General features: G+C 26.1%; 1 protein-coding gene across 5 annotated transcripts; it reads right to left on the reverse strand.

Moving 5' to 3' along the window:
* Nucleotides 1–19,762: 19,762 nt before the first annotated feature.
* On the reverse strand, nucleotides 19,763–49,950 carry LOC123270752. 5 transcript variants are annotated; one of them, XM_044736896.1, is made up of 5 exons: nucleotides 35,174–35,705; nucleotides 29,201–29,466; nucleotides 22,160–22,300; nucleotides 21,897–22,034; nucleotides 19,763–20,493 (listed from the first exon to the last, which is right to left on the reverse strand). In XM_044736896.1, exons 1-5 carry the CDS (start codon nucleotides 35,565–35,567, stop codon nucleotides 20,281–20,283), a joined length of 1,152 nt encoding a protein of 383 aa, XP_044592831.1. In that variant the 5' UTR covers nucleotides 35,568–35,705; the 3' UTR covers nucleotides 19,763–20,280. The 5 variants fall into 5 exon arrangements, with proteins under 5 accessions (XP_044592831.1, XP_044592830.1, XP_044592832.1 ...); XM_044736895.1 differs by having other exon boundaries at nucleotides 22,151–22,300; XM_044736897.1 differs by having other exon boundaries at nucleotides 19,764–20,493; nucleotides 22,151–22,300; nucleotides 29,201–29,445.
* Between the last annotated feature and the right edge of the window lie 10,566 nt (nucleotides 49,951–60,516).

Consider the following 60,516-nt stretch of genomic DNA (forward strand, 5'->3'; position numbering starts at 1 on the left):
AAAAAAATTAAATCGTAAAAGTGATTTTTGACAAAGTTGTGGTGTTATCAAGCCCAGTGCTCCCGTGAATACCACGCTCTTATTCATGTAATTCATCAGAAAAACGAGTTTTTTCTGAGAAATCTTATTTAATCGATAAGAAAATTTTTTTAACGTGTTCTGTAGTTACTATTATTTATTTCAATATGCTTTTTATCCATAATTTTTTTCGTTTAAATTATGAAAATCACGTTTTAATCAAAATCACGATTTTTAGGCGAGAGTAGAGCATACCTGCGCGCTTCGCGCTTAAGGCATGCAATAAAATAATTAATTTACTCGTGTTTTAACATTAATAATACACAGAAGAATTTGTTTATATTTAATAAGCTTTATTAACTTTTAATAAATATTTTTTAACAGTTAATAAATTATTTATTCAATACCATTTATTAAATGTTAATAAATATTTGTTATTAGTGAACAAATATTCATTAACAGTTAATAAGTAATTTATTAAGTACAATTTATAAATTGTTAATGAATATTTATTAATGGTTAATGAATATTTGTTAACTGTTAACAAATATTTATTTAAAATAAAAAGCAAAAATAGCAATTTTCTTTTGACACTATTTATTTTATTTATTAATTGTTAATAAATGATTTTTTAACATCGTAGGATTTAATAAATATTTATTGAATGTTAAAAAATATGTAATAAAATTTAATAAATTAAATAATTGTCTTCAAATAAATTAAATTATTAATTGTTAATAAATCCTTCTATCAGTGTAAATTAATAGAAGAATTTGTTTATATTTAACAAGGTTTATTAATTGTTAATTAATAATTTTTAACATCCTAGGATTTAATAAATATTTTTTTAATGTTAAAAAATATTTATTAAAATTTAATAAATTTAATAATTGTCTCTAAATGAATTAAATTATTAATACACTGATAGAAGGATTTGTTTATATTTAATAAGCTTTATAAACTGTTAATAAATGATTTAATAAATATTTATTAACAATAAATTATTTATTAAATGTTAATAAATATTTGTTAGGTTAACAAATATTTATTAACAGTTAATATGTAATTTATTAAAAAATTTATTAACTGTTAATATATATTTATTAATGGTTAATGAATATTTGTTAACTGTTAACAAATATTTATTTACAATAAAAAGCAAAATAGCAATTTTTTTTGACAATTTTTATAACCCCACAGCTGGAATACATGATAATTATTAAATTAACGTTTTTAATATTTAAAAATGTAAAAGATAATTATTCCCTGTGATAGAATTTGCTATTTTACAATAAACGTTATTATAATGTAATATAATTAATCCAAATAATTTATAAAGATGATTTTTGTTTATAAGCAATCTTTATATCATATTTTATTGCAAGCCAAACAAATTCACTCAACAAAATATTTATTAACTGTTAATAAATATTTGATATATTAATAAATACTTATTAACTATTAATAAATGTATTTTCCTCCCAAATAAATATTTATTGAATGTTAAAAAATATTTATTAAAATTTAATAACTGTCTTCAAATAAATTAAATTATTAATAGTTAATAAATCCTATCAGTGTAAAGTCTATTAAGCGCACCAGAGATAGACGAAGAAATACAATAAAAATTTTATTGTCAAAAATTCAAATTATAAATGTATTTTAATTATATTGAACCAAGTTCCATTAAAGAATAATTTTATTATTTAGTATACCGCACACAGAGCAGTACCACGCTGATACCTTGTTAACATACGCAAAACTCGGTGTAGAAATCGTGGAGGAATTCTCAAGTGACCTGTTACCTGTTACACCGAACTACCTGCAGACAAAGAGACATAACAAGATTGTAGATTAAAGATTGCCCGGTCTAATCTGTGACAAGGTAGAGATAGTGTATCACAATTTCGTTATCTTATTCTGTGGTGTAGCGGCAAATTTGTACCATCTAATCGATCGTGTTTAACAAGATATCTTGCGATTAAGATATTGTCCAGGAGTTTCCGGTTCTGAATAAATAACTCACCGGATGTAGTGAGTCGACACGTTTCATTCCCGGAGATTGACCATCGGAAATTCTTAACATTAGCTTAGATATTTAATGCGTCAACATAAAATATTTTTTATTTAACTTATAATTTAATGCATACATATAAAATGTTGGGGATTAAAAAAAGGTACACGGTATAGTAAAAAAATGTCGTAGTCGAAAAAGAATAGAGTCGGGTGAGATAAAACGAGATCACCCGCACGTGGGAAAGTGCGAGTTTGGCCCGTGGGGGGTCTCTTCTTGCCACACTCTCTTTCTCGCTCTCCCTCTTGGTCCCTCGGTATGGGCTCACTTTATATATGTATATTCTACTCGGACAACTTTAACTAAAACTATTTCGTTTGTCTTGTTCTTTAGTCTTGTATTATATATACGTTTTTTTCACCCACCCAAATAAAAGCAGTCACATCTCATTTCTCTCTTCACAAAATACCTAGCCTGTTATATTATATAGGTGTATGTCTGCATGAGTCGGGACACACAACTATAAACGCGGAATCGTATTTCTTTCGACAAGAATTCGAGGTGAGCCGGTGTTAAGTGTATGCTACACTAGATATATACATGTAGGTAGCCTTTATATACCGTGTAGGTAGTCCCTTTTTACTTTTTTAATCCGAAAATCTGATATCCAAAAATATAAGTCTTTAGTTTTACCTACAAGTAGGTGTAGAAAGTTTTATGTCTGTGTGCAATAACTAAACATAGTAGTTCGTTGTAAGAGACCCAACTGAAACGATAACATATATAATAATCTAGCCGCTCGAATATCGCTTTACATTCTATTTGAATTAACACAAAACACTGAGATCGCTCGTCTGAGGTGCCGCTGAACAAATAAAATTTCGGTGTGTATTTGAGCACTGATAGAAGGATTTATTAACGATTAATAATTTTATTTATTTGAAGACATTTATTTAATTTTAATAAATATTTATGAAGAAATTACCTTGTATCTTGTAAATTATTGACATTTTTAAAGATATAAGCTCATCTCGATGTTACACTAATCGAGAGCTTTTATTTGAGTACCCACATCAATTTTTCATATATTTTATATATTTATATATATTCTATATTATATATATATATATATATATATATATATATATATATATATATATGTATATATGAAAAATATATAAAAATTCATGTGGGTACTCAAATGAAAGCTCTTGATGAGTGTAACATCAAGATGAGCTTAGATCGTTAAAAATATCAATAATTAAGAAATTACCTTGTATCGTGTGAACTATTGACATTATTAAAGATATAAGCTCATTTCGAAGTTACACTCATCGAGAGCTTTCATTTGAGTACCCACATCAATTTTTCATATAATTATATATATATATATATATATATATATATATATATATATATGCTATATATATATATGTATATCTGAAAAATATATAAAAATGCATGTGGGTACTCAAATGGAAGCTCTCGATGAGTATAACATCGGGATGAGCTTATATCTTAAAAAATGTCGATAATTAAGAAATGACACTGATATCTTGTCAAATAGTGATGTTTTTAAAGATATAAGCTCATCCCGATGTTAACCTCATCGAGAGCTTTCATTTGAATACCCACATCAATTTTTCATATATTTTATATATTTATATATATTCTATATTATATATATGTATATATGAAAAATATATAAAAATTCATGTGGGTACTCAAATGAAAGCTCTTGATGAGTGTAACATCAAGATGAGCTTAGATTGTTAAAAATATCAATAATTAAGAAATTACCTTGTATCTTGTGAACTATTGACATTATTAAAAATATAAGCTCATTTCGATGTTACACTTATCGAGAGCTTTTATTTGAGTACCCACATCAATTTTTCATATAATTATATATATATATATATATATATATATATATATATATATATATATATATATATATATATATATATATATATATATATGTATATATGTATATATGAAAAATATATAAAAATGCATGTGGGTACTCAAATGGAAGCTCTCGATGAGTATAACATCGGGATGAGCTTATATCTTTAAAAATACAAATAATTAAGAAAGTATCATAAAGCAAAATTTTATTTATTCATAGTTCACAAGTCACGGCAGTCACATAGTGACTGCAAAGTTGCTAGTTATTATTATTAAAAATTTTATATAATTTTTTAAACTGTCAAAAATACTTGAAAAATTTTTAATACATTAACATAAAAAAAATAAAAATTTTTTTTTTATCATGACTTACTGAAGAATAGAAATAAATATTTTAGAAAAAATAATTATTACTGCATTTTAATTAACAAATATTTATTGGCCATCTTTACAAGTTTAAAAAATCTTAAACTCAAACTTTTGGTACGCTAACTAGAGTTTTATCCAATTGATTTATTTTAGTGGTTACAGACTTATTGAATTAAAAAAAAAACTCTCAATAGAAGTCTATTCTTATAAATACTGAAACATCTTATTTTTAATGATAATTCACAAAAACTTTATTCATATGGAAATTTTATTAGGCTTCAAGAAATATTTATTCATGGGACATATAAATGGTTTTTTTTATAAATAGTATATAGTAGTATAATTTTATGAACAGCAAGTGAATAAAATAAAATGGTCTTTAGGTGATTTTGACCAATCAGAAATTACGACTATTTAAAAATATTCACAATGAGATTGAATTATTTTCCGGGTGATTATATACAAAAGAAGTATATAAAAATTTATTAATAAATCTTTAATAAATTAAAAAAAAAAAAAAAAAAAAAAAACAAATTACTAAACTAAATAAAATTTTCCTCACAAAAATAAAAAAATTTTTTGGAGAGTTCATTCTACCCCACATTCTTTTCTATATTGTCATCCTGCAGAACCAGAGGACCTCTAGTGTTTTATTGTTAAAATTTATTTAAAACGAATGGAAAGAGTAGAAATTTAAAACCTGTCGTATTCAACAGGTATTGAAAATCTATTCTAACGCGGGTGTTAGCATGACTAACGTGCTTTTCTTCAACAAGACTGTCACTATTGTCATTTTCCGTCGGATTTGTTCGCTAGTACTTACGAGTTGACCGTGAAGCATCAATTATTACAAGGTATTCTTTTTTATTTGTTATAAGCACACCAGCACTTCACTGCAGCTGTGATTGTGATGGTCCGTCGTTGTTTTCGCGGATGGCAAGCTAAACTTTTGTCACCGAAGTAAAGAGTGTGGTACTGTGGTACTAGAGAAGGCGCGCGGCCCCCACTTGTTGCAATGTAAGCCTCCTTACCTGCTGCATCGACTGCTTTAGAAGATTAAGGGCTCTCACTTCTCATTCTGTGCTTGAGAAAACAAGTATAACCATATGATAAAGTATAAAGACCTGTAGATTGATGGTTCTCGAAGATGTAGTCAGGTAGTCAAAAATATATGTCTCTCTCACTCTTACTGAGTGTCTTCAACACTGCAGTGAAAGGATGTAGAGTAGTATTTTTATAGATTTATACACTAAAAAAATAATTTGTTTGACTTAAATTGGTAGATTTATTTAAAATAAACTTAAAAATACGGATTTAATATTTAAAAATTTGGTTTATTTAAATATGGATTACTTTTGACTAAATACTATTTTGTTTTGTTTTATTTGATTTAATTCGCCGATTTTGTTTATAGTTAAAAAATCTGATTTTACTGAAATTTATGATTTTAAAGTATTAAAGAAAGACTAGCAACCATTGCAGTCACTATGTGACTTCCGAGATTTGTAAAACATAAATTAAGAACATTTTGCTTTATTAAATAAGGAATTTTGTTAAATTGCACTGTACTTTCTTAAATATTGACGTTTTTAAAGATATAAGCTCATAAAAATGTTACACTCATCGAGAGCTTTCATTTGAGTACCCACATACATTTTTGATATATTTTTAATATATACATATATATATAATATATATAAATATATGAAAAATTGATGTGGGTACTCAAATAAAAGGTCTCGATGAGTGTAATGTCGGGGTGAGCTTATATCTTTATAAATGTCAAGAGTTGACAAGATACAAGGTCATTTCTTAATTATTGACATTTTTTAAGATATAAGCTCATCCCAATGTTACGATCATTAAGAGCTTTCATTTGAGTACCCACATGTATTTTCATATATACATATATATAATATACATAAATATATGAAAAATTGATGTGGGTACTCAAATGAAAGGTCTCGATGAGTGTAATGTCGGGATGAGCTTATATCTTCAAAAATGTCAATAGTTCACAAGATAGCAAAGTCAGTTCTTAATTATTGACATTTTTTAAGACATAAGCTCATCCCAATATTACGCTCATTAAGAGCTTTCATTTGAGTACCCACATGTATTTTGATATATTTTTCATATATACATAAATATATGAAAAATTGATGTGGGTACTCAAATGAAAGGTCTTGATGAGTGTAATGTCTGGATGAACTTATATCTTTAAAAATGTCAATAATTAAAAAATTACATTGTATTTTGTCCACTGATGATATTTCTAACGATATAAGCTCATCCTGACGTTGCTCTTATTGAGACCTTTCATTTGAATACCCATACGAATTTTTTATATATATTATATATTTCATGAATATCATATATATCAAATATATGAAACATATAAAAAAAATTGATGTGGGTACTTAAATGAAAGGTCTTGATGAGTGTAACGTCGTAATGAACTTATATCTTAAAAAATGTCAATAGTTGACAAGATACAAGGTCATTTCTTAATAATTGACATTTTTAAAGATGTAAGCTCATCCTGATGTTACGCTCATCAAGAGCTTTCATTTGAGTACCCACATGTATTTTTATATATTTTTCATATATACATATATATAATATATATAAATATATGAAATATTTATGTGGGTACTCAAATGAAAGCTCTTAATGAGTGTAACATCGGGATGAGCTTATATCTTCAAAAATGTCAATATTTTACAAGAAACAAGATCATTTCTTAATTATGGATTCAAAAATAGAGCATTTTTTAATGCAGTCCAAATGCTTATTATAATAAATTGGCTATGAGTGAGAATAACATGAAACCTTAAAAAGGTACAAATTTAAGTCAAGACCTTTGCAATGACACTAAATTTCACTAAAAATGCCGATTTTATCATATGACTATCCTGGAGAAAATATTTTTCTTATTCTCCCATGAGTCGTGTAATTCTGGCACTTTTAAAGAGACATGCTGAAGTTAAGTCTATAAAGCACTCTTAAATTGATAATTTTCTTGGTTCAAGCGTATCTTTAGCTCATACAATAACGCAAAATGGACTTGGTTGTGTTTTATCTTAAAATCTTAGCGTGCTAAATCAAGTACGATCCTTAAACATTTAAATAATTCTTTTAGGGATAAAAAATTTTTAGGTGAACTTTTAGTCCCACGTTCTCTCATATCATTACACATATATCGACGACGTCGTTGGTGGTTTTAGTCAGGCAGGAGACCGAGTAAGGTCTCAATGCTATTACCGACTCAGCTCTTTCGAGTTGGCTCACCAACTCACCAACTACGGTATTCCAAAACAAAGAGAGACCTGCGGTGAATATGTAAATTAGTGGCTGGCAATGGTCACGATGTCGCGACCTCGTCCAGGCTCTTAGCCGCCTCTATCGCCACCTTCGATGCATCCCTGACGATCTTCAGGTTGGACCCTACTATCCCTCCCTATATATATACCTATGGACAAAGTGCAATGTACAATCGCGATTATATTCCATGGCTGTGAAATAAGGGCCTCGAAAATCTGTTACGATTGTTCAAATGGCTCACGAAGCCCCTATGGGAAAAACTGTATGGACATTGGTAAAAAAAAATATCTTCATTCAAGAAAAATATTCTTGCTCCAAGAAAATTATTTTAAGGAGAACTAGTTGCCTTATTTCAAGAAATTCTTGTCTTGATTTAATGTTTCTTGGAGTGAGAAATCTAATTACTCCGATCGATAAAATTTTTACGAAGTTCAAGACTATATTATCTTCGATCGATACAAGTGAATTCTTTATTCAAAAACGATTCTCTTCAATAAACAATTATTTTATTTCATTTAAAGAATTATTGATTGTTGATTTAAGAACAAATTTTTTTATTTATAATGTTATAAGTTTGAGAAAAAAACTTTGAAGTTAAAAAATTTTTATTTCTCTATTTGCCGACAAAATATTTATTAATACAGAGAATAGCAAAAATTTAAAAAGTTTGGAAAATCCAAAAGTGCACGACTCATAACGCTCATTCATTTTTTAAGAAAAAAATTAATTGTGTAATTGATAAAAAAAAAAAAATTATAATTAAGTAATTTCTTACACAGTATTTTTTATTTTTTTTTTTAAATATCGGCGCTCTTTTTTCTTGTCATATGCGCACGCAGTATAAAAAAATCTAACTTGATCAAGTGGCGCCATAATTTTTACGTGACAAATAAAAAAAGTTTGTTTGGATTTGTACGGTTGTATCGTAGTGAATTTTAATAAAAATTCAATTAAAAAAAAAATACGTAAACTAGGCCACTGATATTAAATACGGACCCAGTTAATCGAATTCTTAAACTAATAAAAAAGGTCCGGTCTTGAAATATCAATTTGTTCGGGAGTAATCGTTGGTACATCCAAAATGGGGTGACATCCGGACGTCCACGTAAAATTTTTTTCAAAACGTTTTTTTTTTTCAAAATAGCAACATGAAATGATTGTAGAAAGTAAAAGATTGTTTAATTTAAGTGTTTTTTCGGTGTACATCTACTTATATCATTGTATAAGTGTAATATGGTTGTGATAGAGGCATTTAAAGATCACAAAATTGCTTGATCTTGACGAGTCGAGTATAAAGCACAACCTCACGCGCTTCGCGCTATGAGGCGTGCAATACTTAAATTTATATGCTTAAAACAAGTAAAATAATATGTTAATTCTCGAGTGGCGCCATACTTGGAATAAGTCGGTAATATCTTGAACCAATGTTACCGTCTATCTTAATCCAAGAGAAAGAAATTTTTGGGCGACAGTTATATATATCTTATTTTAAAACAACCAAGTTTCTTGATTCGAGAATCAATTTCTTAAGTTAAGAGAATTGAATTACTTAAAACAACATTGACATTTTGAAGAAAAAATTTTTCTTGAATCAGGTTATTTTTAACTTCCCGCTAAGAAAATCAAAGATTTTCAAAAATCGGGAAGTTATTGTTTTCACCCCGTTTTGCAAAAATCGAGTTTTCATCAGATCTCGACGTTTGAAGGTCACAGGAAGCTTCCCTGACTATCCCCGCGAGGTTGTCACTATGTATGTGTGTGTGTGTGTGTGTGTGTGTGTGTGTGTGTGTGTGTGTGTGTGACTATGTGACTCGCTTATAACTTTTGAACGTCTGAACCGATCGGAACGTACCAAACAGCGTTCTAAAGAGTTCTCTCAAGCTTAGATTTCCTGAGAATTTGAACCGATTTGGACCGATAGATTTTGAGAAATTTTGAAAAATCTCAAAAAAAATAAGAAAAAAATCATTTTTGAAAGTGGTTTTTTTGGAATATCTTTTAAACGGCTCTATCGATCAACTTTAAAAACTAATCCGCCCTTAAGCTTAAAAAACCACGCCAATCGTCGCTAATCCAGTCAAAATCGGTTGATTCGTTCGAGAGATATCGTGAACGAAAGAAAACCGAAAAAAGTGTTTTTTTAAAATAACTTCGTCATTTCTTGTCGGATCGTTTTTGATGATGTAGAATAATTTCAGAACTTAAAAAACCGCGTCGATCGCCGTCAAAAACGTGGAAATCGGTTGATTGGTTCGAGAGATATCTTCGATAAAATATTTGGAAACAAGTGTTTTTTTAACATAACTCCGACATTTTTTGGAATAACTTTTAAACGGCTGCACTGATCGATTTCAAAAACTAATCAGCTATTAGCATGAAAAAATTACGTCGATCGCCGTCAAGCCGGTCAAAATTGGTCAATTCGTTCAAGAAATATCATGAACGAAAGAAAACCAAAAAAAGTGTTTTTTTGGAATTACTCCGAATTTCCTAGTTTTATCAATTCAAACTTGAAGATTCTTCATGAAACTAAAATAATTGCGTCAAATATTGCCAACCGCGTGAAAATCGGTTGATTCATTTAAAAGTAAGTGCGGTTTGAAAATTAAAAAAATATTGTTCTATGATACTCCTACCAGACTTTTGAGCTCGAAGAGCTCAAAATAACACATAAATTGTATTTTTGAGCTCGAAGAGCTCAAAAACGTCATTAGTGCAGTTTTATGCACCTAGGTATGGAAATAGCGGGAAGTTGCACGGATGGCCTTCAGGGTCTACCGTTTTTCTAATTTTTTTATCAGTGTATGCTTTATCATTTATGATGTTGGCAAATTTTAAAAATTTCAATTAATTATATTAGAGAATTTATAAATAAAATGCGACTTGTATTTTTTTTAATTGTTAAAATTTATTTGTTAAATTAAATTAAGGGTTATTTAAAAATTTTTGGATTTAGTAATTTTTTAAAATAAAAACTAATGAAATTTTTGCAATTAATCTTTTTAAAAATGTTTTAAATTTAATTAAAAATAAAAATTTGTCAATTTTACTGAAATTTCATTTATTAAATTTTTTAGTCCAAAAATAAAATTATAAAATATATATTTTAAATTAAAAAAAAATTAATTTTTGTCAATTTTTAAAAATTAATTTTTTCGTAAAAAAATATTTTAATTTCCTAACGCATAAATTAATGTTATTGTTTATCTTATCTGAGGAAAAATTCCAACGACCCATTTTGCCCTAGATGCAGAAGACCGGCATTGAGCGTCAAAAAGAGTTAGAGATATAAAAAAAAAAAAAAAAGTCCTTTTTACAACAAAATTACCTGGGCTGATTGAGGCTGCGGGTTGTTTACGTCATAATAGGTATACACACCCGTTTACCCTCTCATCTTTTAGCAGCAAGAGCCTAGCAGTTAAAACAGAAAAAAGTACCCTAAGTTAACAACTAATTTTGGCTTGTTAGCCAACAGGATGTGTGTTCTGCCGCGCAGATAGATTTGTCGGCTCGTGTTTGCCCCGAGCTAAATCTGCGGCTTCTTGCCGAAACTAAATTTTGTAGCTTTGCGATAATAATTTAGCGAAAATTATTGACCTCAATTGTTTAAATATAACACATTTAAATTTTCTAAGTTCGGTAATTCATAAAAAATTAACTGACTATATATAATATTTTTAAAAATGTTTTATTATCATTATGATGATTAGATGCTAATCAGCAGATGATGTCATCGTCACAGCCACGAAAAAATCCGGAGATTGTTGGATAAGATTGTTAGTTATACGCTCGTCAATTGAATTATATTCCGGCGTTGATGTCATTATGTATACAGAGTTTAGGTCTTCAGAGAAAAGCCGAGTGGTTCACGGGAACCACGTTTCTCTTTCCAAGAACCATTCACATTTGAGGTGTCTTGTAGTGTTTCAAAAAAATTGAAATATTTTAATCATATAAAAAATATTCATTTTTTCTCTTGAGTACATTTTAATATTTAATTCTCAATTTAAAAAAAACTAAATAAAATTTTGATAAATTCTCAAATTTTACTTTTTGAAAATTTTCAATTTTGCGCTGTAAATTTATTAATCTTTCTCATAAATATTAATTTATCAAATTTTCGGCCTAAAAACCTTGTAGAGGATGAAAAAAAAATAAATTGATACACAGAAAAAAAGGTTATGAGCCAAGAAAATATTTTTCTTCCTAATTATTTTCTTGAGTAAAAAAAATTTTTTTTGACAAGAAATTTCACTTATTCCAACAAAATTAATTCTTTTGCTTTAAGAGTATCATGATCCAAGAAAATTTAAGTCAAGAAAATCTTGTTGTGAAGAGAAAATTCAGCCTCGAGCTCCAAAAAATCAAGTTCTTGATAGAAGTTAATTTTCTTGTCGAGAGAAAATTTCTCCCGAGCTCCAAAAAATTAAATATAAAGATAGAAGTTAATTTTCATTGATTAACATGTCAATTGGCAAGATCAAATAATATTTCATCATTTTTTTTTCATTCAATATGGATAATTGCACGGTAAAATAATATAAAATTGGTATCAAATATTCGAGAGAAAAATTTTCTTAAGGTGAGAAAATTTTTTTCTCAGCTGAAGTAGGTGGCGCTGCTTCCCTAAAGTATCTAAAAATCTTGATCAAATATAAAAATTTATTGTATCAAGTATTTATGATCTGAATTAAGACAAAATGACTCACCAAGAATAGAATTTTTCGAAAAATTTTAACTTCGGCCAAAACTTCGGTCTTCCTTCAGGCATCCTACAAATTTTCTTGAGCCAAGAATTTTGTTCTCCAGTCAAGAAATTTTTCTTTCACAGCATTTTAAATATTAACATTTAAATATCTTGGAAAAAATTTTTTTGATACAAGAAATTTCACTTATTTCAACAAAATTAACTCTCTTGCTTTAATAAATTCGCATCTTGATCCAAGAAAATTTATTTAAGTCAAGAAAATCTTCTAATTTTGAGAAAATTCAGCCTCGAGCTCCAAAAAATTTAGTTCTTGATAGTAAGTTAAGAGAATTGAATTACTTAAAACAAGAATAAAATTTTGAAGAAAAAGTTTTTCTTGAATCAAATCATTTTTTTTTTATTTAACCAACCAATATGAATTAATATCCTTAAATTTGGCCACTAAAAAATGTAAAAATTGAGAATTAGACGTTTTAAAAGGATCCGCCTAATTTTATGAGTGGACCAAATGCACTCATCCATCGAGGATTCCCATGCATGCATTATTCCGGCAGATATAACCAGGCGATACTACCAACCAGTTCTACTATATAGAGTCACCCGATCACCCTTTTTTATGCTCTTCCTATCAGCTGCAATTAGCCGTTAAAAGTGTTCGTGTGTTCAAACAGCTATATCTCAGAGCCTCCCACGCGCGTGTTATCACCGTAAGACAAAATGCATCTTCTTGTAGCTCACCGTCATGGTTCCAATTGTCTAAAGCTAAAGTAAATGATACAAAAAAAAAACACGTTTGAAGAGAAAAATTATCATTGAAGTTATTAATAATTTTTTTAATCAATTAATTGCCCTTTCTCTTGATGAATTTATTTCTAATGATCATTTTTTACACAGAAAGAAAAATTTCTTGACTGGAGAAAAAAATTCTTGGCTTAAGAATTAATTTATAATAATTAAGATTGTTAATTCATAATAATTAATTAATTTACAAGAATTAATTAATTTATAATAATTAATTAATAATAATTAATTTGTAAGCATTAATTAATTTATTTAGAATTAATTTATAATAATTAATTAATTCATTATAATTAATTAATAATAATTTATTTATAAAAATTAATAAAGTTATTTAGAATTAATTTATAATAATTTATTAATAATAATTAATTTGTAAGGATTAATTAATTTAGAAGAATTAATCAATTTATATAGAATTAATTTATAACAATTAATTAATTTATTTAGAATTAATTTATAATAATTAATCAATAATAATTAATTTGTAAGGATTAATTAATTTATTAAGAAGTAACTTATAATAATTAATTAATAATAATTAATTTGTAAGGATTAATTAATTTATAAGAATTAATCAATTTATTTAGAATTAATTTATAAAAATTAATAAATTTATTTAGAATTAATTTATAATAATTTATTAATAATAATTAATTTGTAAGGATTAATTAATTTAGAAGAATTAATCAATTTATATAGAATTAATTTATAACAATTAATTAATTTATTTAGAATTAATTTATAATAATTAATCAATAATAATTAATTTGTAAGGATTAATTAATTTATTAAGAAGTAACTTATAATAATTAATTAATAATAATTAATTTGTAAGGATTAATTAATTTATAAGAATTAATCAATTTATTTAGAATTAATTTATAAAAATTAATTAATTTATTTAGAATTAATTTATAATAATTTATTAATAATAATTAATTTGTAAGGATTAATTAATTTAGAAGAATTAATCAATTTATATAGAATTAATTTATAACAATTAATTAATTTATTTAGAATTAATTTATAATAATTAATCAATAATAATTAATTTGTAAGGATTAATTAATTTATTAAGAAGTAACTTATAATAATTAATTAATAATAATTAATTTGTAAGGATTAATTAATTTATAAGAATTAATCAATTTATTTAGAATTAATTTATAAAAATTAATTAATTTATTTAGAATTAATTTATAATAATTTATTAATAATAATTAATTTGTAAGAACTAATTAATTTATTTAAAAATTTTAAAAATTACCAATAAATAATCATAATGAAAAAATGTAATTCTAAAAAAATTTTTTCACCAAACTAAAAAAATATTTATTAAAAATACTTGAGCAGGTAATTTAGTTCTTACATTAAAAAAGGGTTAAAAAATAAAACAGAGACATTAAGGTGGCTGGTGTACGGTTGTCTATGGTTTTAAGAGACGAGATGCGGGCGCACTGTCCTAATTACACTGAGAACCTGGTTATAATTTTTTTTAAGTATTTTTTAAATCCCAAAAGCAAAAGAATACCCAAAGCAAAAGTATTCCGCCCGAGGCTCTGTATATACATGTATAGGCTGTGAAATGGGCAGAGGAGACGATCTAGACTCGAAATTTTCTGGAGCAAAATACCATCGGAATTTTGTCTTGTTCCTTTGGCTCATGATGCGATACGCATAATATATAATATATAATGTATAATACTATTATTATTATTACAAACTAAATACCGGAGATAATAATAATAGACGTAGATATGTTGAGAGCGCGGGAATACCTCGGTTTTCCCATATACACGGTCATTCATAAAAGCCAGGGCCAATGGATTGGATTTTGGTTTCTTTTTTTGTTTGAGTTTTGTCTTCTCACGATACACAGCAACAACAGCACACAACACACAACACAGCGACTACTACTACTCATTCATACTCGCTCACTGCATGAGATCTCATCTCAGATCAAATCGGCAGCGTGTGTGTTTAAGGTAAGGTTTATAGTTATGCTTATTATACTCCATATCTACTTACTGACTATATACCTGCTGATCCGCGCTAACACGGACGCCATAGCGACGCTTCTTTCTTTAATCCACTCACTCAGGGAACCTTCTGATCTGAGTCTTCGCCTTGTCCTTCGTCACTCTCACCCCGGAGCACCTATCATCATCATTTACTATAATTTAAATCTTCGGTAGTGTCATTTCAATTCGTCTTTTATCGGTACCGCAATTTTTTTTTATTTGGTAGTTTTTTTTAAAAATTATGTTTTTAGAAAATTAAAAAATTACACGGAGAGAAAAATATGGAAACCATTCCTATAATTTTAATGAAATGTTTTCCTATACCATTTTAGGAGCGATTACTTGAATTATGGGAATTGTACCCATAATTTTTGGTTAATGGTACTAGTATTATGGGAATGGTTCCTATAATTATAGAAACGATACCTATATTTAAAACTGTAATATCGGCATGATTCCTATAATATATAGGAATGGTTCCCATAATATACAGGAATAGTTTCTATAACATTATAGGAACCATCCCTATAATATTATGGGAACCATTCCCATAATATTATAGTGATGATGCCTAATAATATTGAGATATTTATCATTACAACTCAAGTTATTAGTGACTTCGATGACCACTTTGAAGCATTTGAAATTATTAGTAATTTCGATAATTTTACTTGATTTCCAATAACATCATTTGAAATATGTAAAATAAGTAACATTGTTCATATAAATAATAAAAGTTACGTACCCAAAAGGTGGATTTAATAAATATTCAACGTATGTATTGTAAATAAATAATTTGTTTCAAAAATAAAATGAAATTGTAAAAATAAACAGTGAATTTCCATATCTACTTTGCTCCTCTAATTGTATAGTGAGAAAATATCCCTTTTATTAGAGAAACTTTACAATTGCTACAATATTTTTCAATATTATCTAACACAACAAAACTGAGTTGGAATAAACAATTTAAGATTAAGTACACATGTTAATAAAAATTATGAAAGAGAAATTATTTAACTCTAGTGAAAGATCAATTTTTATTTACAAAAAAAAATTTATTAGCAAAAAAATATATAATAATTACTTTATATTTTTGATGTGATTGCTTTATTATTATGAACATAAACATTTTTCTATTATTATGTGCGTCATTTCCATAATATTATGGGAACCATTCCTTTAATAGTATAGGAACTATTCCTATAATATTATAGGAACCATTCCCATAATTTTTGGAAAGGTTCCTATAAATTTCTCTCCGTGTAGTAAAATTTATCTTATAATATAGAAGAATAACTAATTAACAAGATCCCTTTGTCAAAAACCTCGATTACTTTTTAAGTTTCTTGTAATTATCATTTGACTGAGTGTGACTGGTGGGACTAAGAACAAATCCTTCTCTCTTACCAAAGGTATACTTAAAGTCCAATTTCAGTTCAACCACTAAACTTTTAAAAAATACTTCCCTCTCAATACAAAATTAATCCTACAAATATTGAATATTATGAAGAATTAGACTGATTACCTACGTAGAAACAATTAAAAAAATTTGTTTTTATTGTGACTGGTGGGACAGGCATTTGTGACTGGTGGGACAAGTACTAAATGTCTACATCAAGTTGTTTATTAAAAAGACTTTTATATTATTTCAACCTTAGAAACATTATTGTTTATATATTTAACTATTAATTATTTAGGATAATTAGAGAAAAACTAATTAAAAAACACAAATAAAGGATTTAGCATGCTGACAACACGATCTTGATAAACTTAGGTGTTAATTAATAACGAACATAAACAAACTTTGTTCTTAAAACTATAATAATAAATATGTTAGTTAATAACAAAATTTGTTCAGGATACAAGTTAGTACGGCTGAAAAATTACTAGGAGTGAAAAATCCATTTTCTTATTGATTAAAAAAAATTTTCTTTACAAATTATTAAAATATAAACTTTTAATAATAAATTAGAATGAATTAGAAAAATTTGAAAAATTTTAGTTGTTTATTTAAAATTATTTTTTTCTAAATTAAAAAAAATTAACTGTCACAAAAAAATGTCAATTTTTAAAAAAACGTTTTCTTTCAGTCTAGTGGAGCAATATCAAATATTGATAATTTGGAGCTAATATAATTTAAAAATATTTAATAGTTCACTATTGCCACGATAGATAGCGACGACTGCGCGCTTGTGGTAAAAACCACCAAATTAATAGGAGCTAAATATATTGTAGAGATAATTGTTGTACTGAAGAAAAACAAAAATTAAGTTTGTTCAAATTCATGTATTGCTTGAAATATTTCTAAATATTTAGCTAGTTATTAATTTTTCTACGTCTCACTACAATTCTAAATGCAATGTGTAATTTTGTCAAAATAATTATTTTCAGTTAGTATTATTTTTCCAAGTCCGAGCGACAAATTAATATGGGAATGAAATCTGTTGTCAAACGATGTAAATCGTAAATCGTATGACAGGAAATTCAACGACGTTAGAAAGTTGATTGTGAACAGGAGTTTCTATAATTTGGAGGTTTGTCAAACAAGAAAATATCGGAAAAATCCAATAATATTTCTTTTTATAACCGCAGGAATAAGATCAATAAACACCAAGTCGAATTATACCCAATTATTAATTTCTCGTGAAATTATTTCATTAAAGTAAATTATTTTCTTCACAATTACAGTCAGAAAATCTTATGTAAACTTTTCTCTGAAGAGTACATAACACCATTAATGTTATTAAGCCTAGCCAACGATGAACTATTAATCATTTAATAGAAATCGACCTGTAAAATAATTAAAAATATGTGGCATAAAAAAATTATCGAATACTTCGAATAACTTTAAAATAGTACTTAATAACTCAACCTGCCGCTTTGCAAGCGAGAAACTCTTGAACCATTTCGCCACCTATCGGCCGTCGCAGAACTATTTACTATAAAATAATTTTTTCTACTAATTTGAAATACTAAAAAATTAAAAGATGTTATAAAAATTTATTTTTATTATCTTTTTTATAATAATTAAGAAAAAAAAATTGGCTAGTGTGTGTTAAATAACTTCAACAATAAAAAAATGAACTTCAAGATATATTGACACGTATTGTATTGTTAAACAGAGAGTGAACATGCAGAACCTCGGCCTGACCACAGTCCGATGTACGACAACGAGCTAACAGAGTTGGTAAACAGACGGGAAAACACGCTCGAAAGGTCTTTAAATGTAAGCATAAGCACACACAGTCGGAACCATCATACATCACTCATTTCCTCTCAAATAACTTACAAGAGTCACATATTTGATGGCAACTCCCACGTTTTCATTTTTATCTTATTTTACCTCAGGAAAGGACTTATTAATGAAAATAAATAGTCGATTATATTGGTCTTTGGTTTAATATGATACAACGGGCATTTTTGCTTTTGATATACAGTCAATTTATAATAAATATTGTAAAATAAATAAATATCTAAGTTGAGACACAAGTTTAGTTTGTCGAAAGCAGTGTTGGATTTGTTGTTGGAAATAATCATATGTGATCAGACATGCGGCATCTGAGTAGGATTAATATGGTTACATATTCACTCTCATGGTTCGGTATGGTCCAGTAAGGTCGGATAGGCTCATATGATTGCATTCACGCGTTTGTAACCCTATATGAAGATATTCTTACTGAAAAAAGGATAACTTGACCCGGGAATATTTTTTGACAGTTAATTTTTCAGGGAAGTGATTCGTCCGAATTAAAAATCTTGAATTTCATTTAAAATATTCTTGAGCTAAATCTTTCACACTTGGCTCACGGTAGAATAACTTTGTTGGAAAACTATCATTTCTGATACAATAAACACTTTTCTTGAGCGAAGTATGTTACTTACTTGAACCAAGGTTATTAGAGCCTCGAGCCGAGAAAATTTAATCTTCAATTCCCTCACAGGTCAATAGATACTGATCAAAGTATAAGGTTATTCGTACAGCTCGGACAGCTTCACAGACACAACTGAAAACTTGTATTCAAAAAGATCTGAGTTCAAATCCTCGCTCGGACAATTAAGATTTTATTTTCAGTTAATCTATAAACACCTCGACAAACTTATTTCTTTTATCTTCGTAAACTTTTTTTCGAGACTTATATGACAGCATACTTCAGCCAATATAGATATTTCTCAGCTTGACAATATGTTAAAGTCACTAAAAATTTTTCCAACTCAACAAAGATTTTTTTGCGGTTCAAACAATTATTTTTTTTTTTTTTTTAATTTCATCATTTTTTATTGTAAGCTAAGAAATATTTTCTACCCAAATTTCCAACAAAGTTTTTCAAATAAATTTTTTTCTCAAGATATCCCCCTTTTTTTTTGCTCTAAAATTTTTGACATATGTTTTATCAATTGATATTAATTAAATCTAGTGGAAGGGGAAGAATTAACAAATTTATTTTAAATAAATTATCAATTTCATTTTTATCACGGATTGTAATAAAGCTTTTTACAAAAATAAATAAATCTGTAATAATAAATTATATAAGATACTAAATCAATAATAAAAATAATATTAATAATTATTACAATAATAATAATAGTCGATAAATTTAATAGTTAGTCAATAAATATCCAAAATTAGTATCCGTAAGTTTAACAATAATTTTATCTAACAAATACTGTACATATATTTATATTTTTTGTCTGTATAAATAATTATAAAATTACGTAGTTTTCTTTAAAAGAAAATAATTCTTCTTAAAAAATTTGTGATTAAATATTTTTAAAAATTTACAATTTAATTGCTGAAGAGTGCATATTTTGTACTTGACAACTTTCGTCAGTTTCAAATAATATTTTTTAATATTTACATCGTAATTTAGTTTTTTGTTCCAACAATCCTTCATGCATACTACGTGCACACTATCAATTAAAACTAATAATGGTGAATATCAGGCGGCGAGCGTCGGTGGATTAAATGCAGCATCTACTAGTCGATTTTGTTCCAATTCGAAGCGTAGGTATTCTTATAATGACACAGAATTTAGAGCCCTTAGATTATTATTGTAGAAGCGCACTAATTGTCGTCGTGTTGTCCTATTGGGCCGACTTACTCCGCCCCACCATCCTCAAGAGGACTCTAAGTTGTTCTTCAGGTGCTCGAATACCTGGACTACGTACTCCAGGCCGTTCATGTAGTCCCGGAATATTATCCAGTCTCGGGTGTTTCTCGACGTTATTGACTCTACTTGACGAAACATGTCAGGCATTATGTCACGCGATACGTCAATACGTTGTGGTACTCCTCGTTCCATCATTGCTACTTGTAGCTCGCATAGGACCTGTAAATTTTTATTTTGGGTTAGAATTTTATTATACTCTTAATAAAAAAAAAAAAAAACAATCAAAATTTTTACGCAACTTAATAAAAAAAGCCATTTTTTTTCTTATTTTTGCTTATAAAAGATTCTTTACTCCAAGTTTGTAGCTAAAAATCGAGATATTTAGTCTTTTTAATAAAATTTTTTAGTTTACTTCCGAAATCGCCGATAGGTGGCGAAATGTAGCATAAAATTTTCGCTTGCAAAGTGGTAAATCATGTAATTATTATTCAAAAGCATAACATGAAATTTTTATTGTGGGTAAGAAATTTATTGTACTGTTAATTGAAAAGAAAATTGAAATTTTTACGCAATTTAGTAAAAAAAAATTAAATTATTTTCTTTAATTTTTGCTTCACAAGATTCTTAAGTCAAAGTTTGTATCAAATTTGTGTCAGAAATAAAAATTTTTTAATTTAGTTCCGCAATCGCCGATAGGTGGCGAAATGTTGCATAGAATTTTCGCTTGAAAAGTGGTAAAAAATGAAATTATGACTCAAAATCATGATATGAAATTTTTATTATAGGTTAGAAATTTATTACACTCTTAATTGAGAATTAAAATTGAAATTTTCAGGTAATTTAGTAAAAAAGTTTTTTTTTTTTTTAATTTTTGCTTTACATGATTCTTAAGTCAAAGTTTGTATTAAATTTATGTAAAAAATAAAAATTTTTTAATTTAGTTCCAAAATTTCCGATAGATGGCGAAATGTAGCTTAAAATTTTCGCTTGCGAAATGGTAAATAATTCAATTATGATTCAAAATCATAACATGAAATTTTTATTCTATCTTAGAAATTCATTATACTATTAATTGGAAAAAAAATCAAAATTTTTACGCAAACCAGTAAAAAAAATTTTTAAACACGAAAATTGACTTTTTTTTTCAAACTTTTGCTTTTATAATATTTTTAGTCATAGTTTTCAGTTTAAAATCGTCATATTTAGTCTATTAAATTAAATTTTTTAACTTAGTTCCGCGATTGCCGATAGGTGGCGAAATGTAGCTTAAAATTTTCACTAGCGAAATGCTCAACCATATAATTATAATTCAAAATTATAATATTACAGATTTTATCAATAAATTTGAATTTTTGACCATATTTAACTAATTACTTTTATTTTAATTAATATAATTAATGATTATTAAGGCTTTGATGCTTTTTTTTTTATAAAAAATGTGTAGCTATAATCACCGATAATGTCTATAAAGTACAAATTATTTTTTCATTAAAAATTTTGATTGTTTTTTTAATAATAATTAGTATTATTTTTTTTTTCGATAATTTAAATTTTGGGGCACACATTCATTAATTTTTTAAAGAAGAGACTAAATTAAATTGTTATAAGAAAAAATAACTTACGGAACGAAGATTGTGTTCAGTCTCAACAAACTCTTTTTGAAAATTAAGCTGTTCTTCCTTCTGGTCATAGGTAATTTGTTCTAAGCCCACAGCATACTTCTGCATATACTCGTACGCATTTAACAACGCCGAGTCAATCTATAACGATAAACATACACAAAAATTAACCTACGATTACCGAAAATAGTATTAATAAGCTGATGAATGATCAGATGAGTGAAAAAAAAAAAATGATAAATGATAAGAGCACTGACCATCCGCACCTCAAGTTTGCTTAAATAGTCTTCGGACAACGTCGTGCCCAGCTGTTTTGGAATTTCCAGCGGACCTGGTAGCCAATAGTACTGACGGTTGTTCCACGACGCTTGCATCGACTCGAAATTCAATCCGAGTGACTCTTGTGACTGAAAAAGAGACAAAACAATTTTATTAAATTTAATTAATTGTAAGTATAATTTTATTTATTATTTTAGAGTTGCTCTAAGTAATAATAATAACAACAATAATAAGAATCATAATTATTATTGATGATTAAACGTTACGATTTATGATTAATAACTTTTAACCGGCGCCAAGTTATTAAAATTAATTCAATTAATGTAAACAGATATATAATAATTCAATTACTAGGAACTATAAGTGCACATATCTTATCGGCACGCGTCCGCTGACATCCGTTTCAATGATATATTGTTCACCGCATTGATTTATGGTCTTAAGAAGAAGTTATAACCTTATAAATATTAAATATGTTTAAAAATAATTGAAAAAATCGTCGAGTATTATAAAAATAATTTTTTTAAATTTTTTGCAAGAATTTATATAGAAGGATTTAGTACGGAGTACTAAACTGATTTAGTAACAAAATTTTTAGTCATTTATCTGGGAGAAAAAAATATTTTTTACCCATCAATATTATTACGTACAGTTTAATAAATCATTTTTTTTGTTCTAAATAAATTATATTAATATAAACAAAGCCTTATTATATCAAAATAAATATTTGTTTCCACTAAATAATATTTAGTAGTAGGTACTGAATATTTGTTTGGTAAGTATTGTCGGTAGATGGCTAAGCTTTAATTCCAATGTGATACATACTCGCTTGGAAAAGGTTTATATGTTCCAAAATATATGATTAAATATATTAATATTATAATGTGATATATGGAACGATATATAAAATCATATCTATAATTTTGCCACAATAATATAAAAAAATATATTGTAAATAAATATATCATTCTCATGTATAAATCATATATTCATCAATATATTTGCTTCATGTATGCACGATCCATATGTGTATCGGTACAACTTTTTATATATTGATACCTTATACTTAAAATAATGTATCGATAAATATATGGTATCACATATATTCTTCATATACAGTACATGATATATTATATATGATTTTTATGTATTCGGTAATATAGCAGATGATATATACTAAGCGATGTATGGATCACCATATAATAATGAATATATTATTTAAAATACATGTTTCCATATATAGAATAAAATTATACTTTTCAAAATAGACAATTTTGCCGCCATATATTCATCACTCATTTGCAATATATTGTATAATATATTTTGAACGATATATAGTATTTTCATGCGGGTAACCTATTAACTGACTTAGATTATTTTATTGAGCTCGATTTTGGGAGATTTATCTTCCCTTTGAAAACACACATACGTCCCAAATGGCTTATATGTCATTTCTCAGTGGAGTTTAGTTTAAATTTTTCAATAAGTCTATTATTGATATGTTACAAACTTGTTTAATTTTAAATTTTATAAATGTCTCAAATAACAAATAATAATTTAATGAGATTATTTTCTTTATAATACCTTATATTTTTACTTAAAATTATTTATTTTAATTATTTTGATTTATTTTGAGTAAAAAAGTTAGGTTATAAGGTAAAATTAGTTAAAAAATTAATTTCTTTAATACCAATAAACGATTTATTGCGTAGCAATAAATCAATTGTTAAATACTGCTGAATATTTATTTGGTGGAAATAAATAGGCTTTAATAAATTATTTAGTAACTATTACTAAATATTTCGTAATTAAGAGCTTATTACTCATTCATTTCGTAACTACAACTGATAAAAGGATTTAGTACGTAGTACTAAACTGATTTAGTAACAACATTTTTAGTCATTTATCTGGGAGAAAAAAATATTTTTTACCCATCAATATTATTACTTACAGTTTAATAAATCATTTTTTTGTTCTAAATAAATTATATTAATATAAACAAAGCCTTATTATATCAAAATAAATATTTGTTTCCACCAAATAATATTTAGTAGTAGTTACTAAATATTTGTTTGGTAAGTATTGTCGATTGATGGCGTTACTTTAATTCCAATGTCATACATAACCTATTAACTAACTTAGATTATTTTATTGAGCTCGATTTTGGGAGATTTATCTTCCCTTTGAAAACACACATACGTCCCAAATGGCTTATATGTCATTTCTCAGCGGAATTTAGTTTAAATTTTTCAATTAGTCTATTATTGATATGTTAAAAACTTGTTTAATTTTAAATTTTATAAATGTCTCAAATAAAAAATTATAATTTAATGAGATTATTTTCTTTATAATACCTTATATTTTTACTTAAAATTATTTATTTTAATTATTTTGATTTATTTTGAGTAAAAAAGTTAGGTTGTACGGTAAAATTAGTTAAAAAATTAATTTCTTTAATAGTAATAAACGATTTATTGCGTAGCAATAAATCAATTGTTAAATACTACTAAATATTTATTTGGTGGAAATAAATGAGCTTTAATAAATTATTTAGTAACTATTACTAAATATTTGGTAATTAAAGGTTTGTTACTAAACCATTTAGTATAAGTAAAATTTTTTGTGTCAAAAAAAAATTTCTTTTTCGCTCAAGAAAATAATTAAGAAGAAAAATATTTTCTTGGCTCAAGTTAACCTTTCTTTCTGTGTAAGTAAAAATTATAAAAAGTCTACAGAAAAAAATGTAAATAAATGAATAACCTATAATAGAGGTCAAAACTACAAAAACGGGAGTTTCTGTATACATAAGGTCTTCGGCATAATCCTTTTATTTGGCAGACCCAGATTATATTCTAAGATTTAGGGCCGGTATTATCGTAAAATCGTGTTTAATTATGTATAAGTAAGACTTTGGTCATTCAATAAAAAAAAATGTATTATAAATAATAACCGGTTGACGCGAAAGTGTAGTTGAGTTATTTCCAAGGTTGTCGTGTTGTAGGTTTATACACAAAGTAAAGCGTTAAAAATATATTTTCAACCGAAGATTTAGTTTTTACCTTGGTACCTAAAAATTTCGTAATTTACTGGGCGGCATAAAGTCAAGCCAATTTAAACATCTAAAGGACTTTTGGAGTAGAGTAGAGAAATATTAAGAGATAGAATGAGAGTCAATAAGAGAGCAGACAGTGAATAGTCACAGTTATCTTCTTTGAGGGCTTTTTTTTACTAGACCACCATCGACGGATTGGGTATTAGTTTTGACTGCAGATAAAATGAGAATTAAAAAATAGTTTTTTTATTTATTTTATTTTTTCACGGATTATTTTATTGTTTTTTTTTTTTTTTTTTTTTTTTTTTTAAATGTGATACACAGTAGTACGTGAATAATTATATCAGGTGGCGTTTGGCTAGATCAAATTATAGCGAGTTGAGTTTATCGGAATTAATCGCAAGACGTTGATAAGACATTTTGTTAAACGATACGCGTGAGTCTAAAGGCTGCTTTAATATGCATATAGTACGTCACTTTTTTTTTCAATGGAATTCATTGATATTTTTGTTCAATAATAATAAAGAGAGAATTTATGAAGTGTATTTGTAACTTGAGATTTTTTTTTCAATAAAAATTTATTTGCAAGCATTGATAAAATTATTTTGTGAAATGTATCTGAGTGAAAAAAGGTCGAGATTGATTTTCTATGAAGTTTTAAGAAAAATTTTTTTAATTTTTAATAAAAGAATCAGAAATTTTTATAATTTGGATTGATGATTTGCAGAATTTTAAATTAAAAAATATTTTTTTATTTTTATAATCTGTATTATTAAGAGAATAAGCGAAATTTTGTGGCCAGTGTATTTTGTGTATTACCTTTTATTTCGTGAACTATTGATATTTTTTAAAATATAAGCTCATCCTGATGTTACACTCATCAAGAGCTTTCATTTGAGTACCCACATGCATTTTTGATATATTTTTCATATATACATATATATATAACATATATAAATATATAAAATATATGAAAAATCGATGTGGGTACTCAAATGATAGCTCTTGATGAGTGTAACATCGGGATGAACTTATATCTTTAAAAATGTCAATAGTTCACAAGATATAAGGTCATTTTTTAATTATTGACATTTTTGAAGATATAAGCTCATCCTGATGTTACACTCATCGAGACCTTTCATTTGAGTACCCACATGCATTTTTATATATTTTTCATATATACATATATATAATATATATAAAATATATGAAAAATTGATGTGGGTACTCAAATGATAGCTCTTGATGAGTGTAACATCGGGTTGAGCTTATAACTTTAAAAATCTCAATAGATCACAAGATACAAGGTAATTGCTTAATTATTGACATTTTTTAAAATATAAGCTGATCATGATGTTACACTCACCAAGAGCTTTTATTTAAGTACCTACATCAATTTTTCATATATTTTATATATTTATATATATTATATATATGTATATATGAAAAATATATGAAAATGCTTGTGGGTACTCAAATGAAAGCTCTTGATGAGTGTAACATCAGGATAAGCTTATATCTTTAAATATGTCAATAGATTAAAAGATACAAGGTCATTTCTTAATTATTGACATTTTTTAATATATAAGCTCATTAGATATGTTGCTTTAATAAAATATTTTCTTTAAAAAATATTTAAAATGAAATTCTTCATATTGTTACCTAATTTTTTTTTATGATTAAATATTAAATTATTATTGAAGCTTGACAAATTTTTAATTAGAATAATATTTAACAAATGTCTAAATGCAATATAAGAAAAAATGAAGTGACTAAAAAATAAATTACTATTAATAGAGCAAAATTTATCAACGATTTAATTACAAATTTATAAAAATCAAGCTATATAAAACCTATGATTATAATTATAATAATTCTCATTAACGTAAGAATCTCAGTCTGCCACAGACAATTTACCGCCGGCATTGGTATATCCGGTCTGCACTTTAGTATGCAGCCAGAGTATGCTTGATGATGATAATGGTAGGGACAGCTTCCGATTTTATTTCCATTTTATTTTATTATTTTTCCCCAAGTCCCCGTCAATAAAATCCGTTAGCAATAATTGACCCGACTTAATAATCAAGACAAAAAAAAATCATTTAAAATTAACAAAAATAATAATCGAGTACTCAGAAATAAAAATAAAGTGATAAGTTATAGCAAGCTGACGTAAGAACCCGACAGCAGACAGTGCGACGCCACAGAAGTCTATATCATAAATGCTACACCTGTCTCATCATAAGTACATTTAAGATTGTATTACAAAGACTCCCTTTTTTAATTTTTTTTTTTTTTTTATTATCATCATTATCATTTCTATTATTACACTCCTGTTGAATGCCGTGGATGATCTAATCGGCAATTATGCCATAATACTATTATACGCCGGAATATTAAACACACACGCACACACGATTAAAGTTTTTAATACTGGCGGATTTTTTACAAAATCATGCACTGATAGAAGAATTTAGTACGGAGTACTAAACTGATTTAGTAACAAAATTTTTAGTCATTTATTTGGGAGATAAAAATATTTTTTACTTATCAATATTATTTGTTACAGTTTAAGAAATTATTTTTTTATTCTAAATAAATTATATTAATATTAACAAAGCTTTATTATATCAAAATAAGTATTTTTTTCTACCAAATAATATTTAGTAGCAGTTACTAAGTATTTGTTTGGTAAGTATTGTCGGTAGATAACCTATTAACTGACTAAGATTATTTTATTGAGCTCGATTTTGGGAGATTTATCTTCCCTTTGAAAACACACATACGTCCCAAATGGCTTACATGTCATTTCTCAGCGGAATTTAGTTTAAATTTTTCAATTAGTCTATTATTGATATGTTAAAAACTTGTTTAATTTTTAATTTTATAAATGTCTCAAATAAAAAATTATAATTTAATGAGATTAATTTCTTTATAATACCTTATATTTTTACTTGAAATTATTTATTTTAATTATTTTGAGTAAAAAAGTTAGGTTATACGGTAAAATTAGTTAAAAAATTAATTTCTTTAATACCAATAAACGATTTATTGCGTAGCAATAAATCAATTGTTAAATACTGCTGAATATTTATTTGGTGGAAATAAATAGGCTTTAATAAATTATTTAGTAACTATTACTAAATATTTCGTAATCAAGGGATTGTTTTTAAATCATTTAGTAAATACACTTATAGAAGGATTTAGTACTAATAAACTGATTTAGTAGCAAAATTTTTAGACATTTATTCGGGAGAAAAAAATATTTTTTACACATCAATATTATTTGTTACAGTTTAATAAATTATTTTTTTATTCTAAATAAATTATATTAATATTAACAAAGCTTTATTATATCAAAATAAATATTTTTTTCCACCAAATAATATTTAGTAGTAGGTACTAAATATTTGTTTGGTAAGTATTGTCGGTAGATGGCGTTGCTTTAATTCCGATGTCATACATAACCTATTAACTGACTTAGATTATTTTATTGAGCTCGATTTTGGGAGATTTATCTTCCCTTTGAAAACATACATACGTCCCAAATGGCTTACATGTCATTTCTCAGCGGAATTTAGTTTAAATTTTTCAATTAGTCTATTATTGATATGTTAAAAAGTTGTTTAATTTAAAATTTTATAAATGTCTCAAATAAAAAATTATAATTTAATGAGATTATTTTCTTTACAATACCTTATATTTTTACTTAAAATTATTTATTTTAATTATTTTGATTTATTTTGAGTAAAAAAGTTAGGTTATACGGTAAAATTAGTTAAAAAATTAATTTCTTTAATATCAATAAACGATTTATTGCGTAGCAATAAATCAATTGTTAAATACTGCTGAATATTTATTTGGTGGAAATAAATGGGCTTTAATAAATTATTTAGTAATTATTACTAAATCTTATTAAATAGAACTAAATCCTTCTATCAGTATGGAAAAAAAGTATATAAATAAAGAAACTTACAAAATGGTCGCAGAAACGCTTCGCGTGATCTAGCGCGTTTTTCGCCCTCAAGATGATCGTCCCTAACAATTGCTCATCTTTCATTTGTTCTATGTAAATTGACCCATCAGAATTCTCGGCAGCTTCCCCGCAAGGATTTATCCATTTGGGCGTGGATGTAAACTGTTGTTTGTGAACTGCCATAGGTGCTGCTGGTTTTCCGTTTGCCGTCACGAAAAGCAGGACTATCAGTAGGCTTGCGAGCCCTAAGGGAACAGAAATAAAGGCTATTAAACGTTAAAAAAATTTTGAAAAAAAAAATTTATTATATTTAATTAAATTATTAGACTAAAGAAAAATTGACGGAATTTTTTTTAGGAATTAATTCTGCAATGGCCGATAGATGGCGAGAAGGTTAAAAGTTTTTCGCATGCAGATTTATACATCGAGTAATTTAAGGAAATCCAAGTACCCTCCTAGTGTAAAGAATGCCGATAAAAAAATAATACATAGAAATACTTTGTTATCTTAAAATTAATTTTTAAATTAATTAATAACATTTTTGAGAAAATTTCTGATAAATTTACTCATTAAATAATTATTAATATTTTATTGACTAATAAAAAATATAGCACTCTGAATTACCGGTATACACTTGACAACACAAAAAGAGTGTCCCTAACCTTCAAATTTATTTATGTTTACTATCTAACTAAAATGACTAAGATGTTCTAGCATTTAAAAAACCTTGGTTACTTATGCTTTGGGTAACTAAACAAGCGGTGTTGCCAAGTCAAATACAAGACTTTAAACAACGCAAGTTCCGAGTGATTTTTCATAAAAAATATAAAATATCTCCGTAATACCTTCGGAAAGCTACTTTTTTTATTGTTTTAATCTTTAGCTTATTATTTTTTCAATCAAATTTAATGAAAGTAAAATTTTTTTTAAATCGTTAATTGCATTAAATTCTTAACCAAATACACGGCTGGTGGAATCTCCATTTCACATGTAAAAATTACAATTTTAAAAGCTAATTATTTGATTAAACCCCGAAAACCTACTGTTTTTTAATTTTTTTATTAATTATTTACGTAGATTCAATTTATAAATTTTCAGGAAATTTTCAAAATTTTGCTACACAGAAAGAAAAATTTCTTGACTAGAGAACAAAATTCTTGGCTCAAGAAAATTTGTCAGGTGCCTGAAGTTAAAATTTTTCGAAAAATTCTATTCTTGGTGAGTCAATTTTTCTTAATTCAGATCATAAATACTTGATACAATAAATTTTTATATTTGATCAAGATTTTTAGATACTTTAGGGAAACAGCGCCACCTACTTCAGCTGAGAAGAAAAATTTTCTCACCTTGAGAAAATTTTTCTCTCGAATATTTGATACCCATTTTATATTATTTTACCGTGCAATTATGCATATTGAATGAAAAAAAATGATTAAATATTATTTGACCTTGCCAATTGACATGTTAATCAATAGAAATATTAATGAAAATTAACTTCTATCTTTATATTTAATTTTTTGGAGCTCGAGAGAAATTTTCTCTCGACAAGAAAATTAACTTCTATCAAGAACTTAGTTTTTAGGAGCTCGAGGCTGAATTTTCTCTTCACAACAAGATTTTCTTGACTTAAATAAATTTTCTTGGATCAAGATACTCTTAAAGCAAGAGAATTAATTTTGTTGGAATAAGCGAAATTTCTTGTCAAAAAAAATTTGTTTTTGGCTCAAGAAAATAATTATGAAGAAAAATATTTTCTTGGCTCATAACCTTATTTTCTGTGTGACAATTATAATCAATAAAAAATAAATTTTTGGAAGTAAAAAAAGACCACGGCAAGAGAACTGTCATGATGCGTGTGAAGAGGACAATAATCTGTTAGCAATGAGCAATGAGGAAAATAGAATAACTCGACATTAGACGGTAGTTGGGACGGCGGCCTGATGACGGCGTTCCTTGGTAAATTCTTGATAAAATCCAACAGGGCAAAGTGGAGGATAAAAAAAAGTAATGCAGAGTATTAAACTTCCAGTTGTATCGTAAGTACAGTCTATAGTTATAAGAAGATGAAAAATGCAGTAATGGCACACTGTCCTCGCATTACTTGGGACAATTATACCCCATTATTGTCCTGGTGATACTTAAAGAGGTCCAGCTTGCTTAAAGAAGTCCATGTACTGCAACTCTCCGTCGCAACTCTTAAGTTTAACTTGCTCTTGCTATACCGCGCGTCTTTTCTCTTCCGTGACAACTCCTCTCTCACACAATTATACTACACGGCATAGACTCGAATAAAAGAAAACACATTGCGGTAGGTCGTGAATTTAATATATTTTATCCTAACTCATCATCGCGTCACTTACATTTTATTTCACTTTTTTTTACAATTAAAATACATAAGACGTATATATAACAAGACAAGAAAACCACCTGTAGGAGGTATCGCAACAGGTGGCGGCATTCCTTTTCTTTAAAAGATATTTTTAATTATTTAGATTGATTTTTCATATTTTCCAGGTATTTATTAACTCTTCAGCAATTAAATTGTAAATTTTTAAAAATATTTAATCACAAATTTTTTAACAATTATTTTCTTTTAAAGAAAACTTCGTAATTTTATAATTATTTATACAGACAAAAAATATAAATATATGTACAGTATTTGTTAGATAAAATTATTGTTAAACTTACGGATACTAATTTTGGATATTTATTGACTAACTATTAAATTTATCGACTATTATTATTATTGTAATAATTATTATTATTATTTTTATTATTGATTTAGTATCTTATATAATTTATTATTACAGATTTATTTATTTTTGTAAAAAGCTTTATTACAATCCGTGATAAAAATGAAATTGATAATTTATTTAAAATAAATTTGTTAATTCTTCCCCTTCCACTAGATTTAATTAATATCAATTAATAAAACATATGTCAAAAATTTTAGAGCAAAAAAAAAGGGGGATATCTTGAGAAAAAAATTTATTTGAAAAACTTTGTTGGAAATTTGGGTAGAAAATATTTCTTAGCTTACAATAAAAAATGATGAAATTAAAAAAAAAAAAAAAATAATTGTTTGAACCGCAAAAAAATCTTTGTTGAGTTGGAAAAATTTTTAGTGACTTTAACATATTGTCAAGCTGAGAAATATCTATATTGGCTGAAGTATGCTGTCATATAAGTCTCGAAAAAAAGTTTACGAAGATAAAAGAAATAAGTTTGTCGAGGTGTTTATAGATTAACTGAAAATAAAATCTTAATTGTCCGAGCGAGGATTTGAACTCAGATCTTTTTGAATACAAGTTTTCAGTTGTGTCTGTGAAGCTGTCCGAGCTGTACAAATAACCTTATACTTTGATCAGTATCTATTGACCTGTGAGGGAATTGAAGATTAAATTTTCTCGGCTCGAGGCTCTAATAACCTTGGTTCAAGTAAGTAACATACTTCGCTCAAGAAAAGTGTTTATTGTATCAGAAATGATAGTTTTCCAACAAAGTTAGTCTACCGTGAGCCAAGTGTGAAAGATTTAGCTCAAGAATATTTTAAATGAAATTCAAGATTTTTAATTCGGACGAATCACTTCCCTGAAAAATTAACTGTCAAAAAATATTCCCGGGTCAAGTTATCCTTTTTTCAGTAAGAATATCTTCATATAGGGTTAAAAACGCGTGAATGCAATCATATGAGCCTATCCGACCTTACTGGACCATACCGAACCATGAGAGTGAATATGTAACCATATTAATCCTACTCAGATGCCGCATGTCTGATCACATATGATTATTTCCAACAACAAATCCAACACCGCTTTCGACAAACTAAACTTGTGAATCAACCTGTCCTTTCCTCAAGATAATCCAATCAATAGAAAATATTCCTTGACTTTAAAAGTGTTCACTCCGAAAGCGTTAGACTTGATTGAGCATGCTCGGGGTTTTCCCAAAGATCATTATGTTAATAACAAAACAATTGTCATAGATATAAGTAAGCTGTACAGTAGACTCAAGACCGTTACTACATACGATGACTAATGCGTTCATCGGCTCGCCCGAACGTGACGTCAAGTCATACTACTATGCCGAGAGAATGGCGTGCAGACTACAACGCATTGCGAATACTTTAATACCATATACACCTTAAATTGCAAATCTCAAAGCCTTCCGATCGAACAAAAAACCAATTAATTTTTATCAATGAATTATTAAACCATACTCAAAAACACAAATCCAATCCTTTTTACACTGATAGAAGGATTTCTTATAAATAATTTAATTTGGAGACTATTATTTAATTGAATAAATATTTTTTAACAAATAAATATTTATTTGGGAGGAAAGTACATTTATTAATAGTTAATTAAAAACGTTAATTTATTTAGTGAATTTAATTATTATCATGTATTCCAGCTGTAGGGTTATTAAAAGTGTCAAAAAAAATTGCTATTTCTGCTTTTTATTTAAAATAAATATTTGTTAACAGTTAACAAATATTCATTAACCATTAATAAATATATATTAAGAGTTAATAAATTTTTTAATAAATTACATATTAACTGTTAATAAATATTTGTTAACATAACAAATATTTATTAACATTTAATAAATAATTTATTGTTAATAAATATTCATTAAATCCCATGTTAAAAAATCATTTATTAACAGTTAATAAAACTTATTAAATACAAACAAATCCTTCTATCAGTGTATTAATGATTTAATTTATTTAAAGCCAATTATTTAATTTATTAAATTTTAATAAATATTTTTTAACATTAAAAAAATATTTATTAAATCCTAGGATGTTAAAAATTATTAATTAACAATTAATAAACCTTATTAAATATAAACAAATTCTTCTATTAATTTACACTGATAGAAGGATTTATTAACAATTACTAATTTAATTTATTTGAAGACAATTATTAAATTGTATTACATATTTTTTAACATTCAATAAATATTTATTAAATCCTACGATGTTAAAAAATCATTTATTAACAATTAATAAAGCTTATTAAATATAAATAAATCCTTCTGTAAGTGTACACTGATAGAAGGATTCATTAACTATTAATAATTTTATTTATTTGAAGACAATTTGATTTATTAAATTTTAATAAATATTTTTTAACATTCAATAAATATTTATTTGGGAGGAAAGTGCATTTATTAATATTCAATAAGTATTTATTAATAAACAAATATTTATTAACAGTTAATAAATATTTTGTTGAGTAAATTTTTTTGGCTTGCAATGTCATAGGATATAAAGATTGCTTATAAACAAAAATCATCTTTATAAATTATTTGCATTAATTATATTACATTATAATAACGTTTATTGTAAAATACCAAATTCTATTACAGCTCATAATTATCTTTCATATTTTTAAATATCAAAAACGTTAATTTATTTAATGAATTCAATTATCATCATGAATTCCAGCTATAGAGTTATAAAAAGTGTCAAAAGAAAATTGCTATTTTTGCTTTTTATTTTAAATAAATATTCGTTAACAATTAACAAATATTAACCATTAATAAATATTTATTAACATTTAATAAATCGTATTTAATAAATATCTATTAATTCTCATGTTAAAAAAATCATAAACCTTATTAAATATAAACAAATCCTTCTATCAGTGTCCCCATACACACCTATACATCTCTATAAAAATACATCCCTATACATACACACAAAGCGAACGTTAGTAGAATGATTAAAAAAATTGTCGCTTGTGGATTAAGGAACTTTATACCGACGACGGAGATAAATTAATCGAAGCACGACTCGTTGCTTTTCCGGCCGTTAAAAAGCGCGCCAATCGATTTCCGCCGTTCATTTAGAAATATTGAATGTAGTAATATTGAATGGGCACGTGGAAATTTTTAAATTAAATCTATATACTCAAAATCACCTCAAAAAAAAAAAAACAAAAATTTCCTATTAATTAATAAACTTACTCAACCACGTGGAACAATTTGTTTTTCCAGAACTCCAATCGTTACTAAAATTTTCACTATTAACCCCCGATTCAACATCTCTATCATTTCTTCTATTATTATTATTATTTAAGTCAGTTCTACTAATTTTATTAATTTTACTGTCACTATTTTCACATTTAGAAAAACGATTATTATTTTTAACAAAATGGTGTGAATTATTAACGCACACGCGTGATTTTTTTTTCGAAAGTGTCCTATTGACACCATCAAAATACTGAAAACAATTGGTGTTATTATTATGGAATACCCTGTGACTGGTAGTCCTTTGATCGCGCATCATAATAGCTTCCATAGTAGTAAAATTATTAATATTAATAATTGTTTCCACTGTAAGGATATCCTCAATACTCATTTTGGCAATCACAGTGTTAAATTATATCACTATTACCATTAAGTAATGAGTAATTGTTAAAAAGGAACTGTCATTTGACGGGAATTCACAAAAATAGTCTGCACAGAATCACAATCCGTTTAGCACTGGTTCCCGTACAGCCATGCACCGATTCTTATATGAGGGGGGGAGGGGGTAGAGGTAAGGAAAGAGAAGAGTGGAGGAGGAAGGGTGTCCTGTGGCGTCATAGAAGGAGACTATAGACACTATAACTAACTAACCTCTATAGGCGGGAGTCAGCATTTTTTTAGGGTACAACCATCAAAATCTCACCAGATTACGCCAAATAACGAAATTTAACGGTAGATTACAATAGCACGTGGTTCCTCGGTTTATTTCGAGTAGGAAATTACACCCTCATCCCCTCCAGTTACAATAAGCATGGCACATCCCCTCCACTAAGCGGTGGATTAATTTCCCTCTCTTCTTTAAGGAATACTACATCGAGTTCAACTGTTCTCATTCATAACTCCCCACTCTAAATGATTTTCCCCCACTTTGCGCAGTCGTACGCCGCTGTGGTGAGGTACATTCACTCCTACTAACGCGTGCTAGTCATCGGATGGATATTTGTTTTTTTCTCTAATTCAGTCCTAATTTATTGTTAAAAGGTTGTGTTTTACTAATTTAAGAAAAATTTTTTTAATTAATAAGAAAGTCAATTTTCTTGATAATGGCGTATTATTTTTTTATATATCATTTGATTATATGATATAATTTTTTTAAATTTTGAACAAAATTTTTAATAAAAAAATTGTTTTTATATTTACATTAGAAGGATTTAATAACTAGTAATAATTGAATTTATTTCAAGACAATTATTAAATTTTAATAAATATTTTTTAACATTCAATATATATTTATTCGGGAGGAAAATACATTAATACACGGAAAAAAAAGGTTGACGAGCCAAGAAAATATTTTTCTTCCTAATTATTTTCTTGAGCGAAAAAAAAAATTTTTTTTGACAAGAATTTTCACTTATTCCAAGAAAATTAATTCTCTTGCTTTGAGAGTATCTTGATCCAAAAAAATTTTAATTTTTTCAATATGGCGTCTGTTCTACATCTTCTTAAGTCAAGAAAATATTGTTGTTTTGAGAAAATTCAGCCTCGAGCTCCAAAAAATTAAGTTCTTGATAGAAGTTAATTTTCTGTGGGGCATTCCATGCGAAATGGGAAAATGACTTAAATTTGAAAATTTCTCTAACTCATTTTAGTTTAGTCCTAATTTATTATTAAAATTCTATATTTTACTAATTTGTAAAGGAAATTTCTTTTTAATCAACAAGAAAATCAATTTTTCTCTCCTAGTTACTTTTCAGCCGTACTAACTTGTTCCTATAATTTTAATGAAATTTTTTCCTATACCATTTTAAGAGCGATTACTTAAATTATAGGAATTATACCCATAATTTTTGGGAAATGTTACTATAATTATGGGAAGGAATCCTATAATTATAGGAACGATACCTATAATTATAACTGTAATATCGGCATGATTCCCATAATATATAGGAATGGCTTCCATAATATATAGAAATAGTTTCTATAATATTATAGGAACCATTCATATAATATTATGGGAACCATTCCCATAATATTATAGAGATGATGCTTGATAATATTGCGATATTTATCATTACAACTCAAGTTATTTGTGACTTCGATGACCACTTTGAAGCATTTGAAATTATTAGTAATTTCGATAATTTTACTTGCTTCCCAATAACATCATTTGAAATATGTAAAATAAGTAATATTGTTCATATAAACAATAAAAGTTACATACCCAAAAGGTGGATTTAATAAATATTCAACGTATGTATTGTAAATAAATAATTTGTTTTAAAAATAAAATGAAATTGTTAAAATAAACAATGAATTTCCATATCTATTTTGCTCCTCTAATTGTATAGTGAGAAAATATCCCTTTTATTAGAGAAACTTTAGAATTGCTACAATATTTTTCAATATTATCTAACACAATAATAACTGAGTTGGAATAAACAATTTAAGATTAAGTACACACGTGAATAAAAATTATGAAAAAGAAATTTTTTCACTCTAGTGAAAGATCAATTTTTATTTACAAAAAAAATAGTTTATTAGCAAAAAAATATAAAATAATTACTTAATATTTTTGAAGTGATTACTTCATTATTATTAACATAAACATTTTTCTATTATTATGTGCGTCATTCCCATAATATTATAGGAACCATTCCTTTAATAGTATAGGAAACATTCCTATAATATTATACGAACCATTCCCATAATATAGTGAAGCTATTTCATTATTGTATAGGTACGTTTCCAATAAACTATGAGTATGGTTCCCATAATGAGCATAGGATTGATACCTATCATGATCATTTTATTATAGGAACTATTTCCATAATTTTTGAAAAGGTTCCGATGAATTTCTCTCCGTGTATCCGGGTCAAATGTTGTTTCAATAGTTTTAAGAACAAATTCATTTAATGTTTGTTATTAACTAACATATTTACTATTATAGTTTTAAGAACAAATTTTGTTTATATTCGTTATTATTTAACACCTAAGTTTATCAAGATCGTGTTGTCGGCATGCTAAATCCTTTATTTGTGTTTTTTAATTAGTTTTTTTCTAATTATCCTAAATAATTTATAGTTAAATATATAAACAATAATGTTTGTAAGGTTGAAATAATATAAAAGTCTTTTTAATAAACAACTTGGTGTAGACATTTTGTCCTAGTCCCACCAGTCACAATAAAAACAAATTTTTTTAATTGTTTCTACATAGGTAATCAGTCTAATTCTTCATAATATTCAATGTTTGTAGGATTAATTTTATATTTTCGAGGGAAGTATTTTTTAAAAGTTTAGTGGACGAACTGAAATTGGGCTTTAAGTATACCTATGGTAAGAGAGAAGGATTTGTTCTTAGTCCTACCAGTCACACTCAGTCAAACGATAATTACAAGAAACTTAAAAATTAATGGAGGTTTTTGACAAAGGGATGTTGTTAATTAGTTATTCTTCTATACTATTAGATAAATTTTACTATAGGGGCATTCGATGCAGGAAAATGACTCAAATTTAAAAATTATTCTAATTTAGTCCTAATTTATTATTAAAATTCTATATTTTACTAATTTGTAAATAAAATTTCTTTTTAATCTATAAGAAAATCAATTTTTCTCTCCTAGTAACTTTTCAGCCGTATTAACTTGTATCCGGGTCAAATGTTGTTTTAATAGTGTTAACAACAAATTCATTTTATGTTTGTTATTAACTAACATATTTACTATCATAGTCTTGAGAACAAATTTTGTTTATGTTCGTTATTAATTAACACCTAAGTATATCAAGATCGTGTTGTCGGCATGCTAAATCCTTTATTTGTGTTTTTTAATTAGTTTTTTTCTAATTATCCTAAATAATTAATAGTTAAATATATAAACAATAATGGTTGTAAGGTTGAAATAATATAAAAGTCTTTTTAATAAACAACTCGATGTAGACATTTAGTACTTGTCCCACCAGTCACAAATGTCTGTCCCGCCAGTCACAATAAAAACAAATTTTTTTAATTGTTTCTACGTAGATAATCAGTCTAATTCTTCATAATATTCAATGTTCGTAGGATTAATTTTGTATTTTCGAGGGAAGTATTTTTTAAAAGTTTAGTCGACGAACTGAAATTGGACTTTAAGTATACCTTTGGTAAGAGAGAAGGATTTGTTGTTAGTCCCACCAGTCACACTCAGTCAAATGATAATTACGAGAAACTTGAAAAGTAATCGAGGCTTTTGACAAAGGGATCTTGTTAATTAGTTATTCTTCTATATTATAAGATAAATTTTACTATAGTATAAGTTTCAGTCACATAATTATAGCTTATGATTGATGGAATTCTAGATATTAGAATTTTTTTTATTGCAGAATTTATCTGCCAGGAAGTCGGATTTTATAAAAAATAATTGTTTATTTCATGCTGTTATTGTTTTTTTATGTTCTTAGTGATCGGATAATTGGCCTGTAAAGTTTCTTTGCAGAACAATTATTGAATTGTTCATGACAATAGATACTTGATGCAAAAAATAATCTACTATTTGGTATTTAGTATTTATATTTAACTTTCTGTCTGGTTTTAACGACCGCACCCTATTGGCTGTAATGTTTAGTTGGTTAGTTGCTTTTTATTTTTTAATAGCTATTCATAATTAACAATAATAATACAATGTCTTTTGTGACACATTTACCTTTTCAAATAATATCGTAATCAAATATTGTTTATGTTTTCTTTGATTTTATTGTTTTTTTTTAATTATTTAAATTGATGTTATTTAGTTTTATTGGTTCTTATTTTTAAATAATTATTTTATTTAAAGATTAATTTTTTTTTCAATGTAAAATCTTGTAAAGTTTTCAAAAAATTTATATTTCATTTTTAATTTCTTAAAAATATAGTAATTTAATTTTTTTAAGTATTTTTATTAAAATTAAAAAATTGAAATTTTTTTAAATATTAATTTTATTAAAATTTATTTTTTTTCCAACAGTACATTTATTTAATTTTTTTTTTTCAAAAAATACAAGACTTAAATTTTTAATTTTTTATATTTTTAAAATCATCTCAATAAAAAAATTTATTTTATAAACATTGCAAAAATTTAGTTTATTATAAAAATTTTATTTTAAAAATTGCATCATATATTTTTTTTTTTAATTTTTAATAAAATTAATTTAAACAAAATTTCTCCTTTTAAGGTATCAATAATTTTCTATTTCTCTACAAGGATATAATAATAATCAACAATATTATTTTATCCTCACCAAGTTATCAAGGAATTTCCCTATTCCTTATTCTTATCTATTCCTTATTAAAATAAAAATTATTCACAATTCTTCCTAAAATTTCCAGAACATCTCCAAATTCTTAGAAAAAATAACAAAATTATTATTGCATCATATTAGACACTTACTCATTTCCAAATATAAATTTATATTTATTGCCTAGTAACTGATCAATTAATCTAAGCTATCATTTACAATCTCACTCGTAAAAAATCACATTAACTGTAACAAATACTCTAATGCAGACAATATATATTAGTTTAAATGCATTCAAGATAACAGTATTAGCAGGCGCTAACGTAATGACACTTACTACCACTACTTTACTCGCCCGGTCATGTCCTGCGATAATGATAACTATGATATAATATTACTATCTCATCACTGTTATCGTCACGAAGCGTGTGATTTCAAGTTCGATTGCGGCAAATGTTGTAATAATTAAATTTTTCTTAAATAGAACAAATTTTTCAAAAATTTGTCTAAATTTTCACAAAAAAAAAAAAATAATTTTATTGTTTTAATTTGAATAAAAAAATTTTTATCTCGATTAAAATTTTTTTTGTTGCAAATTTTTGCATTGCTCAACAATTTCAATTTTTGAATTTAAGGTGCACATAATGGATTTTATTAAAGAAGGCATACATCAAATACCGATAAAATTTTTACACTGATAGAAGGATTTGTTTATATTTCGCGTGCCTAATGCCAAAAGGGCGTATAAAAAGTTCTACGTCCTTTTGGCTTTGCAAAACCAAAAGGGCGTATATTTTTTTTTTTTTTTTTTTTGGTGCCAATCCTTTTGTAAACATGTTCTAAGCCTAAAAATGAAAAAAAAAATTTCTAAAGCCAAAAGGGCGTATGTCTCAAGTTATACGCCCTTTTGGCTTTAGAACACTGAAAATTTAGTGATCTAAAACCAAAAGGGCGTATAATTTTTAACTTCCCGTTAATAAGGTGTTTTTCATTCTATGCATACATATTATGGATTTTAACACCAATTTTACGCAACGGAATCGGTGGTTTGAATTTTTAGGCGAGTAGAGCATACCTACGCTTGCGCTTAAAGTTTACAATTAAACAAAAATCTATCTTTTATTGCAGCTATTGCAGGCAAGAAATTATTATAATAATTCGAAGTTAAAAAATACTAGAAAAAACTAATATCAAAATACGAAAAGTTTATTGGGGTACAATTCCTGCACCTTCTATATGTGCATCTTTTACATTTTCGTCTGAAAAAAAAAGAAATTTATAAAAAATATGAACATTTTAGTACACTGATAGAAGGATTTATTTGTATTAAAAAAGATTTGTTAATAGTTAACAAATCATTTATTAGAGACCACTTTTTAGTATTAAACAAATATTTCTTAGTATTTAAAATGATTTGTTTGTATTTAATAAATCTAATATTCATTTATTAAATATTAATAAATCTTTTTAAATACTAAGAAATATTTTTTAAGGGCTAAAAAATGGTCTCTAATAAATGATTTGTTAAATATTAACAAATATTTTTAACTATAAACAAATCCTTTTATCAGTGTACGCGAAAAAATTTTTAATTCATATGCTTTTTTAATCTTTTAAAATTTGAAGTTACTACCATCGAAAATGTTGACTTTTAAAAAATTTTTTTTATACAAATTTTCTCCGAACAATTTTGAAGACTATTTTTCGAAATTTTTAAAAATCCTAATTTTTTTTTATACACCCTTTTGGCGTTAGTACGTCAAAAAATTTTTTTCTGCAGATCTTTACATTTTGAGCGATTCTAGAAAGAATGGCAAAAAAAAATTTTTTTATACGCCTGTTTGGCATAAAACCCTATCTAACTGCTGTAATACGCCCTTTTGGCATTAGGCACGCGATTTAATAAGCTTTATTAACTAATGAATGATTTTTTAACATGCACTGATAGAAGGATTTATTTGTATTAAAAAAATATTTGTTAATAGTTAACAAATCATTTATTAGAGACCATTTTTTAGTATCAAACAAATATTTCTTAGTATTTAAAATGATTTGTTTGTATTTAATAAATCAGATATTCATTTATAAAATATTAATAAATCTTTTTAAATACTAAGAAATATTTGTTAAGGACTAAAAAGTGGTCTCTAATAAATGATTTGTTAAATATGAACAAATATTTTTAACTATAAACAAATCCTTCTATCAGTGTGGGATTTAATAGATATTTATTAGCAATAAATTATTTATTAAATACGATTTATTAAATGTTAATAAATATTTGTTAACAGTTAACAAATATTTATGAATGGTTAATGAATATTTGTTAACTGTTAACAAATATTTATTTAAAATAAAAAGCAAAAATAGCAATTTTCTTTTGACACTTTTTATAACTCTATAGCTGGAATTAAAAATAAATTAACGTTTGTAATATTAAAAAATATAAAAGATAATTATTCCCTGTGATAGAATTTGCTATTTTACAATAAACGTTATTATAATGTAATATAATTAATGCAAATAATTTATAAAGATGATTTTTGTTTATAAGCAATCTTTATATCATATTTTATTGCAAGCCAAACAAATTCACTCAACAAAATATTTATTAACTGTTAATAAATATTTGTTTATTAATAAATACTTATTGAATATTAATAAATGCACTTTCCTCCCAAATAAATATTTATTGAATGTTAAAAAATATTTATTAAAATTTAATAAATTAAATAACTGTCTTCAAATAAATTAAATTATTAATAGTTAATTAATCCTTCTATCAGTGTATTAATAAAATATTTATAAGATGAATAATATTTGGAAATTTTTCCTTATTTCTCCTTGTATCATCGATCTCTCTTCCGGATGGTATTACTCGTACGCGGACGGATGCGCGGAAGTGTTTCATACCGCATGTATGCCAGACAAAAATTTCAAGCGAAAGTCTACATAAAATTACTCACAAGTTTATTTTTAAATCAATGACTTAGTATACCACATTATGAAAATAAAATAAAAAAAATAACCCAAACTCAGATTTTATCCTTTCCTCTTACTAATCAGCTTATAATTAATGATAATAAAGGTATCAATTTTTCAGTAATTACAGTCTAGAGCCAATAATGAAAAACCAAAAAGAAAAACAATTAACATTACAATAATCACAAAAAGATATTCTAAAGATAACGGTATTTAATTAGATCCTTTATAATTATAAGGGATTTATTTAAATACCATTATCTTTAGAAGATCTTTTTGTGATTATTGTAATGTTAATTGTTTTTTAACTTCCCGCTAAGAAAATTGAAAATTTTCAAAAATCGGGAAGTTATTGGTTTTACCCCGTTTTTCGAAAATCGAGTTTTCATCAGATCTCGACGTTTTGAGGTCCTAGGAAGCTTTCCTGACTATTCCCGCGAGGGTGTCACTATGTCTGTATGTATGTATGTGTGTGTGTGTGTGTGTGTGTGTGTGTAAGTATGTAAACCTCTTATAACTTTTGAACGGTTGAACCGATTTCATCGCGGTTGGTGCCATTCGAAAGGGCTTCGCCAAACTTAGATTTTTTGTTAATTTGAACCGATTCGGACCGATAGATTTTGAGAAATTTGGAGAAATCTAAAAAAAAGTAGGAAAAAAAATTTTTTCTGAAGTGGTTTTTTTGGGATAACTTTTAAACGGCTCAACCGATCGATTCCAAAAACTAATCAGCTCTCAACCTTGAAAAACCACGTCGATCGCCGTCAATCCGGTCAAAATCGGTTGATTTGTTCGAGAGATATCGTGAACGATAGAAAACCGAAAAAAGTGTTTTTTCAGAGTTACTCCGAAATTTCTAGTTTGACCAATTAAAACTTAAAAATTATTTATAAGGCTTAAAAAACTACGTAGAATGCCGCCAACCGCGTAAAAATCGGTTCATTCATTCAAAAGTTATTGCGGTATGAACATTCAAAAAATAGTATTCTATGAAACTTCTATCAGACTTTTGAGCTCAAAGAGCTCAAAAGCATAGAAAAACTATCTTTTTGAGCTCGGAGAGCTTAAAACAACACATAGATTGTACTTTTGAGCTCGAAGAGCTCAAAAAAGCGGCCAGGTATTAACGGAATTAGCGGGAAGTTGCAGGGATGGCCTTTAGAGTCAACCGTTTCCCTAATTTTTTTTTTTTGGTATTTAAGGAAATTTGTCTACTGTCTAGCCAAGGCGTGAAATTTCTCTGGGAAATTTTTATTTTTATGCTTATTTATTTGCTCTAAAAGACTAGTCATAGTTTCTTGGAATTTATTGACCGAATACTGGAATTTTAAAGTTTATGAAATTTGTTTTAAGTGGTGACTATAGGCACGTGCGCTTGTGTATTAGGTTAGTATAGTTATTATATATTTTATGAGTATATATTATTTTATATTGAAGTCAAAGTTGTAAAAAACGAAGTGTCAATTGTAGTTCATGCGTGAGTCAATAGTTTTTACTGGAAAAAATGATACTTTTCGCGGTAAATTATTAAGCAAATTGATGTTATGTATAAAGTTAAGTAGAGCATTAGAAGATTTAACGATTTAATTTTTTTTTTTTTTTTTTGGATTATAATATTTTATTTTATTTATAATTAAAAGATTTAATTATTTAAACGTATTGCACACTGATAGGATTTGTTTATATATAATAAGCTTTATTAACTAATAAATGATTTTGTAACATGGGATTTAATAGATTTATTAACAATAAATTATTTATTAAATTCGATTTATTAAATGTTAATAAATATTTGTTAACATTTAACAAATATTTATTAACAGTTAATAAGTAATTTATTAAGTACAATTTATTAACTGTTAATAAATATTTATTTAAAATAAAAAGCAAAAATAGCAATTTTCTTTTGACACTTTTTATAACCCTATAGCTGGAATACATGATAATAATTAAATTCACTAAATAAATTAACGTTTTTAATATTTAAAAATATAAAAAATAATTATAAGCTGTAATAGAATTTGCTATTTTACAATAAACGTTATTATAATGTAATATAATTAATCCAAATAATTAATAAAGATGATTTTTGTTTATAAGCAATCATTATATCATATGATATTGCAATCCAAACAAATTCACTCAACAAAATATTTATTAACTGTTTATAAATATTTGTTAACTATTAATAAATATATATTAACTATTAATAAATGTACTTTCCTCCCAAATAAATATTTATTAAATGTTAAAAAATATTTATTAAAATTTAATAAATTAAATAATTGTCTTCAAATAAATTAAATTATTAATAGTTAATAAATCCTTCTATCAGTGTAATAAAAAAGATTTTAAAAAATTTGAGTCGACTTTTATAAAATATTTATGAACCAAAATAAATAAACAAATATTTAAAAAATTTCTTCAATAAGTTATTCTGGCTTGTAACTTTAAAAAAAAATTTTTTACATTTTTTCGAAGTAGATATATCTAAAAAAATTGTGTTAAAATTTTCAAATGATCAAACTACTGTGACTATATATTTTGCGACGTCTATGAGGATGTCCGAGTGGAAGAAAATAAAATTTTTGAAAAGGCTGAAGGGAATTTTTATGGTCCCGGCATTGCTGATTGACTTTGGGTAAAATTTTGTTTTTTATAAATTAAAAAAACTTTGAACTTGTTTATCTCAGAAGTATGTTTTTCTGGTTTAGGTACATAATATCTCCGGAACCACTGACCCGATCTTAATGAAATTTAAACGATATATTCTACATAGTAGTAGCTATTGCATCAGCTCCAACCAAATCAAAATTTTTATTTTTACTATTTTTTTAGGACTAAAAACTGTGAAAAGAAGCCTCAATTTTCAGTTTTTTTTTAAATGTCCACCAATTTGTTATTTATCAATAAATATTAATCTCCTTGGCTGGTGCAATAGCTACTGATATACTGAAGGTAAATAATTTTGGTTTTAGTGTTTTAGATGAGCCGTTATCAAGTTATCATGTACGTGAGCTTTATACCAACGTTTTGTCAGAGCTCCGTTCACCCGTTGTTTATTCATATAAAAAATATTTTAAAAATAAATTTAGATATTTTTAGTGTTAATCAAGAGTGTATTTGTTGAGCTAAATAAATTAAATATTAATATCTATAACAGTTTGTGTGTAAAAAAATCATTAACATTGGCTTTTTTTCGAGCTTTGGAACCAGAATCAGCCCTTAAGAAAATTTTATTTAGCAGTACTATTTTCAAAATATTTCAAAGAACCTGTCAGGTTGTTTTTATTTAAAATTTAACAAAAATTAACAGTCCTGATAATTTATCAGCTCAGATATATAGGATTTGTCCCGAGAGGTTGGTAATATATAACCAAAGAGCTACTTAATATTTATTTAGAGTCACATTTGGGAGCTCCGTTCACCCGTTGTTTATTCATATAAAATATATTTTAAAAATAAATTTACATATTTTTTGTGTTATTCAACAGTGTATTTGTTGAGCTTAATAAATTTTATATTAAAAAATACAATTATTTTCCGTTAAAAATTCAAAATTTCAATAATTTATTTCAACTTTAAATTTTTGTACTTCTTTAACAAGTACGAAAAAAATCAAGGAAATAATTTCGTACAAAGTAACGAAAAATTGTCGGCATTATTGAAAAGGTTCGTTGTACTTTGTTGCGTATATATAAGTGGAACCAATTGTTTTTAGTGTATATATATAAATATATGGTATATAGAAACGGGATTGGAGCGATTAAAGGAGTTACAGAAAAACGACATTTAAAACGGACTTCAAAAGCAAACTCAGAAGTGGAAAAGGCGGGTGCAATTTTTGGTGGTAATTATATCGATTCGTGTGGTCCAACAAATCTTATTCTTCAGTGAGCTCTACTTGACGAGATGGACATAAGAAGCGGATAGAGACATCGGTCCACATTCCGGGCTACGTAGAGGCATGCGGACAAACAAAGACACCAACATTGATCTCTTTTCTGCTTAACATTTTACCCAGTCCGTGGACCACCCAGAGGACACTTCACTACCCATGGCTTACTTTGTTCATCCCGGTGTCGCGGACAAGTATTGCACTCACAACTAATTTAACTTTTGTTTATTTAAAAAAATACTAGTAACTTGGCAGTCACTACGTGACTGCCGTAGTGAACTGTTATACGGACTTTTGTTAAATTGCACTGTACTTTCTTAAATTTTGACGTTTTTTAAGATATAAGCTCATCTTGATGTTACACTCATCAAGAGCTTTCATTTGAGTATCTACATGCATTTTTTATATATTTTTCATATATACATATATATAATATATATAAATATATGGAATATATGAAAAATTAATGTGGGTATTTAAATGAAAGCTCTCGACGAGTGTAATGTCAAGGTGAGCTTATATCTTTAAAAATGTCAGTTTACAAGATACAAGGTCAATTTTTAATTATTGAAATTTTTTAAGATATAAGCTCATCTCGATGTTACACTTATCGAGACATTTTATTTGAGTACCCACATGCATTTTTTATATATTTTTCATATATTTATATATATATAATATATATATAAATATATAAAATATATGAAAAATTAATGTGGGTACTCAAATGAAAGGTCTTGACGAGTCTAACATCAGGATGAGCTTATATCTTGAAAAATGTGAATAGTTCTCAAAATACAAGGTCATTTCTTAATTATTGATATTTTAAAAGATCTTAAAAAATGTCAATAATTAAAAAATGACCTTGTATCTTGTAAACTACTGACATTTTTAAAGATATAAGCTCATCTCGACATTACAATCGTCGAGACCTTTCATTTGAGTACCCACATTAATTTTTCATATATTTTATATATTTATATATATTATATATATAAATATATAAAAAATGCATGTGGGTACTCAAATGAAAGGTCTTGATAAGTGTAACATCGGGATGAGCTTATATCTTAAAAAATGTCAATAGTTCATGAGATACAAGGTCATTTCTTATTTGTGTTTGCTTGTTCTCTTAATAATATAGACTTATTTGCAGACTTTAAGACTTAATTTAACAAATGACAATCTATTTTCCTGAAACTAACCTCTGCTAAATGTAAATAAAAATTTTAGATTTCAACTCACGTGTATCCGTCAAGTCGATCATCGCCACATTTTTTCACAGATTAATTTCATTGATTTTAATTTTTACTTTAAATAATTTATTGTTAATTTACGAAACGCGTGAATAGATAAAGTTTTATGCTATGTTAAAGATTCGGGAAAGCATTAGTCATTGCTTAATCTTATTGCCTACTGTAGTAGGTAGTGTCAACAAATAATTTTTTAGCAAGTAGCAAATTAAAGTTATTGAAGCATGATTAATTTTTGTCTGGTGTTTATCAAACAAGGATGATTAATAAAGACATAACCGGATCAGTGACTAAATAAAATTGTATTCGTGTGAGTTCGGGTTATATTTTAGTCTCAAGTATTTGTGTAATTATTATGTTCTTAAGTGTACGCAGTCTGTAGTAAGAAAATTCATTATTTTATTTTTTAATTGAGAAATTTTTTTATAAAGTTAGAATTTTGAGAAATATATTTTTATTCATTATTTTAAATTAATTATTATAACAGAAATTAATTAATTATATATTAAATTATTTATTTAATTATTAAATATTAAAATTAATTATTATGACAGAAATTAATTAATTAATTATTATGACAGAAATTAAAAAGCTTAAGTCAAAATTATTCCACAAATTTATTAAAATAATTAAAAAAATTAAATTGAGGCTCTAATAAATTTTATTTTAATAATTTTACTATTTAATTTTAATTTTATAAATTCTCGGAAATATAATGAACATTATCCAAGTAATGATAAGTTATTTAATTGTAAACTTTGCGATAAATACTATATAATTATTATAAAATAAATAATTTTTTAATTAAGTAATAATATGTCATATAAATTTAGAATTTTGAGCCCATAATTATGACTGAGAGGTCAGTGTACGTGTATAAAAATACGGACTGGTTAGAACCGGGTTCGATCCCAACAGAGGTTAGTTTTTTTTTTTTATACCAATTTTGCATTTTTTATTGTTGGTTTTTTTTTTATTATTTTTTAAGGGAAGATTTTTCAATAAATTTAAGGAAAAAAAAATTTATTTTAAATAATAATTTTTTAAAAATTAAAAAATAATGTTGACACCTAAAATAAAAAATAAAAAATCAGGGTATCAATAATTAATTATTAGACTGGTATATTAAATCATCACGAGGCTTGGTATTGTAATTATTGATTGTATGTAAAAGGCCGCGCTTTATTGTATAAAGTTATAGAAAAAAAAAAAAAAAATGACGCACCCTCGAAACTACTTTTACTCATCAGAGCAACATGTATGAGCAAATTACTTTATGTTTTGCACATCGTGAACTTTCACATAATATCTGCGTTGTTTCCCGGATTATTTTCTCATAGTACAGTACTAGATAACGGACACACACTGCACTTTACTACAATAAATGCATGACCTATCCACGTTCGACACAACTCTCGAATGATTCAACGTAATATTTGTTTTTTTTTGTATAGATAAAATAGAAAAACCGTAGTGATAAAATTTTTCTAATATTTTATGAGCAATTACTCAGAAAGAACAATACTATAGGTTTTTGTCATTTTAATTTTGTGATTATCAATTTGTAAATATTTTAAATTTTTTTTTACGTATTTGAAGATTTTTATTTTTTTCTCAATAAAAAAATTTAAAAGAGAAGTTTGGTAAGTTTATTGAAAATTATAAAAAATATTTTTTAGTTGAGATTTTTTTGGAAAAAAATATTTTAGTATAAAATAGGTAATTTAATCAATATTTTTATTTTAATTAAATTTCCAATAAGACGTTCATTGTGCACTTAATTTTTGATTAAACTAAATTTTAAATAAAAATAATTAAAGCAAAAAAACAAAAAAAAAATCATTAATTTGAATGCATCAATTTTTTATAAAGCTTTCTTTAGAATAAAAATAAGAATAATTAAATTTTTTATGATAAATTTAAATAAAAATTTTTTAATAAAAGTTATTCTTATCAAAAAAATATTTATATTTAATTTTTTTTTAATTTAATTGAGAAAAAAATTTTCTTGAAAATTTTTAAGGCTCTAAAATAATTTTTAAAATGATAAAAAAAATTTAATATTAATATTAATATTAAATTTTAATTTTAATATTAATAATTTTTGCTAGAAGGAAAAATTATAAAATAAATTTGACAAAATTTTTAAATTAATTTTAGAGTGAAAAAATTTTGATAAAATTCAAATTTTTCATTTTAATAATAGAATAAAAAATTTTTCTTAAAAATATTAACACGTGTAATTTTTTATTCCAATAAACAGATAATTGTAATAAAATGGAACAAAGTAGTACTGATACTGATTTAGTAAAAATTAAAAAATGTATACGCTTTTTGATAAGAATAAAAATAAGCGGCGTAGTAAAATTAAATATCCATTATAATTATTATCAAGTTGTGCGTGACTATTGATCAGTAAACACAAAACTTTCTGTAATGATAATAACAATAATTGTTATTATTATATTTAACATGTCCTTCATTCTTAGTTGTGTGATTCACGTTTAATTTATTTATTTCCCTATAGAGATAAATAAAATGTCAGTATCAGAGAAAACACACCTGGCGTAACACTGATGGGAGTTACGCAAAAAATAAACAATTCACCTTTATTATCATTTTTTAAATAATAATAACGAGTAGTCTGATTCACTAAATCTTGTTCTACTTAAACGCCATCATATCATTACGAGAAGTTAATTTATATGTAAGTCGATTATTTATTTATTTTCGTTTCACACTATCCGGAAAGAAGCGCGATAAATATAAAACGAGAGACTGACCGAGTTAGTTAAGTTGTAGTATCAACTTTAAGAATTTTTTATGACTCACCTCAATGCCGCTAGTCGGTGATCCTTTTTATTCCTTGATGTCTGGAAAAAAAAATTATACTTTAGATCCAAAATTCGATACAGGAAATTCTTCACATACTAATTTTATGATACAGGTGAAAAAAATATATTTTATTTATTTTTTATTAATTATTATTAAATATTTAGTAATAGTTACTAAATAATTTATTAAAGCCCATTGTCACCAAATTAATATTTAGTATTAACATATGATTTATTGCTTCGCAATAAATCGTTTATGAGTATTAAAGAAATTAATTTTGTAACTAATTTTACCGTATAACTTAACTTTTTTACTCAAAATAAATCAAAATAATTAAAATAAATAATTTTAAGTAAAAATATAAGGTATTATAAAGAAAATAATCTCATTAAGTTATAATTTTTTATTTGAGATATTTATAAAATTTTAAATTAAACAACTTTTTAACATATCAATAATAGACTAATTGAAAAATTTAAACTAAACTCCACTGAGAAATGACATGTAAGCCATTTGGGACGTATGTGTGTTTTCAAAGGGAAGATAAATCTCCCAAAATCGAGCTCAATAAAATAATCTGAGTCAGTTAATAGGTTATGTATGACATTGGAATTAAAGCAACGCCATCTACCGACAATACTTACCAAACAAATATTTAGTGCCTACTACTAAATATTATTTGATGGAAACAAATATTTATTTTGATATAATAAAGCTTTGTTTATATTAATATAATTTATTAAAAATAAAAAAATGATTTATTAAACTGTAATAAATAATATTGATGGGTAAAGAATATTTTTTTCTTCAAAATAAATGTCTAAAAATTTTGCTACTAAATCAGTTTATTAGTACTAAATCCTTCTATTAGGGTATTTACTAAATGATTTGAAAACAACCCCTTGATTACAAAATATTTAGTAATAGTTACTAAATAATTTATTAAAGCCCATTTATTTCCACCAAATAAATATTTAGTAGTATTTAACAATTGATTTATTGCTACGCAATAAATCGTTTATTGGTATTAAAGAAATTAATTTTGTAACTAATTTTACCGTATAACTTAACTTTTTTACTCAAAATAAATCAAAATAATTAAAATAAATAATTTTAAGTAAAAATATAAGGTATTATAAAGAAAATAATCTCATTAAATTATAATTTTTTATTTGAGATATTTATAAAATTTAAAATTAAACAAGTTTTTAACATATCAATAATAGACTAATTGAAAAATTTAAACTAAACTCCACTGAGAAATGACATGTAAGCCATTTGGGACGTATGTGTGTTTTCAAAGGGAAGATAAATCTCCCAAAATCGAGCTCAATAAAATAATCTGAGTCAGTTAATAGGTTATGTATGACATTGGAATTAAAGCAACGCCATCTACCGACAATACTTACCAAACAAATATTTAGTGCCTACTACTAAATATTATTTGATGGAAACAAATATTTATTTTGATATAATAAAGCTTTATTTATATTAATATAATTTATTAAGAATAAAAAAATGATTTATTAAACTGTAATAAATAATATTGATGGGTAAAGAATATTTTTTTCTCCCAAATAAATGACTAAAAATTTTGTTACTAAATTAGTTTAGTACTCCGTACTATATCTTTGTATCAGTGTAGAGATCAGAAAAAAAATTTTATGTATAACTGGACACATATAGGCGTAAGTAAGCTATGATTTATAGGTAAATTTGTCATTAAAGACAAAATTAGGAACTGGGAAAATAAAGAATAAAGGGCAAAGGGGAAATTTTTTAGGTATACGAAAAAATAATAATTCAGACAAGCCCAGACCGGGACTCGAACCCGGACCAATTGGTTATGCGCCAAAAGCTCTATCAGTTAAGCTATCTTAGATACTAATACTCCGCGGATATATCCGAGGTATACATTAGGATATACGCTAGCGCGTATATCTTAGCGCACTATTAAAAGGATTTAGTGACTATTAATAATTCAATTTATTTGAAGACAATTATTTAATTTATTAAATTTTAATAAATATTTTTCAACATTTAATAAATATTTATTTGGGAGGAAAGTACATTTATTAATGGATAATAAGTATTTATTAATAGTTAACAAAAATTTATTAACAGTTGATAAATATTTTGTTGAGTGAATTTGTTTGGCTTGCAATGTCATATGATATAAAGATTGCTTATAAACAAAAATCATCTTTATAAATTATTTGCATTAATTATATTACATTATAATAACGTTTGTTGTAAAATAGCAAATTCTATTACAGCTTATAATTATTTTTTATATTTTTAAATATTAAAAACGTTAATTTATTTAGTGAATTTAATTATTATCATGTATTCCAGTTATAGGGTTATAAAAAGTGTCAAAAGAAAATTTCTATTTTTGCTTTTTATTTTAAATAAATATTTGTTAACAGTTAACAAATATTCATTAACCATTAATAAATATTTATTAACAGTTAATAAATTATACTTAATAAATTACTTATTAACTGTTAATAAATATTTGTTAACTGTTAACAAATATTTATTAACATTTAATAAATCGTACTTAATAAATAATCCATTGTTAATGAATATCTATTAAATCCCATATTAAAAAATCATTTATTAGTTAACAAAGCTTATTAAATATAAACAAATCCTTCTATCAGTGTACAGAATTTTTCCCCGTTAGGGGAAAAATTCCTAATTGAATAATATCAAAATAAAAACACGGAAGCTTTAACTACCATCGAGCATTATAAATTATACTAGGTAATAAATTGAACAAATTAACCTTATGAATCATAAAACGTCAAAGAACAGTAATCGGAAAATTTAGTGTATAAAATTTTTCGCAACTCATCGAATATTTTCTCATGGAAAAGATAATAAAAACGATGAATCACATTACATAACTTGAAAAGCTTCCATAACGTACTAAGAATTTCCTTAACGCAACAATTAGCACCTGCATCACGATCATCACACCAGTGATCATCACACAGCCTCATAACAAATATTTTATTTCAGTAGATCGTTTCCTCTGATTCATGTTTTTTTTTTTTTTTTTTTTTTATTGCACGATTAAGATAATAATAATATAAACCATGTGGTCAAAAGGTTTCGGATTAGATCTCTGGCAGACAAACTATCGCACGATATCTTATTACTTGTTTTATATAAATAAGTACATACTTTGGATCCATGACTCTTACGAGTGGGGAGGTGTAACAGCAATAGCAACATCTGTGATATTATCATTATCATCATCATCATCATCATCACCACCACGCTTATCGTATTAATGATTAGTAGCAGCTCTATAATGACTGTTTACGTAATGATACTTTTATTCGGATATTGATACCAACTCTAATTGCTTGTATTGCTTGCATTACGATCTGCTACTGTAGTGCTACAGGCGTTGATTCTTTACTCTTGACCCGATCAATGAGTCATACATCAGTTGGATATTTTTATCTTGACATTGCTCTATTGTATTTAATTGCAGTTCATATACATTGTAAACTTTTAAATACTTTGTGGGTTTGATAAGCTGCTAGCCGAGATACTTTTTCGAAGAAGACATTTAAGGCTGTGGGAAGACAAAATAGTTGTTGCTACTGTATCACGTCATCGGCTTATTCAAGCATATTCAGAAAATGATACCATTTTTTTTATTTATTAATGGATAACTAGCAACCTTGCAGTCACTATGTGACTGCCGTGGTGAACTATAAATAAATAAAATTTTGCTTTATTACATAATGACTTTTGTTAAATTGCACACGGAAAAAAGTAAACTTTAATAAATAACAGTCGATTTATAATAAGTAATGATCAACTGCTAAAAATTACCATTTCAAACAGTAAAATCGTGACTTTATTATTCGTTTTATAATATTTACCATTTAAACGTTACAATTTACTCTTTACATGGAAGAAAATACTATTTCAAACAGTAATATTCGCTATATAAATGTCTAAAATGTTAAAGTATAATAATTAAGAATTCAGACTTTGATATTTATCATTTCGTACTTAAAAAATGATCTTATGATATGTAAAAAGTATAAAATAAAGTTAGTAAATTTCTAATATAAGCAACGTCAATATTTACAAAGTAAAATGGTAAATTTTAAACACAACGCTAAAAAACAAACTGTAATTATTGACTTGCTTGGACTGGTAAAATGTATATTTTAAAAATATAATTTTTACTGGTTCAAATGTTAAATTCTCCCCGAATAAGACCCTCTTCTCTTTCATCTGAGTTCCTCTTCTCCTTATAATATGGAACTATATATTGAAATGGAAATTTTTACTGTTTGAAACTGTAATTTTTTAAGATGAAAAAGTCGTTATTTACTACAGTGACAGCTACTAATCACTCATTTTGGATATTAAATTATAAATTGTGGCTTTTATACTTTCTACATTAAGTTCTGTAATATTTATATTTTTGCCACCCCGATATCCGCTTTACAATTTGAAACTATAAAAATTAACCGGAATCCGAGTTAATATTACAGTTTACTTGTTTCAGTGCACTGTAATTTTTTAACTATTGACGTTTTTAAAGATATAAGCTCATCCCGATGTTACACTCATCAAGAGCTTTCATTTGAGTATCCACTTGCATTTTTGATATATTTTTCATATATACATATATATATAATATATATATAAATATATAAAATATATGAAAAATTGATGTGGGTACTCAAATGAAAGGTCTCGACGAGTGTAACATCAGAATGAGCTTATATCTTTAAAAATGTCAATAGTTCACGAAGTACAAGGTCATTTCTTAATTAAATATCTAGAAATAGAGCATTTTCAAATGCAGTCTAAATACTTATCATAATAAATTGACTATTGGTGAGAATGATATGAAACCTTGAAAAGGCACAAGTCGAGGTCGAGATTTTTCCAAAAATACCAAATTTAACCATAAAAACCTATTTTATCATATAAATACCCTAACAATAAAATTCTACTTATTCTCTTAATTATATAGATAATTTCTATCATTAAAAATCTTATTTTAATCGTGTATTAAATATCTTAATTTTATTGAACTTATATAAGCTAAAAATTTCAATAAAAAATACTTAATTACAATATAAATAAGTATTACAATTTTAAATGGTACTTAATAACTCGATTTACCAATTTGCAAGCGAAAACTTTTGACTACTTTTCGCCACCTATCGGCACCCGCGGTACTAAATTTAAAAATTTGATATTATCAACTACAAAACTTAAACTTTTTAACTATAAGTTTCAAGTTAAAAATTTTACACCCAAAAGTTCCTAAAAAAAAAATTTCTTCAAATAAATTGAAATAGTCCATAAAATTTGTTAGATAAATTAATTGTATCCAAAGTTTATGTTTCAATCATAAATCTTACCTCATAATATTAAAAAGATAATTTATTAATACTCAAAACTTACATCAGCTTTTTTTACACCTCACAAAAATCAGTAAATAGTTTTATTAATACAAATAAAATAGTTTAGGCTAGACATTGAGAAAAAAAAAAAGATTAAAGCGTCAGCATGAAAAGATCCCATTCTAGTCTTTTGTGCTCCACCTTTAGACAAGCATTGATGTGTAGGTATTTTTTGGTGCGTGTACAAACATGTTTTAACCTGTTTACATGGATTTTATTGCCGCCCAATGTCGACTCAATTTTTTTATCATCAACTCAATTAAATAGAGTTCACCGCTCAGTGTTCTTTTTATAGTCCGAGATAAATGAGCTAGTGACCGTGAAAATTGTGATGTAACATTGAGAATATCTTTATCGCCGTATAATAGAAAATCCCAGGGGAAGTGTCATGCATTAATATATAAGTAAGGTATGTATTATACAAGGATGCTGGTCTACTTTCACTCTGACGTCTTTTAGTATTTTAAACGACCATAGACGCACGTGTATATACTTAATATAATATATGTAACTTGAGTTTCGTAAAGCGAAACTCATCGGATATCGATGGCACTTTATTAGTGACTCATCAATCAATTCATTCGGTCTTATCTTATTATAGGGGTATATTACACGCTTCCTTTCAGACTCATCAAGGAATTTATCTTTGAAAAAGATTATTTCAATAATTTTTTTATACATTTATACTTTTTCAATTAATATTTAAAAGACGCAAAAATTGCTATTTTTTTTTAATTTTCTAAAAAAATTTCTTAATTTATAAATTCTCTAGAAAAAATTTTTTTTGCACATATTGTAAAAAAATTTTGAAAATCATCAAAAAATTTTACAGAAAAAAAATTACTCTAAAAATTTGTAGTAAAAAAAAATTATAATTAGATAATAGTGATCGCTGATGCAAATTATCCCGGAGAAGACCTCAAAGATAGTGATTAATACCGAAGGATGGTTATTTCATAGCTATAGGATTATAGAAGCAGACATCGGTAACCGGATGAATGAAACTAAATTCTAAGAATACCACGTTGATGGACGCACTCTCGGTTTCACTTCATTATTGATTCACGTGCTTCTTACGCTAGTCCAGACGACGTACCATTGTGTTTGCTTGTATGATATTGACACTTTTTTTTATCAGTGATTGAATCAATTCAGTTTGTTTTATTATATTATTCATTCATGTTAAACTCGGAATTTTTTTGTAAAATCATATATTTTTTTTTTTTTTAATGAATCATCAGTTGAATAATTGATTCATTTCACCGATTTTTGGCACAATTTTATATCGAAATTTTACCAGAAAAAAAAATTAACATCGAAAATGCTCTGTCTCTAGATACATAATTAAGAAATGACCTTGTATCTCGTGAACTATTGACATTTTTAAAGATATAAGCTCATCCTGATGTTACACTCATCGAGAGCTTTCATTTGAGTACCCACATCAATTTTTTATATTTTTTATATATTTATATATTCCACAAATAACATATATATAAAATAAATGAAAAATTTATGTGGGTACTCAAATAAAAGGTCTCGATGAATGTAACATCAGGATGAGCTTACATCTTTAAAAATATCAATAATTAAGAAATGAACTTGTATTTTGTCAACCACTGACATTTTTAAAGATATAAGCTCATCCCGACATTACACTCATCGAGACCTTTAATTTGAGTACCCACATCAATTTTTCATATATTTTATATATTTGTATATATTATATATGTGTATATATGAGAAATATATCAAAAATTCATGTGGGTACTCAAATGAAAACTCTTAATGAGTGTAACATCAGGATGAGCTTATATTTTAAAAAATATCAATAATTATGAAACTACCTTGTATCTTGTGAACTATTGACATTTTTAAAGATATACGTTCATCCCGACATTACACTGATCGAGATCTTTAATTTGAGTACCCACATCAATTTTTCATATATTTTATATATTTATATATATTATATATGTGTGTATATGAAAAATATATCAAAAATGCATGTGGGTACTCAAATGAAAGCTCTTAATGAGTGTAATATCAAGATGAGCTTACATCTTTAAAAATATCAATAATTAAAAAATGACCTCGTATCTTGTCAACTATTAATATTTTTAAAGATATAAGCTCTCTCCGACATTACACTCATCAAGACCTTTCATTTGAGTATCCACACCAATATTTCATATATTTATATATTTATATATTTCACAAATACCATATATATATAAAATATATAAAAAATGCTATGTTGGTACTCAAATGAAAGGTCTCGATGAGTGTAACATCAAAATGAGTTTATATCTTAAAAATTGTCAATGATTATGAACTGATATTGCTATTTTGTCAAGTAATGATATTTTTAAAGATATAAGCTCATTCCGACATTACACTCATCAAGACCTTCAATTTAAATACCCACATCAATTTTTCATATATTTATATATATATAATATATATGAATATATGAAAGATATATCAAAAATGCATGTGGGTACTCAAATGAAAGCTTTTGATGAGTGTAACATCAGGATGAGCTTATATCTTAAAAAACATCAATAAACAAAGTACAGTGCAATTTAACAAAAGTCATTATTTAATAAAGCAAAATTTTATTTATTGATAGTTTACTACAGCAGTCACGTAGTGACTGCAAGGTTGCTAGTATAATATTATTGAATTAAATTTTGGAAAATTTACAAGAAATCTAAAACATATGAAAATAATAATGAAAATCCACAAAATTATTATCCTGAGAATTAATCTCTTTTTATCGATAAACATGAGTAACACAAATATCAGGAAAACCCTGAAATTTTCTCTCAAGTTCGCGGTACAGTTTCTCACACCGATTGGCCCTAATTGGTCTCCTCCACGCCGTTACCATATGTAACAACAATGACTAACCAATCTGGACTTACCAACACAGTTTCTAAATGGTCTATTTATCTTATACTATCATTTGCATGTAGAAAGTCTGACGTCAACAATCTAAATAAATTTATAAATTTATTAAATAAAAAATCCAAAATTTGGAGGCCGGTTTTCTAACTTGTGACAGAGATTAGAAAATTTATTCACGTTCGAGTGATACTATCTCGAATCTAATAGGTAAGACGATGTGAATACTAGTATATATAATGGGTACTACACATGTATACACATACTTGCGGATGAATCAGCTGGCGAAGTGTAACGACCGAATGACGTCGATAAGTTGCACAACAACGCGCTGGTAATCCCCGCAAGTGTAAACTATAAGTATCATACATTACACATAACACTGCTCGTATATATGACCAATCTTACGTGATTTTTATCAATCGTCAGTATAGTGAGGAAATATATCACCGATTACATCAATTTGTATGTTTGTATACGTAAATGTACAAACTTATTTCCGTCTTAAGAGATTATTCATAAATATTTTTTTTTTTAATATAGTTTATTCATCCACGCAGAATAAAAATAGCTGATAAATTTAAATGAGCGAGTAAGCGGCTTTTTATATTTTATATCCAGACGTCGAGTAGGGAAAATAAAATAATTAGATAATCCATTCTAGGGGAGGTTGAATGAAAAAAATAATTCTAATAATAGAATTTAATTTGTTACAATCCTAGAGTTGTTTAAGTTTTCCGCATGGTTTTGCCGGACTGATAAA

The sequence above is a fragment of the Cotesia glomerata genome, linkage group LG8 (assembly GCF_020080835.1).
Source record: "Cotesia glomerata isolate CgM1 linkage group LG8, MPM_Cglom_v2.3, whole genome shotgun sequence".
Taxonomy (NCBI): Eukaryota; Metazoa; Arthropoda; class Insecta; order Hymenoptera; family Braconidae; genus Cotesia; species Cotesia glomerata.

What these genes read in the sequence shown, in the direction of transcription:
- LOC123270752 (XM_044736895.1), bottom strand. Translation starts at nt 35,567, where the DNA reads ATGAGTATTGAGGATATCCTTACAGTGGAAACAATTATTAATATTAAT. An exon ending in AGCGTTTCTGCGACCATTTT is followed by an intron (nt 22,301 to 29,200) that starts GTAAGTTTCTTT and finishes TCTCTTTTTCAG; the next exon opens with TCACAAGAGTCACTCGGATT. An exon ending in GCAAACTTGAGGTGCGGATG is followed by an intron (nt 22,035 to 22,150) that starts GTCAGTGCTCTT and finishes TTATCGTTATAG; the next exon opens with ATTGACTCGGCGTTGTTAAA.